This window comes from Vulpes vulpes, chromosome 7 (genome assembly GCF_048418805.1).
Source record: "Vulpes vulpes isolate BD-2025 chromosome 7, VulVul3, whole genome shotgun sequence".
NCBI lineage: Eukaryota > Metazoa > Chordata > Mammalia > Carnivora > Canidae > Vulpes > Vulpes vulpes.
The window spans coordinates 46,334,632-46,406,720 of NC_132786.1; the positions used below are offsets into that span (position 1 = coordinate 46,334,632).

At 35.4% G+C, this 72,089-nt stretch overlaps 2 pseudogenes; one reads left to right on the plus strand and one right to left on the minus strand.

The window, feature by feature from the left end:
• Positions 1-20,212: 20,212 nt before the first annotated feature.
• LOC112911579 (splicing factor 3B subunit 4 pseudogene) lies at positions 20,213-21,486 on the plus strand (annotated as a pseudogene).
• A 12,614-nt stretch (positions 21,487-34,100) lies between these two features.
• On the minus strand, positions 34,101-34,840 carry LOC112911582 (small ribosomal subunit protein eS6-like; annotated as a pseudogene).
• Positions 34,841-72,089: the final 37,249 nt, after the last annotated feature.

Genomic DNA, 72,089 nt, shown 5'->3' on the forward strand with positions numbered 1-72,089 from the left:
ATTAGACCATGCCGTTTCCCTAATTAGTAACACTCAATAACTTCCTTTATGTTTAGAATAAAATGTAAATTCATGGCTCACAAGACTCTGAGTAATCAGGCCACTGCTTCCTCCTCCAGGTGGCCTGGCACACGTTCCTCTTTGATTGTTACCTTCCACCACAGTGTCTACTTCACTTCCTGGACCCTTCCCTCCTCAGACTACAAATTCTCTTCTTTTGCCTGAAGCACTCTCTGGTCACTCTGTGCCTACCTTCTGCTTACACTTCCTTCTGGTCTTACATTAGTTTCCTTAGACAGAGTTTCTCTAAGATGTCACTCTTCTTCCCATTATTCTTTCTCATGCTCTCATGCTCTTCTCAGTAGTAGAATTTAATACAAAATATACTACTTTGTGGGGTACCTGGGGGGCTTAGTCAGTTAAGCATCTGACTTGATCTCAGCTCAGGTCTTGATTTCAGAGTTGTGAGTTCAAGCCCCAAAGATATGTATGTGTGTGCGTGTGCACACACATATATATGTTATACATATATGTATAGAAATATACATATATTTTTTGCATTATACACACACACACACACACACACACACACACATAGATCTCAAGCTCCACCCCACACCCATTAAGACAGATTGTCTGAAGATGTGGCCTGGCCCTTGGTAGTATTAAAGGAGTCTTAGGTGATATTTTTAAAATATTCCTAAATGTATAATCAAGTCCAAGCCCCTGGCTTGATACATAGGCTCTTTACCATGTGTCCTTCAATTACATATGCAGCTTCTCCTCTATTTTATTTTATTATTTTATTTTATTTTATTTTATTTTATTTTATATTTATCTTTTGGCTACACATATATTCTATGCACAGGAACTCACTCCTTGCTACTAAAGTTATCACGTTAATCACTCCAATACTTTCACTATTATTCCAGATAATTTTCTCTCCAAATAAATCCTAGTTTGTTACCAGCTCAACCATTGGTATATTGATTCTTTTCTGATTTCCTAGAAAGGTATCTCTATCACCTCATTACCTTTACATCTATTCAAAAATATCACTCTTCAGGGGTGGATCGAGGTTTCATGAAGTCAGAAGCTTCTAAAATGTTGCAACCTCACTTTAATATAAAGCATACAAATCAGGTGCAGGTCTTCAGGAGGGACCATGAAAATAAGAGGCCTTGATACTTTGGCTTCATGGTAAATCTACACCCATCTCCATTATAGCAGTTCTCATAGATCTTTGATATTTGTTTATTCCCCAACGTTTCTCCCTAGACTGATTCCTTGAGGGCAGGGATGCTGTGTTGTTCTGTAGGTAACAAAAAGCTGGTGTAGAGTAGGTTCTCAAAATAAGTCATTGGATGACTTCCTGAAACTTTTCCAAGTATATTTTCACTGGAGCAAAAGGAAAAAAATTCCAACTGGAGAAAGAAAAATCAGGCTCTTTTCTACCAGCTATACTTCTTTGTGCAGAAATTCCACCTTGTTTGCTCTCCCATCCTTATTCCTGCTGGTCACTTGACATTAGCTTGCTAGTTTTAAGAATTATATACTCCTCTACATCCTTTTATATTGGGGTCACTGATGGGGCAGTGGTGCTAATAGTCTGACACATAAATTTATGCCTCAAAGTCATTTGGGCAGCTGGAAAAAATGGCACATTTATAAGCCTCCTGTCAGATTTTCAAAATCAGAATCCCTGAGGACACAGCCCAGGATTATGTATTTTTGATAAACCCTACCTGGAGCACACTCAAATGTGAAGACTGCTTCTAAAGCCTTTGGGATAAAATAATACTTTTTGTTAGAAACATTACTGAATTTCTCTAGTCCCAGATGGTAACCCCCTTTTGCTAACACCCTTTCCCAGTGGCTGTTTGAAGGGCTAATCTGAAGTATACAACTCAAGAGAAAACTCCATGGGATAGAACTGTGTAAGTCTCCATTATCAATCTGTCCCAGGGACAATTGCACAATTCCTGACTTAGAGCAAGTGCTCATTGTGTTGAGATAAATGCATGAAAAAAAGAGGAGTCACCATTTTCTGGGGGTAGAAGGGTTGAAAGACATGATGGGAAAATGGCAAGAGTCAGTAAGGGCATTGAAGAAATATGAAATAACCAAGATTTGTAGAGTATCATCCCAGGAAGGAAACAAGGAGTCTTTGAAAAGGAAAACATTTTACTTCTGCTAAGAACAGTCATAAGGATGTGGAGAAATGATAAGGATGGAGCAGGAGGTGTCATTTAATGTCCTCTTCAGAGGAGGATTTAAAACCAAAGGATCCATAATGTTAAATTCCCAAGTCAAAAAGTGGTTCAGGTGCGCCAATATGTTTATTCAGATTATGAAGGCAAAAGGCAACGTTAAACTTTTATGCGTCTGCCCTGTTTAAAATGTAGCCCACAGACTGATCATATTAAGCAGGTCAACTTTGCTCATCTAACATATTTGGGCATATCTGATTGAAAACTGATCTGTGATGCCAGGTGGAAGCTATGAGAGCCCACATTGTATTATATGTTTTCAAGCGTTTGGCAGATCACAGAGTGGTTTTGGCTGAATCAGGAGTGCGAGGGGAATCTAAAATACACTGTGTGGCAGCCATAAAGCTATGATAACTATTTTGACAAAGGCCCGAAGATGCCTTTCACCAAGAAGAGAAATTGAGTGTCACATACCTCTCTTAAATTCTGTTCCATGTAAGAGTTTCAGATATTGTCCATTGTTTCTTTTGGTGGGAAAAGTACAAAAAAATGACTGATGGAAGTAATAAGAACATAGAAATATTAGAAGAAATGAACTCACCTATTTATTTATGTTAAATAGCCACAGAAGTCCAGAATAAGAAAATCATGCCTGAATAGTTGGCAGGACTAGATATGAATTACATGAGCATAAGTAAAAATGATAAATCACTTTTCAAATAGCAATCTTCAAATGTCCTCATATAATTTATTTTTGTAAGCTTGCTTAGAGTATTTATCAAATCTTCATGAATCATTTTAGAGAAGTAATTTCAAGGGAAGGGAAGAGATATGTGGTAGTGGAATGGCATAGAAATTCAGACACTAAATTACTCCAAGGCAAAAAATGTTAGTCTGCTTCCATTCTCCAGCTCCAAAGGCCAAATGCTGTTGTGGAAATAACAGCTCACACATGAATACAGTCAAAATATGATCTCCTCACCTATCATGAAGTTGGGTTCAACATACTGCTCACTGATCTGTCCCTGGGGCATGCAACAGTGAAATGCTCAATAAAATGTTCATTAATCTAAAACCAACTTTTATAAAAGAGGTACCAACATTTTGAGTTTGGGGTGTGTTTAGATAATATATTTTTTAAAGATTTTATTTATTTATTTATTATTTATTTATTTATTTATTTATTTATTTATTTATGAGAGACACAGAGAGGGAGAGAGGCAGAGACACAGGCAGAGGGAGAAGCAGGCTCCATGCAGGGAGCCCAACATGGGACTTGATCCCAGGTCTCCAGGATCAGGCCCTGGGCTGAAGGTGGTGCTAAACCACTGAGCCACCTGGGCTGCCCATGAATATTTTTAAAAAGCTTTCATTCTCTCCATGTAAAAATTACTTAAGTGAGTATCAGAAGGAGTCTGTTGTTTTCAGAGTACCTACAGCTTGGACCAACAGCTCTGTTTTGTGCTTCTGGTAATCGAGGAACCTCTAACTTACAAGTGATTTTTTCTACAAAAGTTTGAATGCATCTTTTTCACCTTTGTATTTTCACTAGTGTGTTTTAACAGTGCAATTCATAAATATTTATTATGTGTGTACTATGTACAATCGTTATATAAATTCCAGTTGAAAAATATAGTTTTAGACACCAACAGCCCAGCAACTAGTGGAGGAAACACACGTATACAGAGAGAATTTTAACAAAAGAAAGATAGCCAAATACGCTATCTGGTAAATGTGTAAAACACAAGCAATATGGTATTTGAGTATGAAATAAGATATTCTAATTGGCAAAGATTGTGTTACTAATAAAGTTTTAGGACATAGAAAATAAAATAACTCTAAATTTAAAAATATAATATAATTGTACTTGAAAAATAAGAATAGGTTAATTGTTTAAAGAGAAAAATGAAGAGAGGATCATTTTGTGAGTGTTCTGAAGAGTAATTCTGAGATACTTTTAACTGAACAAGAATTGAACTGAAAAATTTTAAATGTATTTTTACTTTGAAGTTTGGATCTCCATTTTCCCCTCGGACATCTGTGCTATATCCAAATTAGATTTTTCTATACATAATTTAATTTATAACTACTTAAGCTGCATTTAAATAATGTCACTGCTTTATGAAACTTTCTTATCACTACCAATGTCCTACCTTTTATTTTTACCTTTAAATTTTAAAGTGGCAGCCATCACTTTCTATGTGCTTTAATAATTCTTTGAATATGTATCTTGGTTATACCCTAGAGAGAGTACAAGATTAATAATGTCTCATTGATCTTTTAACCTCTTTCACAGTCTCTGGCTTTGGACTTCACAGTTTTGATAAGTATTCAACAAATGATATTCCTTGGGCTTGCTAGTAACATCTTATATTCATAAACTATTTTAAAGGCTAAATGTTTATTTCTAAGCAATATGAAGGTGGGATGGGAGTGGCAGATTTTAGTAGCTAAAAATGTGTGAGAAAAGTTCAAACAAAGGGATAGCAAGGTCTATTACTGGTTTACAGAATTCCATAATTCCACAATACTATATTCTTACATTTCTTAGACCAATAAGCATCAGAACATTTTTGTGGTATACATGCAACGCTTATCTATAAAAATAGCTAATTTTACCCTTGTCTTTTAATTCCTTGAAAACATGAAATGATATTTAGTGTGAATCCACACCTTTTAGAATATTTTCCTGATGAGATTTTCCTTTGTCACCTTTGAATGCATAAACTTCTTCCTAGGGTAGCCATTTGTCACTCATTATGCATTCCTTTATCATCAATTTAATATTCAAAAGGCTCTGAAGAAGACAAAAATTTTACTTTGAAAAGACTAAGTCAACCAGAAAAGAAAGATATATGAAGACCTAATTAGAAAGCAATGTGAATATACCCTAATGAAGCATAGTAAGAGATGCCTTAAGAGCACAAAAGGGAGGAGAGACACTAATTTTCACAGGGCTAAGAAGATGGGATTATGGAAAAGACTTGTAGTAGGAATAAAATTATAATTGAATTTTAAGGGAAAAATCAAATTTATATTCTTACTCTAATTATGTAGATTGATCCAGTGTCCTAGATCTACCATTTCACTGAGCACCCATGAAGTGACAAGCCAGAAGGTATTAATAGTACCTGTCCTACAGAAGCTCTCACTATAGCAGAGTGATCAGAATGTAAAGAAATTATTTACCGATGAGTGACACACCAGACCAAATATTCTGAAAGAGAAGGTATCATTTCCACTTTGTTCACTGCTGTATCCACAAGAATGAGTTCAGTGCCTGGTCGTTAATAAATATATTTTAAAATAAAAAATAAATGAATAAAGGACATAACTAGAGGCATATCCATGGTAGGCATAGGGGTAGAATTGATGGTAGATTGGGAAGCTATATTTCGGCATCAGTTCCAGGAGTGAGATGTGTGGATAGGATCCACTGAGGACCAGTTTCCGGGTTTCTTCCTTGCATGCCCAATTACAATCTATAAATAATCCTCTTCTCAAGATGAGTAAATTGAGGTGGATAGATTTTAAATCATTTATTAAGAGCTATAAAGTTACTAGAAAGTATTTAATCTTCAATATCTCTGACTCACCATAAGAAACAATTCCTCTGTTTATATATACAACTTCTAAAAGTCAAATGTAGTTGCAGATGAATCTATAGTCAGATAGAAGCATTTATTAAAGGCCTGTCCAGTGACCAAATAGTTCAATAAACTAAGAGCATTCTGAAATATGCTTATTATAACTTATTTTGCAAATTGCCCGACCAAAAAGTGACTGTGGCTCTCCACAGGTTTACTTTTTAAGTCATTTTCTACCACTGGGATCCAGGTGACTCATAAAAATGTTAAATCAAATTTGCCTTGCTTCCTGCTTTACTGTTAGTCATTATTTATGTTAGAAGCAGTGAACTATTTCACACAAACAGAACTCTCAAACTGGAATACTTGTATTGACATTAGTAAATGTTTTGTAGGAGGATTTGGCCATTACCTATCCTGTATGTTTAATGACTATATACAAGAAATCTAATAGGCTTCTTAACTTTCACTTTTAGCCATTGAAATCTTCTTTAATAAATTATAATTAATAATTATTTCATTAACTTGCTGGATTTCCAGATATTGATTAAATTCTCCGTGTATGCTGAACATATAAGAACGGCACAGTCCCTACGAGATAAGTAGCATTGGAATTTATAGTACTGCAGGGAAGACCCTCAATCTAACAACCAAATATAATAATATGGGCACTGCAGAAGACACAAAAGGGGAAAAAAATTCAGTAGGCTCAGAGAAGGTCTTCTGAGGAAGTCATACTTAATCTCACCAACATGAGAGTCCCTTCTCTAGTCAGAGAGAGAAGGACTGAATGACAGTATACAGGTACTGGTGAAATGGCCTGGAGGCATGCAGGATTTGAAGGATGTAAAGAAACCTAATATTATTGACGAATATAGCACAAGGAAGACATTAACAAACGATGAGTGAAGAAGAAGGTGAATTTGGGTTGCAGAGGTCTATGTAAACCATTTCAAGGCACTTAGCAATAATTAAGTCAGAAGCCATGAAAGTCATTACATTTCAGGATGCCTGGGTGGCTCAGCAGTTTAGCACTTGTCTTCGGCCCAGGACGTGATCCTGGAGATAAAGTCCCACATCGGGCTACCTGTGTGGAGCCTGCTTCTCCCTCTGCCTATGTCTCTGCCTCTTTCTCTCTCTGTGTCTCTCATGAATAAATAAAAAAATAAAATCTTAAAAAAAAGTCATTAAAGTTTTAGGGTTGTGGTTCAGGAAGGTCACTTTGTATGCATTGTGAGAAATCTATTGCAAGGGTACAGAATATGATGGAGAAAGGAAGTATTTTGTTCATGCTTCAGAAGAAAAACACTGGAGGCCTGGATTAATTTAGCACCAGAAACAGGAAAAAATTGGGATTGAATTGAAACTTTCAAGATTAGATCATTGTTTTGGTGTTAAGAGGTGTTGATGTTTCCCATGATTTGAGTTTAGGTGATAGGGGAGATGGTGATGCCTTTGACTGAGGTAGGGAGCACTCAGGGAAGGAAGATTTGTTGAGGTTCGATCTGATGGGAGAGAATGAGCAGTTCAGTTTGGACTATGCTGAGCTCAAAGTGCTGTGAGACTGCAAGTGAGGATGTCTAGAAAGCTACTGAATATACAGATTCAAACCTTAGGAAATACATATGGTGTGAGAGAGAGACCGAGAGAGAGAGAGAGAGAGAGAGAGAGAGAGAGAAGAGGAGATGGCCTAGGAAAGAAATAATACCTAATGGATTGATGGATAAGAAGTAAACTTCAAAATATAGAAGTATTGGCAGGAAGTAGAGGAGGAAAACCACAGAAGTGGAATCATGAGAAGAGAGCATTCTCAACATGATAAGGTTAGTGAATAGCAAAAATGGCCCTGAAAAATCCAGCACCGTACAGTATCAAATAGGTTAAGAGGCTTTAGCAAAGAAAAGGTCATTTGTCCTTTGCAAAGTCAGCTGAAGAGAACAATTGGGGCAAAAGTTCAATTGCAATGAGGTAAGAACTTCATAATCAAAAGTGAGAACTTGTAGTCAGCCCAAGAAGAGAATTTGGATTAAAAAATCTGTGCTCAAAAGCAAGGGGACAGCCAGAGTAATCATTACAAAGGAAGAGCTAATCAAAGAGATTATTATTATTTTTTTTATTTTTTGTTAAATTGGGGGAGATCTGAAAAAATGTCAGTGATAATGGGAAAGGGTCTTATGGAGAGAGTGTGAAAATGTAGTAGAGGTTATGGAGGCAATATAGGTGATATATCTGAGAAGGCAGAAGGAGGCAGCATCCAGAGCAAAGGAGGAGAAATTATCCTTGCTTAGGAAGAAACACTTCTAACATAAAATGACTGAAGGAGGAAAGGAAGTTGTGTAGTTAAGCAAGACTTGACTACTACCACCACCACCACCAAACAAGACTACTACCAACACCACCAAACAAGTTCTGGCAGTGCTGTGTACCAGCCACTTTCTAGCATTTTACACATACGATATCCCTTAATACTCACTATCTAACCTCCAAAGTGAGTAATATTAATATTCACATTTTAAAATGGAGAAAATAAAAACAAATTTTTAAAAACTTGCTCAAGATCACACAGTAACTAAGAAGCAGAGCCTGGGTTTTCTCCAGACAATGCAACTATGAAGTCCTAATCTTGGCTATTAAGCTGTACTAAAGGTTAGCAACATCAAATTCACTCAGCATTTAAATGGGTTACTTGTAACTCAAAGTTGATAAATGTCTCAGAAAGAAATATCTGGAGAGTGGAAGCCCCACTATGTCCTATACTGATGGATATTCCAGAAAATAAGAGAACCAGAATGAAAATTTTCTTATTCTTGTATATACATGCATATCTAAAAATTCAATACCTAGTGCTTATAGTTAAATGATTATAAATATTTATCCCAAATAGGTTAAGGAAATAAAAATAAACCTCGCCTTTTGCTTTAAAACTATTTTATTCAAGTTTCCAGGAATGCCTTGGAATCGTTTCTATTTTATAAGTTAGTAAATAATATTCCTGTCATTTTATTAACATTTGGGACATAGGTACTTTGACTAGATTCCCTGTTAACCTTCTTCTTTCAAGGTAAATTAATAATTTTGTATACTCCAGTATGGAAAACAACCTCACAATGAATTTTTAATCCATATCCCATTTAAATTTCATACTGTGAATGCAAAAAGCTAGAATTCCTGAGTATCATATAGAACAAGTAATTTCTATACTTTTCCAAAGCTTGATCTGCTCTGGTTTTGAGTGACAACAAAGATATATCCAGCTTTGACAAAACCTGGAAGAATGAAAACTTTTTGATCTGGTGTACCATGAATATTATTAGGCTATAAATTAGAAATTATTAAATACTTGTCATCGTAGAGTCTGACCCTCAGGATGAGAAATAGGGCCTAATCTTGGCTTCATAAAGACATGTTGGCTTTTTGATCTATGTGTTCAGCTAACAAACAAAACCAGAAGCAGTACATTCATCTACCTGAGAGGCCTCCACAGTATCTCTTCAAGACAACAGGATCTGTGTTTCTGCAACACAATGGAGTCAGTATGTCTATGGGTCCCTATGACCTTGAAAAATCATCCATACATTTTTTACATACCAGACTAATCACAGCTGAGGGGGGAAATTGTGTCTCCCCATTGGCATTATCAGTCTGATAAGTTTAAATGGAAAAAATGCTTTTCCACTTTTTCCATAGTCATTGAAACTGATATTTTAATCTTAGGAGTAACCTTAACATCAGCGTGGCATTCCAGAGCTACTCTTTCATGTAGTTTTAATTTTCCCCCTTTGGCGAAATGAGCTTGTACTACTATGCTAAAGAGCAAATGGCCGATTCAGTATCTGCATCAAAGAGTTTGTTCCATAAATATCATTGTGAAGAATATAAACAAGGAGAAAATTCATTTTGTGCGTATTAAGTGTCTTCTGAAAGTCACCAGAAAAGAGTGCATCAAACTCAATATTGATTATGTCCATTGTTCTTTTATAAAATATTTATTCTGCCAGAAATGCCCTAAGTGAGCATGACTCTCTGCGGCTCAAGGTTTTTACTTTGGGAAATAATTCAGAGAGTTCAAAGCCCCTAACTCTGATAGATTTGTTGTCACTGCAGCACCAAATATCTTTTTCTAATACTTGCTTACAAATCGAGACTCAATGGGCCAAGTGATAAGAAGCAGAAGTTTAGTGCAAGTGCTTGTTCTAGTTTAAGCATATTTGGTGTTCAACTTCTGTAATAATGTTTACTCTCATGATGCATTATTGTTTACAGAGGACTGCCATATCCATTCCTCTTCGCTGCAGAAGTGTGGCTGTAATTTCTGAATCATTCCAAAAGGTCCTCTACCTGAGAACATGTGCGCTATTACTCCTGCTAAAATCGCACATCTTTGGACACTGTTATTGCTTCTAGCTAGAATAATAGGGAGAGGAGATGTGTTCTGGTGTAAGAACTGAGAAAATATTTTTCACTTAACAAAGACCTCATCAGGAGTCCACTGGAAATCACAGATTGCTTTTTTAGTGAAAGCTTTTCCCTAGGTGGAGCTACTTGGCCTATCGAATGTGGAGGTATTTGTCACTCTGCTTTTTTTTTTTTTTCATGGAGAGCAGCACCACTATACCTTGCAGTTATGTGGGGAAGGAATGAAGGGGCTCTGTTCTCCAGCAATGAATCCACCACGTAGATACTGGGCAGGCTCAATATGGCAATCAATTTGTGTCCTTTCTTTGTTGAGGATACTTCAAGGATTTTCCTTTGTCTGCAGGGTAAAATCCAAATTTCTTTAAATGGACCATAAGGCTGTAAATAATTCTATCCTTCCCGTCTTCCCTAACATCACCTTTACCATTCCCCTATTGCCTACTTACCTAGACAGACTCTGCTTTTGTTGTTCTATGTCTGTAGTAGGGCTTTTAGTTGCTTTTCTATGATCATAATTGTGCTCCCAGATATTTAGATAGCTCACTTATTTCCATTGTTTAAGTTTCATTTCAAAGCTCATTCTTTAAATAGGTCTTCAGTCATCAAAATAGCCCCCTAAATCACCCCTTTAGTTACTCCATATCTCTTTAGCCTTAGTTTCTTCATAGTATTTAACATTATGCATACTAATCTGTAGGTATGTGTCTAATTTCTATCTTTCTTAAGCACCAGAATGTAAGTTAATTGAGAACAGAGACTACACCTATCATATGCATTGCTGCATCTCCAATGTCAAAAACAAGATCTGTCCCCAGAGTAAGTACCCAGAAATTTTATTACGAAAGTGCAAAACAAAACAAAACACCCCTACCCTACTTCTTGTAAATGTTTTTCTTGAGGAGAAAAAAAAAAAAAAAGGAAATCATTAAAGTGATCCTAGCTAACTTTTGAAAATTAGGACTATGAAGATTTAACCATCATGGGAAACTTTTTAGAGATCCTTTTAGATGTGAGTTTGCTGGCATCCCTGAATCTTTTAAGAAACACTTTATGCATTGCCTTTAATAATGTGATGGATTTCTGTTGGAAAACCGGTTTGGACCATAATTGCAAGTGTTGACTGATAACCACCTGCAGTGAATGGCTAGTTTGGCTTCCATTCAAGGAGCAAACAATAAAAGGAACCAATTTAACTTTCAAGATTCTGGTCATGGAGAAAAAGAGTTAGATGGAAAGCTGTCCTTACAGCTGTCTGTGCCAAGACAGATGGTGGGAAGGAGTAGTAAGTTATAAGGCACTCAGTGAAAAAAAAAAAGCTCTCTTACAGAGGCCCATTCTGCTGGCCAGTTGTATTTTCTCATCTCTGTTTTCAATGCATATTGCTCTATTTTGAGTTTCTAGTCATCAGTTGCTATCCGTTCCTCCTGGAGTTTTGATCTATACCAATATATCAATTTAGATGCAAAATAGAAAACAAGTCATAAACCATTTTAAACTGTGTGGGGCTCCTCTCTCCTCAGAGAAGTCAGAAAGATGACCCCAATACCTGAAACAATTAATGGTTCTCATAAAAAACTGGAGAATAAATCAGTGATAACCCATTTCATTTTGATTATTGTTCTGAATGGCTAAAGAGAATAACTGAAGTTAGTAAAAAGATTGCAAGATGGAACTGAGCTGGCTAGTGCATGTTTTCTACTAGCCAAAGGCAAGTGATTATATTTACAGTATAGTATGGTCTTGGCTTCCGTGAAGTGTTGCTCTATTAATTTTCTTATTTCACCACCCAGTTTTATCTCTTTTTGTGGGCTAAGCATATGCACCCATTGGGATTCCATTGTTGCCCTGAGATGAAGAGTTTTTTTCTGCTCTTCATCTCAGAGCCCTATCAACTTACCTGGTTTCCAGTCACTTCTTTAGGTGTAACTTACCTGTAAATCTTCTTTCCTGATCTCTCTTCTAAATTCCAGTCTTGTCTTATATATATTTTTCCACACTTGGGACTTACCATTTATTCTGAAAATCATCTGTCTGCTCCTACTATTTTATTTTTATAGCCACAGGTACAGCAAACTCACTGTTATGTGATATCAACTCTAAATTTGGGGTCCTACATGCATGGGGAGAATAGTTTGAGCCATCACTTCCTATTCCGAATACCATGGTAGGACTTCTTTGCAAATTCATTATGAACCTACCCATTTACTTGCATCACTACTACTATCATTTACTTACATTACTACTTCGTAGCTCAGGAATTAACAATGGCTCCATAACGGCCGGCACCAAGTAAAAAGACAACATGGTTTCTATTAGTGTGTGAACTATAAATAGTTTTATAATTAAATGCCATTTTTATTTATTTATTTTTTTGCCATTATTTTTAATGAAATTTAAATTCACTAAACAAAAATGATAAATGTTCATTTTTAAGCGTGATGTCAAACATTTTCAAGTTTTATTAAGCATGTATTATTCATGCAAATAGATGCAGACACACACCTATACCCATCTAAGCAAACAATACTTTATTCCCAAAATTCATTTAGTGTTGCCAAATGAGTTTCTGATTGAGTGTTCTGATGGAGTTCCTCCTTTCCTTCCTTTGTCCCTTCCTCCCTTTCTTATTTCTTTCCTTTCTGCCTTTCTGTCCCTTTTTCTTTCTTTGGTTTATATGTCTAAGAAGTTTGCTTAGATCTCTGTATGCTTACCTATCCAGTTTTTAAAATTGACTGTATTTGACACAATGTTCCATTAATTTCAGGTGTATAACACAATGATTTGAGTTGTCTCTATGTTATGCTATACTCACCACAAGTGTAGCTACCACCTGTCACCATATCACACTATTACATTATCATCGACTATATTCCCTATACTCTACCTTTTATCCCTGTTAATTATTCAGTCCACAACAGAAAGCCTGTGTTTCCACTCCCCTTCACCCATTTTACCCATCTTTCCACCCTCCGCCCTTCTGACAACTATGTGTCCTTTAAGAACATGAAACTTTAAGTTTTCAAGACCACATTATATATATATATATATTTTTTAATTTTTATTTATTTATGATAGGCACACAGTGAGAGAGAGAGAGAGAGGCAGAGACACAGGCAGAGGGAGAAGCAGGCTCCATGCACCGGGAGCCCGACGTGGGATTCGATCCCGGGTCTCCAAGATCGCGCCCTGGGCCAAAGGCAGGCGCTAAACCGCTGCGCCACCCAGGGATCCCCCAAGACCACATTATAAATATATTTTTCTACTTTCTCTTTTGGCTGATCTGTGTGTATCAATTAGCAGAATTATAAATAATATTTAATGATTTTTACCATAAAAGTCACAAGCCTACAAATCAACCTCGCGAAAATGTTTGAGTAACTTTGAAACATCACCTTCTAAGCAGTGTTCTGTCCATGTTATTTCAATTTTATCTGAAATCTGTTAGCTATTAGTTTACATAGTATTTCTGGTTTGGCATTTTTCCGTTCCCCAAATTCCTGGAATATATAGAAAACAGAACTTATTCTCTTGCTGGAGAAAATTAATCTGGGTAACTGTAGCCCAACATTAATTAACGGTTGGCAAACAAATTTGGCTACAGTGCCCCTCTCTCTCAAGCAACAAACTCAACCTTCATTGTCTGTCACAGAATAAGTAGGTGAATAAGTAGATGGCCAATCTTCTGATGCTATTTTATCTCATATATTCTCATGATATAAATCCCTGATAGTTCTGCTTCCATTATCATTTTTGTATTAGTTCTATCTATTTTAGCATCAACTAGTTCTTAAACTTTTGGATGTCACAGTTTGGAAAAATTTCAAAGCAAAAGTTGGGATACCAATACAATTAAATGATTTTCAATTTTTACAGTTAGAATATTAAAATTTAAGTAAATCCATTCCTCTCATGTTACAAAGTTGTCTATCTATCTATCATCTATCTATCTATCTAATCTATCATCTATCATCTGTCAGCCTTTTATTTTTTTGAAGACCATTGATCCTTAGAAGAGGATGCCCTATTCACTTTCTTTTACAGTTGTAATTTTTTTCTTTCTTATTAGCTGTCTCCCATTTATTCTTTTTCTAGCAAACAATGTCTCACTTTCATTCTTCCAGGGGAAACTTTTTCTATCCTACTAATTTGCAGACTTCCTCTCCATTATGACTGTCATAGTTACAGTTAAACAGATTTCATAAATAAACAATCTTAATTGGAACTAATTTATCACTAAGTGAGAAAATCTTAGTACTTCTGAAACATACAAAAGCGCTAAAATTGACATAAAATATGTAATAAAGAAGTATGATGGAATGAAATGTTTCAGAAATATAAATTTCTTTGGGTTACATTGTAATTGTCCATATATTCAAAATATATATCCAAAAAATTATAACAAAAGCTTCAATCATCCTAATTTTCTCCAGTTCATCTTTAAAAAGACCAGTGTATCAAGATTCTGTAAATATATATATATATATATATATTTACAGAATCTTGATACACTGGTAAATATATATATATATATATATATATATAGAGAGAGAGAGAGAGAGAGAGAGAAAGAGAGAGAGAGAGAGAGAGAGAGGAGAGAAAGAGAGAGATTACCATATGCAAAAGAAACATTAGTACCTTTTCTTCATTTATCCTTCAATGGTGGAGAAATCCAGAGCAAGTTTTAACATATTTTCATAAATATGCCAAGCACATTTACCAAATAAATACTATAAATTCAATAGTTACCTTTTTTCTGACTTTACAGACCATTAATTGTCTCTTAACAGAATGATACTAGAATGATATAATCAATGTTCAGGCCTATCAGAATATCCTCACTTTGTCTAGTTGGGTTTATATGGGAGCATTCATCCAAAATATTTATTGGGCGCCCTTCTACTCCAAACGTGGTGCTATAGGATGGAAATAAAATGTTAAATGAGATAGCTAATATAACCACAGTGATATTTGTCAAGCGTACATTTTAGATATACAATAAACAAGGAATCAGGGTAAAAGGAAGTAAATAGAATAGTGGCTGCTTGTGATGAGTTATTTGAGGCAAATAAAATAGAGGACTAATTTCTATTGCGTGGTCAATAACGACAGCCTCTTTACTGTGCTGACATGTAGGCTAAGATCCAATGGATGAACAGGAGCTAGGCATGTGGCACCCTTCAAGCAGAGGGAGCAGGAAGCTCAGAGGTTTTGCCAATACAACGGGATGGGAACTGAAGGCAGGTGTGATGTGAGATGCTACATGCAGAGGAAGGTGATCAGAAATGAGGCCAAGGTCAGAATGAGAGGTAGAAGACTTCAATGACCAGGCATTTCAGGCCAAGAGTTTCCATGAACTATTTTCACTCATTTCTCTGGGTTTATGACTGCAGAAGCAGCTCCCAGAGAATTAGACGTATTGAATGCCTTTATGTTCACCATACATGGGATGAATGTATGGCATAGCTGATTGAAGAAGCAAGAAAAGTGTTTTCATGCAGGAGTAAAGCCAATTTAATGCATTCTGTCCCCAAGGATCACAGGTTTTAAACATGGGCTGTTTCCATGAGGTTTGGTTTACAATAGCCCGCAAACCACAGGTGAAACCCTGTTTAATGATCAAGCACAACCTGGATATTTGAATCTCAGCTATAAGACCCTCATGGATTATTTAAAGAATCCACACTGATTTATTTAACCACAAAAATGCAGATTATTCTAAAGTTTTTTAATTGTGATTTTTTTAAGGGTTATACTTAGAGAAAAAAATAATGAACAGTTTGAACACAAATTTTTTTTGTATATTTTTTATTGGAGTTCGATTTGCTAGCAGATAGTATAACACCCAGTGCTCATCTCGTCAAGTGCCCCCCTCAGTGCCTGTCACCCAGTCACCCCATCCCCCCGCTCACCTTCCTTTCCACCACCCCTTGTGCATTTCCAAGAGTTAGGTGTCTCTCGTGTTCTGTCACCCTCACTGGTATTTCCCACTCATTTTCCCTCCTTTCCCCTTTATTCCCTTTCACTATTTCTTATATTCCCCATATGAGTGAAGCCATATGTTTGTCCTTCTCCGATTGACTTACTTCACTCAGCATAATACCCTCCAGTTCCATCCACGTTGAAGCAAATGGTGGGTATTCGTCGTTTCTAATGGCTGAGGAATATTCCATTGTATACGTAAGCCACATCTTCTTTATCCTTTCATCTTTCATTGGACACCGAGGCTCCTTCCACAGTTTGGCTATTGTGGACATTGCTGCTAGAAACATCGGGGTGCAGGTGTCTCGGTCTTTCACTGCATCTGTATCTTTAGGGCAAATCCCCAGCAGTACAATTGCTGGGTCATAGGGCAGGTCTATTTCTAACTCTTTGAGGAACCTCCACACAGTTTTCCAGAGTGGCTGCACCGGTTCACATTCCCACCAACAGTGCAAGAGGGTTCCCCTTTCTCCACATCCTCTCCAACATTTGTGGGTTTCCTGTCTTGTTAATTTTCGCCATTCTCACTGGTGTGAGGTGGTATCTCATCGTGGTTTTGATTTGTATTTCCCTGATGGCAAGTGATGCGGAGCATTTTCTCATGTGCTTGTTGGCCATGTGTATGTCTTCTTTGTTGAAATTTCTGTTCATGTCTTTTGCCCATTTCATGACTGGATTGTTTGTTTCTTGGGTGTTGAGTTTAATAAGTTCTTTATAGGTCTTGGATACTAGCCCTTTATCTGATACGTCATTTGCAAATATCTTCTCCCATTCTGTAGGTTGTCTTTTAGTTTTGTTGACTGTTTCTTTTGCTGTGCAGCAGCTTTTTATCTTGATGAAGTCCCAATAGTTCATTTTTGCTTTTGTTTCTCTTGCCTTCATAGATGTATCTTGCAAGAAGTTGCTGTGACCAAGTTCAAAAAGGGTGTTGCCTGTGTTCACCTCTAGGATTTTGATGGATTCTTGTCTCACATTTAGATCCTTCATCCATTTCGAGTCTATCTTTGTGTATGGAGTAAGAGAATGGTCTAGTTTCATTTTCTGCATGTGGCTGTCCAATTTTCCCAGCACCATTTATTGAAGAGACTGTCCTTTTCCCAGTGGATACTCTTTCCTGCTTTGTTGAATATTAGTTGACCATAGAGTTGAGGGCCGATTTCTGGATTCTCTATTCTGTTCCATTGATCTATGTGTCTGTTTTTGTGCCAGTACCACACTGTCTTGATGATCACAGCTTGCAGTACAACTTGAAATCTGGCATTGTGATGCCCTCGGCTCTGGTTTTCTTTTTCAATATTCTCCTGGCTATTTGGGATCTTTTCTGATTCCGCACAAATCTTAAGATAATTTGTTCCAACTCTCTGAAGAAAGTCCATGGTATTTTGATAGGGATTGCACTGAACGTGTGATTGCATTGAATGTGTAAATTGACTTGGGTAGCATAGATGTTTTCACAATATTAATTCTTCCAATCCATGAGCATGGAATATTTTTCCATTTCTTTGTGTCTTCCTCAATTTCTTTCAGAAGTGTTCAGTAGTTTTTAGGGTATAGATCCTTTACCTCTTTGGTTAGGTTTATTCCTAGGTATCTTATGCTTTTTTGTGCAATTCTAAATGGGATTGACTCCCTAATTTCTCTTCAGTCTCATTGTTAGTGTATAGAAATGCCACTGATTTCTAGGCATTGATTTTATATCCTGCCACACTGCAGAATTGCTGTATGAGTTCTAGCAATCTTGGGGTAGAGTCTTTGGGGTCTTCTTCGTACAGTATTATGTCATCCACAAAGAGAATGCCAATTTGCCAATTTGAATGCCTTTTATTTCTTTTTTGTTGCCTGATTTCTGAGGCTAATACTTCTAGTACTATGTTGAATAGCAGTGGTGAGAGTGGACATCCGTGTCATGTTCCTAATCTTAGGGGAAAGGCTCCCAGTGTTTCCCTATTGAGATTGATATATGCTGTGAGCTTTTCATAGATGGCTCTTAAGATGCTGAGGAATGTTCCCTCCATCCCTACACTCTGAAGAGTTTTGATCTCAGGAATGGATGCTGTATTTTGTCAAGTGCTTTCTCTGCATCTATTGAGAGGATCATATGGTTCTTGTTTTTTCTCTTGTTGATATGATCTATCACATTGATTGCTTTACGAGTGTTGAACCAGCCTTGCATCCGGGGATAAATCCCACTTGGTCAAGGTGAATAATCTTCTGAATGTACTATTGGATCCTATTAGCTAGTATCTTGTTGAGAATTTTTGCATCTGTGTTCATCAGGGATATTGGTCTATAATTCTCCGTTTTGGTGGGGTCTTTGTCTGGTTTTGGAATTAAGGTGATGCTGGCCTCATAGAACGAGTTTGGACACAATGCCACAACTCCACTCCCATGGGATAGTGTTGCAATTGTGCACATAATTGTGGTATAAGTTCGGCATTATCAGAGAATAAAGAGACTGGGTTTAACCAATTTGTGTTTATATCCTACTTTCCAGGGGAGTGAGAAGTGTGTGATTGATAGAAGATGTGTTTATTGAGATTGTCAAGAATCAGGCTAAAAGCCCTATCATCAGGAGTCACCAGACAATGAACACACTCATAGAATTTGGTTCTAAAATAACAATCATAAAGGACAAGAATTCCTTTTGGAGTTTTGAATTTCATGTTTGGGAATTCATTGGAAAATCCTTTCACTTCTCAAACTAATATCCTTGTAAGAGGCTAGGAGTATCTGCAACTAGTTTTCAAATAACATTTTTCCCAACCATATTTGTTTTTTTTTTTTTAAAGATGGAAAATATCCACATGTTAATTTCCTCTCTTTTCTCTGTCTTCTTTTTTATTTTCTGCCATTAGGTAATTTGAGAACATACACCTGATTCAAAATATTTTTTTCCTTTTTTTAAGTACAGTGTCACTAAACAAGAGATTAGCTATTTCATTTAGAACCTAAATAGTTCCCCTGTGTTCATGTGTAATTGCCACAGGTAAAGGTTGTCCCATGATGAGGGGCATTAGCATTTAAATTTAACAATGTAAAGACTGTAGAGACGTTCCATGATCCAAATGACAAATCACTAAGGAGGGCTTGCTGAAGAATTAAAATGACTCTAAAAATTAACCCAAGAAATTGGGACAAGGAACAGTATGTTTCAGTGAGATAGACACCAGAAAGTAAGGAAGCTCAGATGAGTATAGAGAAGTTGGAATGTCTGGGCTCTTAAGCTAGTGGGAATACCTCTATCTTCTTTCCTCTCTCCTTCCTTCCCCCTTCCCCTATCTCTTCTCTCTCTCTCTCTCTCTCTCTCTCTGTCTCTCTCTCTCTCTTTCTCTCTCTCTCTTTCTCTCTCTCTCTTTCTGTTCTGTCCCTCTGTCTCTGTCCCCCTCCCCTATTCTTGTCATCAATACAGCTCTCACACAGTCTATGAGATAGAATATTCTCTTGAAATTCTAGCTTGCCTTTCAGATAATATCCTACTTCCCTATTCCAAAGTCCCACATCTCCTAATACAGCAGACTTAGAAATGTGTGTTTGTTTTCTACATTACTTAAATGCCTACTCACTCTATCATAAACCATTTCTTTATATAAACTATATTTTGCTGAGTTCTTTCCTGCTAGACAACTCAAAGGGCTCAATATATATACTGAGCCCTTTTGAGCCTATGTATATATATATATACACACACATACACACACATATTTAGTTTTACAAATATCTATCAGTCATAGAACTTGTTTACACTGCATTGCTAATTCTCTTTCTATTCAATTAGTGCTTGAAGGGCAGGCACCATATTTAGTGTTTACTATTGTATCTATTGCATCTACCTAGCACAGTGCTCAGACTATGGAAGGTACAAATCAATATTTGTTTAATTAAAATCTTGGTTAATTGAAGAAAATTCAGGAAGTGTTAAATAGTGTAAGAAAATGAAAAAAAAAAAGTAGTATTATCATCCAGAAAACATTAGTTAAGAATCTTATGTACAGGCCTGGAGAGGGCAGGAGCTCTTTCGCCATGGCAGCAGGGTGGATCTCCAAGCAGAACCAGGATGCCACTGTCTACATCGGGGCCTGGATGAGAAGGTTGGCAAACCACTGCTGTGGGAGCTTTTTCTCCAGGCAGGGCCAGTAGTCAGCACCCACATGCCAAAGGATAGAGTCACAGGTCAGCACCAAGGCTATGGCTTTGTGGAATTCCTGAGTGGGGAAGATGCTGACTATGCCATTAAGATCATGAACATGATCAAACTCTATGGGAAGCCAATAAGAGTGAACAAGACATCGGCTCACAACAACAACCTGGACGTGGGGGCCAACATTTTCATTGACAATCTGGACCCATGGATTGATGGGAAGCTGCTTCATGATACTTTCAACGCCTTTGGGTCATCTTACAACCACCCAAGATTATGTGGGACCCTGATACAGGCAACTCCAAAGGTTATGCCCTTATTAATTTTGCTTCATTTGATGCTTTGGATGCAGTTACCGAGGCCATGAACAGGCAGTATCTCGGTAACTGCCCCATCACTGCGTCCTATGCCTTCAAGGACTTCAAGGGGTTGCGCCACGGCTCAGCAGCTGAACGACTTCTGGCAGCCCAGAACCCACTCTCCCAGGTTGACCACCCTCATCAGCTATTTGCAGACGCACCCCCTCTGCCTTCAGCCCCCAATCCTGTCGTATCATCTTTGGGGTCTGGGCTCCCTCCACCAGGCATGCCTCCTCCTGGGTCCTTGGCACCCCCAGTGCTGCCTCCTGGAGCCCTTCCACCTGGGATACCCCCAGCCATGCCCCCCGCCACCTATGCCTCCCGGGGCTAGAGGACACAGTCCACCATCAGCAGGAATCCCAGGGGCTAGACATCCTGGACATGGACACTCGCATCCTCACCCATTCCCACCGAGTGGGATGCCCCATCCAGGGATGTCTCAGATGCAGCTGGCCCACCATGGCCCTCATGGCACAGGACACCCACATGCTGGGCCCCCGGGCTCTGGGGGGGCATCCGCCACCCCAACCACCACCTGGAATGCCTCATCCTGGACCTCCTCCAATGGACATGCCCCCTTGAGGGCCTCCGTTTGGATCTCCCATAGGTCACCCAGGTCCCATGCCTCCACATGGGATGCTTGGACCTCCTCCACTGGTGCCTCCTCGTGGATACACTGGGCCTCCATGACCCCCACCCTCTGGCTACCAGTGGGGACCCCTGCCTCCACCCAGACACCCCCCCCCCCAGGCTCCAGTTCCCCTCATAGCCCACTCCGACGCCTTCTTCCTCAGTAATTTCTAATTCTCTCACCTCCTGTTCTATCTTCCTAATATCTTTTCAATTCCTTGGACTAATCAGATTTGCTATAGCTCCCTAGGGCTAAGGCACTAATCCCTCTCAGGTCTTTTTCTTTTCTTTCTTTTTTTTTTTAAGTGTAATTTTTTTTCACAGGAGCTTTTATTATTGTTTCTGTGTTGGTCCTAAGTATTTTGCAAATACACAGAGAAAATAAAACTAAACTCCTCGTTTTTTTTTTTTTTAAATCTTACATACAACTCCATGTTTTCTGTAAGAGTACAGATTGATGTCGTTCATTGTTTTATCAGTACATTTTTGATTACTTTTTATCTCATAAGAGTTAATGTTCTTTTTGAGATTGCTAAGTTTTTCCCATTAGCATCTTGTGTTTCTTAAACTGTTTTATTTTGCCCCCCAAATGGATTTTTCTTCATATATTTTTTTAACCTTTAGGTATATTTGGGTTTTTTCTTTCTCTTTTATGTATATACAGACATCCAACATAAACAAACTTGGATCCAATTTATTTTAGATATTTTGCCTTGATCATTTTTTCCTTATGTATTTTTTAACCAAATGTTTTCTAAGTTTTCTAATGCCTTCTCAAATCATCAGGGAGTTCTAGTGTCTTCCCTGTATGTCTGTCCATCCTATTTAGCTATATAGTTCTTGACTATTGTAGAGAGTAAGATAGCAGATAGCAGCTTTGGTACTGATGTTTTTTGTTTTGTTCAGCCCTTTGGCTGTCTAGGTTTTGTGAGGAGAGTGTGTTTCTGGATTCTAGCACTGAAATTCTTTTAAGTAATACACAGATTTCAAGATATCATGACTTCTCTGTACATGTGAAAGAATTTCCTTTTGCATCTTTTTATTTTTATTTTTCTCTTCTCAAGATGAGCTACAGTTCCTATGATTTAAACTTATAATGATTTCAGGGTTTTGTTTGATTGTCTGAAAAAAATTACAGTCATGTTCATTTTATGTTTTGTTGATTTTTAAATTTTTTTTCTTCTCTCTTTTTTTTTCCTTCCAAGATTTTAGTTCTTGAACTAGTGATTACATTTCCCACATATTCATTATTTGCTTTAGACAAGAGTGGGGTGTCAAAAAAATTTTTTTGCCCTCTTTCTTCCCTGCTTAGAACTGATATAATATTGTCCTCTGTGAAGAAGACTTCTGAAATCTTCTGAGGTCCCACAACACATTTAGTAATATTCTAACTTACCTAATTTCCTCTTGTGTACAATTCTTCAGAATCTGGTTGCTCTAGAGTTTTCTAATACTAGGGGAAAAAAAATCTTCTATTTGGATGAACTTTGGAATCCTTTAGTTCCTTTTTTTTTTTTAATTTTTTATTTATTTATGATAGTCACACACACACAGAGAGATAGGCAGAGACATAGGCAGAGGGAGAAGCAGGCTCCATGCACCGGGAGCCCGACGTGGGATTCGATCCCAAATCTCCAGGATCGCACCCTGGGCCAAAGGCAGGCGCTAAACCGCTGCACCACCCAGGGATCAGAGGCATTTCTTACTCTTTTACTTTTTTTTGCTTATTATTTTCCTTTTTTAAAAAAGGAAAAAAAATCTTTTTTTAAAAAGTCTTCCAGGTGTGAGCTATTATCAACCTATTTTAAGGAGAATGAGACCCAGAGTATTACCTTCCTTGATTAGGAAGGTGGATGATGGATTATCCGTCTGGATTTGGCTAGATTAAATTAGACAGGGCATTCAGGAGGACCGGAAAGAGTGACCCCTGGTGTTCTAATCCTCCTCCCTCCCAAACCGCCCACAGCAGGAAGAGGACAGTCGGCTTTATCTCTGTGACTCTGGCGTCAGGGAGGGCCTCAAATACTCTTCCTTCTCTCCTTCCAGGCACACTGACAGATTGCATATCCCACCACCCCTCCCCTTTGAAGTTATGCATCATCGAATGACCTACTTGACTCAACAAATGTGAGTGGAAGTGACATGTATCATATCCAGATAGAAGCTGTAATAGTCATTACAGCTTTGCCATTTTCTCTCCTTCCTGTTCACAAAGAATTGACAACACTCTGGAGAGATATTATTTTCCTGATCACTCAAATAGTATTTTCATCTTAAATATTTAGTATATTGACACCTTTTTAAGTAATTCCAAATATTATTTTTAACTATTTATTTTATTTAGGATATTTCTAACATAGAGTTCTTAAAGTTTTATGTTGTCAGAGCTGGTATTTAAATTAAAATATTTGCTTCTATATTTATAAACTAGACTGATTTGCGACATTTTATTTTGTTATATTTCTAAGATGTTAGTATCAGCATTATGCTAGCTTCATAAAGTAAATTTAGGTTAAAATTCCACCTTTTGGTATACCTTAGAATGATTCTGTAGAAGGAAAATTATCTATTTCTTAAATGCTTGAAAGAATGTTAAGTACACTCATGGAATAACCAAATTTTCATCTCAACCCAGATCCCTTAACTAACTATTGATATACCCCTTTGTTTTATTTATTTATTTTTTAAAGCATACCCTACACCCAACACAGGGCTCAAACTCACAGCCCCATGATCAATAGTCAGCTTACTCTACCAACTGAGCCACCCAGGCATTCATGACCCATTCCATTTTGAAGTTCCAAAAACTTCTCAAATCTAATATAATCAGAGCCAGATCCAGCACATCCCTGAACCATGCTGTGTTTTACCCCCAAACACTCACTCTCTGTTTTTCATGCCATTGAATGAATTCATCAGGTTTTCATCAAGCTTTATAGAAACCTGGGTATCATGCTGACTCCTCTTTTTAACTTAGGAAATCATGCCCTGTCTGCTCTTCAGCTATCTTTCAGATCTATCAGTCCTGTATAATCTTTTATCTCTTACTTTTAGGCCATCATCATCTCATTCACCATTTCAACTGGTCTTTTTTCTTCTATTCTTGTTATACCACATTTCCAGAGTGTAGTGTAACTTTTTAAACAAAAGTAGGGTTTCCCCCTAACCTTTGTAAAACTTGTATTTTGTTCCTTATTGCCCTTGGGATGAAGCTCATATGCTTTATATATCTTGTATGGGCTTTCATGATAGTACAACCTCTTACCTTTCCAGCAGGCAATCTCTCACTTCCTACCTCATACTCTCAACTTCAACCACACTCAAATATTCTCAGTTTTAAAATGCCTAACTCTTTTATGGCTATGGATGATGGTCATATCTTTTCTCAGGTAGGAATGCAAAATTCAGTCATCCTCAGACTACCAGCCACCCTCCCCTCCATATTTCATCTTGCAAACATCTCTAATTAAATAATCATGTCTTAGCTCACACCCACACTCTTTCTGAAAAGCTTTTTCTTTACAAGGTAGGATTAGATATCCCCTTACAGTTACAATATGTCGTATGCATTCACTTGCCTTACCATTCATAATACTATACTCTGTTCATTTGCCTATATGTTTCCCATATAGATTGAATATACATAATATCGTCATGTTCTCTTATCAATGGAAATACGTGTGGAGATTTATTATATAGCCAATTTTGTAGCTTGATCCTGTAACTTTACAATGAATATTGTACATATTGCCATAGTAATTTCTCAAAGTGTGTCTGAAAATATCAGTTTCATGTATCAGTTTCATGAAGAAGTCTCAGCAGTTATTCATCAATTAGGGATACACGGTGAATAGCAGCATATTCAAAGTACCACAAGATCCTAAAATACAGAAACCACTTTCACATTTAAGTCAGAATTTGAGAATACATTAAAAATATATTTTATTATAGGATTATGTCTCTTATCTTACCTATAAATTCTGAGGCACAAACTTTGGGAAATGTTATTTAGAAGATGCTTCTTACCCAGTCCTTAGGTTGGTATTTATTTTGTCTGATTATTTTCCCTTGAACAAGGAAAAGTCTGCAGACACCAAATGTTTGCTGACTGAGAGGGTGAATAGATTCTCCTCATTTTCCAATACTCTCCCTGATTAGTCTCAGCATCCTTTTTCTCAGATACTAAGCTGCCAGTCTCAAGATTTGTGTAGTTTCCGTGGTGCATTCTGCTGTCTAACAGCTGTTTTTCTAAAGCAAATCTTCTGAACTGAGGAGGAACTTCCACTTTCTGCTTTCTCTTATACTTGTTATGTATCAATTTGTTTTTACATTGTTTTCAGCAATTTTAAGAGCTTATCTACTATATATCCATCTCCTGTTGGTTCTGTTTCTGTAGAAAACCCAAGCTAATACAGTGATTATTGGAAGGTTTTAGTTTATTTGAACTTTTATTTTTGTGTTACCGAACCCTACTTTTCTTTGCTTCTTCTTTCCGTTTAATTCGTTACATTGCAATCACCTAATGTTCTTTACCTCATTTTGCACCCTACTATCATAAAATGTGTGCATTCTATTTATATTTTTATTATTGCCCTTATATCTTAAAAAATACAAACTTAACATTAAATTTTCTTAATGTGAATATCCACTATCAATTTTCCACACACTTTAGGGGATTCAGAGTATGATAATTCCTTCCCCTTACCTCTGTGTTTTTATAGTCCAATATTTTATTTTGACTTCAATTTTATTTCATCAATTTATTTTTCTAGTTTTTTTCATACTCAGTGCTGATTTAGGTGTATCAGCTTGTTTTTTCCAATTTCTTTTTTTTCTTCATAATTTCTTTTTACATTTATACTCCATCCATTCCAATCAAGAGCTCTTTATTTTATTATTTCTAATAAGGATCTATAGATAATAAAGATTTTGATCTTTGAATGTCTGAAAATGAGTTTTAAATTGGATTCTGGCACTTTTTTTTTTTTTTTGGATTCTGGCACTTTGAAAACAAGTGCGTACCTACTGTTGTTGACAAGAACATTATTTAGAGTCTGCTTTTTGTTACTTTAAGTAATTGCTGAATTACTAAATTACTGTAAATAATTACTAAGCAAGTAATTATTTATTCCTCTCTGGTATTTTTCCAGATTTTTGTCTTTAATGTTCTGATCTTATAACTTCTACACAATGGGCAAATTTAGCACCTATACCTTTGCATGGCACAAGCTTGTACCCTATCTTTCACAGGTGGCTCTTTCTCTTATGATATTATAGTAAAGTAGGGATACGTTAAAATTTCTGAGTATTGTTTTGTTTTAATTAAAATACTTACATTTGGTATGCAAGGAGTAAAATTTATAACTCCAGAAAGCATATGATAATTCATTTTACCAAGATTATACTTTCTACCAATATTGTTAGAATTGTGATTAGAAATCAGGTACTTAGATCAGAGCTCTTTCCGCTCAATAAAAGAACTTTGTTTTTAAAGATTTTATTTATTTATTCATGAGAGACACACAGAGAGAGAGAGAGAGAGAGAGAGAGGCAGAGACATAGGCAGAGAGAGAAGCAGGCTCCATGCAGGGATCCCCATACGGGACTTGATTCTGGAACTCCGGGATCACATCCTGAGCCAAAGGCAGATGCTCAACTGCTGAGCCACCCAGGTGTCCCACTCAATAAAACAACTTAATTGTTAAGTGATTTGCTTGGATGTTTCCAGGGAATAATTCACATGTTAAGTATTGGAAAGATTGAGTAACCATTTCTGAACAGGGCGACTAATCCAAAGCAAGCAGTGAATCAGATAATAAGATTTAATGGAACTCAATACTGTTGACACGTATGATTTGTTCCATTGCAATTCAGTCATTCTATAAACATTTATAGAACATATGCTAAGTACTATGCTAAGTACTCTGCTAGAAATTAGAAATATGACTATGAATAAGATTCAGACTCATAGTTGCTAGTCTAGTTAGAAAAGAATTCAATAAAATAAGTTATGGTAAGTGTTAGACAGGTAATAAATAATATTAAGCGAAAAATCCAGGGTAAAAAAATTATATATTGCAGTAAACTTTCAAATGTTTTCAAAATTTTTCATCTCAGGAATACTTAATGCTCATAAAAAATTATTAAAGATCCCAAGTATCTTTTATGTATATGAATTCTCTTATTTGCTTTCTAATTCAATCTGTCATAATTGTTTTTTGAATTAAAAAATATGAAAAGCTGACCTCACAAAAATATGTATTTAGAAATGAGAGAGTAGCTTTTGAGAATAATTTGCTATTTTTTGTTGATAATGCATTTTAACTGGACAAGTAGCAATTTCATTAAATGTTGTTGCAATATGGAATCTAAAATCACTGATATGAATTTTTTATACTTTTACATTAAAATCTATTGTTCTATTTTGTACTTTGAATGGCTTTTTTACCCATGCATGATCTTGGAAAATATTGGTTTGTTGAGTTACGCACATATTCCAAATAATATAATTATACTATATCAAAAATTGCATTTGTTAATGTCACCACCAATCTTCTCAGGAAAATGTTTAACTACTCAGAGGCTATAAATCCCCAAGTGGTGATTATGTGCTATTCAAACTTTTTTTAGGGATTTTATTTATTTATTTGAGAGAGGGAGAGAGAGAGAGAGAGTATGAGCACACACACAGGGGGAAAAGAAGAAGCAGACTCCCTGCTGAGCAGGGAGCCTGAAGTATGAGGCTCCATCCCAGGACCCAGATCATGACCTGAGGTAAAGGCAGATGCTTAACCAAATGAGCCACCCAGGTAGCTCCGTGCTATCCAAAATTTTAACTTTCAATTAGAGTTTTGAATTTTATCATTGGCAACCAATATGTCTATTGTTTCCCCTGAAGTGTCAGCTTCACAGTGCTCATCTCTGGAAAAAAAAAATCTTTGTTAAATACTCAAGTCTGAATAAATGTAGTTTCCTGTCAGTCACGGTGTTCTGTGATAAGAGTAGTTGGTTCTAAACACATCTCAAACAATGGCACAAATACTTCTCCTTAAGGCAGCTATCTTACTTTGCTGTGCAGCAGAAGAGCTTTCTGCATTTTTCTCATTTCATCATAGAATATTTTTTAAAAAGTACTTAAAGTTTGAGATTTAACAAAATTAATAAAAATGACTGACTCATCAAGGTCATTCTTAATTACAGAAGGCTTCCCCTCTCCCCCCACCGAAGGGTGTGACTATGAAGAATACAAGGGTGTGACTGTGAAGAATATGGTGAATAATAGTATGAATTAGGGCCATTGTCTGCATTCAGGCCAAGGAGATAGCAGTTTTACTTATCCTTACTATTACAGCATATTTGCAAATGTGAACATGCTGAAAAATAAAAATAAAATATTAACATTATTATGGAAATAAGTTTGACTTCATGGATCTCTGAACCTTGAAGACCTTCTTTGGGCCTCTTATGGATCACACTTTGAGAAAAAATGATATGATTTTAAGTATGTTAAGTACTTAGAAAAAGGGAAGAAACAATAATATTTTAAAACATTATTTTCTCTTAGGGGTAAAATTATGGGTGACATTTTGCCTTTAAAGTTTGTTTAATATATTTTTCCAATGCTCTACTATGCGTTCATATTACTTTCAAGAAGAAAACAATATCATGCCTTGAATTCTTAACTGTAAAATGATAGGCTTCTTTATAGAAGACAAACGTTTAGTGAAAGACCCATTTGTTGTTCCTGTTGCTGTTGTGCTAAATATGGAGTCTATCTGAGCATATTTTGGCCAAAAGTAAACTATTTTGGAGGAAGGTGAGTCTAAAGTTATAGAAGAAGAGGGTATCACTGACCAAAAAGAAAGAAAGAAAAAATCCCAGGTGACATCAAGAAAAATGGGGCCAAAGCATGTAGTCCATTAACACAGACATAACATGATTCAAGGATGTGGTAAGACAAGTGTCACTACTTCCATTCTTTTCAGATGGTCTTTGAGGAAATAAATAGGCTGAATGTCCACTGAACATGTCAGATAACTGGGGTATTGAGCAAGTTTCTAGTCAGAACAGTTTATGAAATGTACCCAGTCTAAACAAAAGGGAAATGGGGACTCCTTGTTCAAAAATTAAGAATTCAAGATGGCGTCATCAGATTATAAGGTGAGACCCTTCCAAGGGCAGGACACCAATATGGGTGCAGCAGCTGCATATTCATGAACCTGCATTACCCCTGGTAACTTTAAAGTGTTTTAAATCCTAAATGTTAAGTCACAGGTATTGTATCCTCAGGAAAAATTTGAATATTTTCTGCAGCAACTTAATAAGTCTAAAACAATAGGAGTATCTGTCAAATATGGGTTACTTATATTCTTGCTTTTTTGGGTTTTCAAGATACTAAAAAAATATTGGAACTTCATTTGTAGAAATGAAACTTCAGAGAATACCCTTCTTAATGAGTACTACTAAACTTGACCTGATGTGTTTCTAAGTTTCTTTATTAAATATTTTCTTAAATTCACACTTTTGTAGTTTAGTATTGTCATCATTTTAGCATGTATTTCCAAATGTAACATGATATTGTATCTTCAAATACAATTGTTTGGTTGTGTAATATCACTGAATAACTAGAAACATAATTTGTGAATGAAGTAGTACAAAGATTTTCAGAAAATTAATACAATCACATAAGTGTTATTTAATAAACCAAAAAAGAAGAAAAATATATTAAAATTTATTTGAAATTGTGTTTTAATCTATGCATTTTTCTCAAAATTATTTTCTGCCTTTTTTCTTCTTTTCCTTTAAGAGAAAGGGGTTTAGAGTCAAGTCCTGTTGTTTTCTGATAGCTCAGGTATAAAATTTCCCTATTTCTAAGGACAAAAAAATCGATACCGTGAAATGGTGACAAGTGAAATAGCGTTCTTAATGTTGATCTCATGCCCTTTCAGTGTGTAATGAACCACTTTAATGTGATGGCAAGTGCATCTTTTTTAGATATAATTTCTTTAATAAATGTGTATTTTTAAAATTTGAGAACCACGTATATTCGATTCAAAGATTTATAATCCTATTGTCTACTTTTTCAAGTTAATAATGCTTGTATATATGATCAGCTTGCAAAATTTTCAATACAACAAATAAATTTTAACAATATCTAGAAGTTCTTTGAAATGACACATGATCTCATGTATAACTATTTGACAGTAGGAAAAAGTGTTGGGCTTCAGAAAGAAACCATGTTTAATTACCATTGAGATATAGATCTACAATTAAATTTTATTCCTAAGGAAACTACAATATTTTTCTAAGATTACTTTGTAAAAGTGAAGGATACATTCGTGAAATTGATTTTTAGTTCAACCAGAGTAGATCTTCATTTATTTCCTCATGTGTGAATTCACCTATTTTTAATTAAAATTCATAGGTTAGGTTCATACAACTTATACTAAACAAATAATCAGATATCGATTTAATCTTCTAAGCATTTATTTTATTTTACTATGCTGTAGGTTCTTCTAAGCCTTTCATAAATATTAACTCATTTAATTTTACCCAAGGGTAAAGAAATTATAATCCCTGTTTCACAAATGAAGCAAAAAGAGGCTTATAGGCAGTGTCCCTGGAAGCCAGCAGTAACTACTTGTGCTATTAGAAGTCAGAACAGTGATTACTTTAGCAAGTGAAAGAGTATTAAGAAGAGGGATTTCTGGGGTGCTCATGGCATTCTTTTTTGGATATGGGTGCTGGTTACGTAGGTTTGTTCATGCTGGGAGAATGTGTTGAGCTATACACTTCAGGTCAGTGTACTTTTCTCTGTATATATTTGCATATATATTATTATTATACAATATTCTTCAATGAAATATTAAGGGAAAAAAGAGATCAAATGTGTTGCTCAAGGTCATACAACTTTATAAATGGCAAGGTCAGGATTTGAACCTAGGCTTTTCTAGGCTCTTAACCACCGTGGTGGCAGGATACTTTTTTGAGATATTGATTTTGCTCTTTGGGTTTTTTACCTCTGGCCTTTTCCTGTCCCTCCATCTCCATAGAAAGATCCCTAGTGTTACCTTGTCTCAAGGATCTTTGCATAGCTGAATCAGAATTTCAGGAAGCCAACAGCTCTTTGTGACTTTTTTTCTGTATATAAAAGCTTAAGAAGTAGTAAGAAATAAGTTATACAGAAGGGACATAGAAGAGATTATCATTCAGTATTATGAAAGAGTAGGATAATCCCAAATACTGGTGAGAAATGAAGGGTAATCTCATACTTTTTAAGGTCTACTTCCCCCATCAAAGCAGTGCTCAGAGATAGTAGTAAGACTTCAATGGGGATGAGTATCTGTGAAACTAAGGATGCTGGACCCATGGCCATGATATTCACAGCTTTCTACAGATCTCTATGGTCAAGTGAAGGATAGATAATGGGCTTCAGGGACCAGTACGGCCTTGGTCAATGAGGATATCACCAGTGACATATTAAGTAGATGTTAAATGCATTTGTTTTTCCTCTCTAGACATTATTTGAACCTCTAGATTTATTCTAATCAGTTGTACTGATTTTTTTTTGTGTCTACAGAAAATCATTGCTTTGGAAAAATTAGAGCATAAAAAGAAAGAAAAGAATATATAAGATATAGGAATCTAGTAAGGAGATATAAGTTGATCTAAACCAAGAGGGTTCTTAAAAGTTATTTTTAAATAAATATTCCCATGTTTATCATGAAATAGGGGAAAAAAGTAAATGGATAACCAAGGTACCTGGTTTGAAATTTTTTAAAAGAAATTGCACTTAGAATAGGCCTTTTGCATTGCCTTCCTTGTTTTATCAGTGAATGCAGTAGAATTTCTGTAACTAAGTACAGATATCTGCAATTTAAATTGGTTTTGAAGAAGGCAGTTCTAAATTTCTGCCAATCTTGAACATTTAATGTTTTAAGCAGACTGAATTTAATGGTAAAGAATATAACATCAACAGGCTGAATCATGCTATTGTGTAGTAAGGGAAATAAAAAGAGAGAATTGTAGATTCCCTCAGGCTGCTCCTGGTTACTAGAATATCACTGGGGAAAACAGGAGGTAGGAAACTATTAAAAAGAGATTGTCATTCACACATATTGCAAATATCATGACACTTCGGGGCTTTTTCCAAGTTTATACACTCCGCATTGGAGTCGGGGTTGCTGAAGGCAGCAGTGGTGGCTTCTGGCTGAATTGAGAATTAATTATTTATCTAGTCCAGGCCCAGAGTCACCTCATGTGGTATATTCTCATGGCCCAGATGAATAAAATCACAAAAGCAGCAAGCGCAGTGTAGAAAGTGGTAGAAAGGCTCACAATGGCTCTTGGGAGAATCACTGCAAACCGTACACAATTGATTGTTGCCTGGTCTTAAATTTTAAGCTCTCTGGGTGCCAGAGGATAATTAACACTTTGCAGTTTTGACAATGAGAAGCATTTTGTTTGTTGGTTTTGAAGAGCCAAAGTCCATTGGTAAGCCAAACACAGTTGCTGTCTATAATAGACAACTGTTATTGGATGGACTCCCATGGTACCTTCTCTGTGCCCAAGCTGCTCTCAGAGCCATCCTTCTTTTCTCCCACCTGAGCTTCTCACTCCTTAGACTTCCTGCATATCCCTGAGGTTATGAAACCTGCAACACAAGAGCTTAAAACATTTGATTCACTTCCACAAGAAGCACCTGGGATTCATATTCAGTCACAAAATATCAAGCTTTGATAAGCTCCTCTTCTCCTTATACTTATATTCAAAAATACATGAGCAGCAATAGAATCAGATATGGAACTTTTATTAATTTTTTCCTAGGAAGTAAACTTTATGGGTTTCATATATAGGAAAATACTTTTTAGAGATGAATTTCCTATTACAAGTTTACTATTTTTAATGTCATGTACAGGATGACAGAATTCAGAAGTTTTTAAATGAGATATAGCCCAAGCTTCTAGAATGGAAACCAAGATAAGTCATTATGGCATAATAGTAGGGGGGATTAGAAAAGAACAAAATGACTTCATACTATTATTTAAAGGAAGAATAAGGACAACATTGTATAAGTTATTTTATTTATATTCTGTCCCCATTGCTTTACTGAAACTGTTTTCACTATGTTTACCTCTGAGTTTCTAGGAATCATATCTAATGAATTAGTTTTTTTTCTTCTTTTACTTACTATCTTGGAAAAATTGACAATGTGGACACTTTTGATCTTGAACTTCTTTTCTCTCTTGCTTCTCATTCTCTCAGTTCCTTTGAGTTCCATCCTTAGTCTCTGACCATTCCTTCCTATGTCTACTCAATAAATTTATTTATCTCCACCTACATTTTAAATGATCCTATTTCCAAGGGTTGAAGCCTACACTTTTTTCCCTTCTATTTTATTGCTTTACTTAGGCAGTCTTGTCCATATCCATTTTCTTTGATTTACTAGTTTACAATGATGAGCCCAAATTTATATTTCTATCTAGTATTTTTCCTGTGCCCTAGAATCATATATAAAAAGACCTTTTAGACATCCTATGCATTCCTCAAACTCATCATTTCTAAAACTGAAACTGCTGACTTCCTCTCTCTCCACTGAGTGCTTCTCATTCTGTTTCTTCTCTCAATTTACGGCACACACACTGACACAATGGACCCAACAGGCAGCTGTCAACTCTCTCTTCACTCTCATACTTTATTTTGTGAATAAGCCATAATGTTAATACTATTTATTTATTTATTTAGTAAATAAATCCTATTTATTCGTTACTCTTAGAAAATATTATTTTTGACTGGACTCAGACTTAGAGGTAGAAGCTCTCAGAGAGGACAGCCCCCATCTCTTAGCAGTCTGTCCCTGGAGTTTTTCCTTGGCTTCTTTCATTCTTGGCCCAAAATTTAACATATTCTGCAGCTTCTTCCTTATTTTTCTTAGTACGCTGTTTCTTCAAAGCAACATGCCAACGTTTGTGTTGGAGGACATGTGGAGTAACACTCTGAATCTTGGACACTTTGGTTGTAGGTTTCTTAATTTTTTTGTTTAGGGGCTTTCTCACAACATACTGGTGGACATGATATTCTTCAGAGAGATTAAAAACTTTATGTGTTCTGCTAGCACTTTTGGGCCTCAGGCAAGAGGCACAGAAGTTTCAGTGAGTCCAGAAATGAGTCCTTCTTCCTTTTTGTTTACACTGAGATTAGCATCCACAATGCAACCCTGAACAAATTTGCACTTTCTTTCTCCAATCCTCTTTGGTCTGTAGCAGGAATGCCCCTTACTCAGCAGCAGGCAGACATAGCCATGGGTTAAGACACCCTGTGTCATAGGGAAGCCTTGTGAAGCCTTGTATAATTGCCACTCACTAATTTGGACCATTAAACCCTTTGATTCTTCACCCAGAGCATGAGCAACATCTTCTGTGGCCATAAACTTCTCATAAAAGGTATGAAGTTTATGTTTGCTGCCTACTTCAGTGTCAGTTTCTGGCATCCAGTAGCTGGGAAAGAGATGTTCAGCTTCATTCTGGAGCAGCCTTCTGCCTCTATGGCACCACAAAAAAACAGCAATGTTAATGCTTCTTAATTAAATATTATATTTTAGTCCTATTTTCACCCTCTTGATCCCCATTGTCCCTGGCTTACTTCACACCTTCCTCATTACTTGCATGAACTATTAACAATTCTGATTCCCTCTCTTCATCCTGCCCTCCTCCCCAGTCTGTCTGCCATAAGGCAATCTGATCTTTCTAAAATGGTAATTTGAAATCATTCCCTATGCTTCCTATCTCAATGGCTGCCACAGTCTATATAATGTGATTCAAATTTTTTACCATGGCACACAAACATAGTAACAGTCAGGTACAAAAGTAGTCAATAGGTTCTTGTGAAATCAAATTTTGTTCTCTAGCACTTCTCTGCCTTTGCCTTTTAAAAATAGAACAGTTTTTATTTATCTTTAATCTCACCTCAAACAGTATTTTTTTGAAAAACCTTCAAGATTCTCCCAAGCTGACTTAGAAGGCCCTTCCCTCAGGCTGTCTTAGCAGCAAATTTGTCATAAATGCATCCACTAGAACACACAGCATGCTGTTTTTCTCTGGCTTGCCTGCTGGTAAGCTACCTGAGTTCAGGGACTAAATATATCATTTGGTCCATTTCTTGGAATATAGTCCGTATTCAATAAATGTATAGTAAATAAGGGGATTAATGAAATTTGTTATTAAAAGTATAGTAAGTCATTAACTCCCTAGTTGTATAGAAATATAGATAACATACATAAAACTTATATTTATGGGACGCCTGGGTGGCTCAGTGATTGAGCATCTGCCTTTAGCTTAGGGCATGATCCTGGGGTTCAGGATAGAGTCCTGCATCAGGCTCCTTGCAGGGAGCCTGCTTCTCCCTCTGTCTATGTCTCTGCCTCTCTCTCTCTCTTTGTGTGTGTCTCTCATGAATAAATAAATAAAATCTTTAAGAAAAAAAACTTATATTTACATAAGGAACTATGTAGAAGTGTGTTTATGAGTGCTAATAAAGAATAGTAAATAAAGGCAATAGGAATTTGTTTTAAAAATGAGCTTTTAAAGGTGAATTACATTTTTTGAATAGAAATAGGTAGAGATAAATTTTTCCAGATAGAATAGTACAGCTAGTGGCACTGGATAGGCTCAAGTCTAGTGAGTTATTTGATAGAAACATGTAAGGAAATGTTTAGAAAAGATTGTAAAGAGAACCACATCACAGAGAGCCTTGAATATGTCATATTTTCTGTGATTTGAAAACAAAAAACTTTAGCACAGACAGTATTATAGAAAGTTTATAGAAAAGTGTTAGTTTTAATCTACCCTTAGAGGCATTAGGTAATATTTGAAATATCCGCAGATAAACAGGAATACATAGTCCAGGGGTGGTTATCTGACATTTAAACGACCGTAATGGGTACTTCACCTTCCAAAGAGAACTATTGTAAATAGTTATCTTGATCAGTGCTACTCATTTTTTAAGTAGCCTATAGAATGCCAGAAAATGCCAAAAATATATATATATATATACATATATATATATTCTAAAGATTTATTTATTTATTTATTTTTTATTTATGATAGTCACAGAGAGAGAGAGAGAGAGGCAGAGACATAGGCAGAGGGAGAAGCAGGCTTCATGCACCGGGAGCCTGACGTGGGATTCGATCCCGGGTCTCCAGGATCGTGCCCTGGGCCAAAGGCAGGCGCCAAACCGCTGCGCCACCCAGGGATCCCAAGATTTTATTTATTTACTCATGACACACACACACACACACACACACACACACACACACACACACACACAGAGGCAGAGACACAGGCAAAGGGAGAAGCAGGCTCCACGCAGGGAGCCCGATGTGGGACTCAATCCTGGGTATCCAGGATCATACCTCGGGCTAAAGGCAGGTGCTAAACCGCTGAGCCACCGGGCTGCCCCAGAAATATATTTTCATTGGTAAATGTATCTCATTCGAAATGCACAGATGGGCTTGATAAAATGTGTAGTACCACTACACTTGCACAGACAGGCATGAGAATTTGGAGACCTCAGTAGCCTATCATCCTTTGAGTGACTTCCTGGCTCTTTTGTCATTCCACCCTGCCCATTTTGTCACCTGATTCTGATGACAAAAATGGCCAAATTCTGCCACTGGAATGTTGTTCCATTTGCCACAAGTGAATCTCATATGCAAGGGCCAAAAGGGAAGAAAGACCCGAGATATTGCTGGTCAGATAACAAATGATTACATGATACCGTATTCCTAGGTTGCTGGAAATTGTGTGGGAGTCAGGGGCAGAATTACTCTGCAGACTTGATTTCATTCCATTTGTTTGTAGTGATGGGAGAGGCTAGATGCTCTAGTAAATAGCTAGAGGCTATTTACTAGAGATTGACTATCTACCCCGCCACCCCCCCCCAAAAAAAATAATAAATGTGAAAAGGCAAAGTGGCTTTGGTCAGCCCAAAACATAGGTTACGGACTGTGTATTTAATTTGTTAGGAAAAGGGAAATCACTGAAGATTTTGAGCTATCCAATTACCTTATTGGTTAGTATGTGATGCTTTTGAATCACGAAAAATGATTGATCTCTGATGGAAAATTAGCTTCAACCCTTGCTAAACTTAGTGAACTTTTCAATGTGAAGATATAAATCTAGACTCTATAAATTGCTCTTGATGGATTATTCCAAATCCATAGCTACTTCTAACTGCAATTGGTACTTCTAATCATCATAAAAATAATAAATCTCTGAACAGATATCTTTAATGTTACCACTGGGTCTTTACACCTTTGATGCATTTGTCACTCTATCATGCACATTATGTAACTAATTACTGAATAATAGTTTTTGTTTGTGTTTGGAGCTTTAATATTTAGGTTATTTTAAAGCCTTTTTCTTCAAACTGTTGTGATGACCAAAACATGTGTTTATTTCCACAATATCCCTCATTCACCTCTGTATTTACTATTGCTGTCTTGCTTGCTTTAGAATACTTAATTGTAGGGTGAGGGCATTGGATACATCAAACTTGGTAGTTCTTTTCTCAAGTCTTGGGAGACAATCCCAAGAGCTCTGGTCTAGGAGATGTTTTGCAATCGTTCACATGATCCTTACTTTCTGTTACCTTCTTCTAACAGAGCAGGAGGTTTGGGCAGCAAGTTAATGAAAAATAATGGTGAATGTGATTAACTCTTCCAAGTGTCTTTCTTTCTGTGGTTTGATAAGTTTGATCAATGATAAATTTCTCTATTGTAATGAGCACACAAGCATAGATCTACCTTAAGAAATGATTAAACTTCTTTTTTTTAAAATTTTTTAAGAAATGATTAAACTTCATAAAACTTAAACTTACTTTGTATCAAAGATATAACAAAATTTAACATTTGTTTTACTATTTCCTGTTAAGCTTCAGATGCAGGAGCATGGTTGGTTATACTTTTAATAACACCAGGCTATATATTTGTCTTAAACTTATCAACCTGTTTGGAAGAAAAAGTATCTGAAAAAGATGTTAATTTTCCAGTCTCTGACAAGCTGTCTACCAAATGACTTTCTTATGACAATAAATAGGTTTTGCTTGACATGTTTATTTACATACTATTTAATACACCTTATATTGAAAGGAGACAAATAATAACTTGAATCATTTGCTCTATGCAGGTAAGAATATAAATTCAAGAACTCTAATCCATAAGGCACTTTCACTAGTGAATAAAATCCCCAAATTCTCTATGCCTTCCTTCCTTTCGTTTATCAAGAGGTAGATTGTTTTTGTTTCCTCCTTTTGAAGGGAACAGAATAACTGCTTTTAAATAAATAGAGAACACAAAGTTTGATAATATTCTGAAATTCGTTGCACAGTTGCTTTCTTTTTCACAAATGTGCAAATAATAAATTTATGAGAATGTGATTATGGAAGATATATTTTCTCTTTTTCATATCTCACTATATGTTATTTTGGAAGAGTTATTCTAGGTGTTGGGTCATTTATGTATGTATGTATATATGTATGTATGTATGTATGTATGTATATTGTTTTATTGAAGTTCGATTTGCCAACGTATAGTATAACACCCAGTGCTCATCCCGTCAAGTGCCCCCCTCAATGCCCATCACCCAGTTACCCCATCCCCTGAAAATGAGCAGGTGTTTGATCTTTTAGAATTCATCTCTCTTCTGTGGCTAACGATCAACATCAGTATCTTAAAATGTATGTTTTTAATTATTTTACATTTTTCATAAACATGCCTTCTTAAATGTATGGTTTTCCTTTATATTTCATAGCAAAATAATCTGAGTAGATACTTGAATTTGACATATTTGGGACTTTGTGGAGATGAATTTTAGATTCTTAAAATATTCATTTGACAGCAGTTTCAGGATTGGCTAAAATCTCTCCTAATAGCAAAGAAATAGAACTTCAGTGGCGTGTTTTATAAATGACCAATATTAACTTATATAATAACCCTTACTTTTTTGTTGAATACAATAAAAAAAGGAGGTTCTGGATTATTATTTCTGGAAAAATGTGGAGGGTAGACAGTGTAAACACTCCTCAAAGCAACCCTCATATTTACCACCTTGCTTTCATTCTATTTAGACTTACTTAGTTTTGTTTGTTTGTTTGTTTGTTTGTTTGTTTAGAGATCGAGAGACAGAGACAGTGGAGCAGGGGGAGAGGGAGAAGGAGACTTCACCCTGAGCAGAGAACATGATGTGGGGCTCCATCCCAGGACCCTGAGATCATGACCTGAGCCGAAGGCAGATGCTTAACCAACTCAGCCACCCAGTTGCCCCTATATTTAGACTTTAAATATGAGGTGAAATTTAAACAGATGACCCAAATTGGCTAACTGGAGACCAGTAAGGTCAATATAGATAACAAAACCCCCTACCATCATAGTAATTATATCAATAAAATGTGTTTTTGCGAACAAATTAATTAGTACCTTATGGTACTATTATACTTTTATATTCCTTGAGATATGAATAATTATAGAAAGATCCATTTTAAAGTTAAAGAGAAAAAGTGAAACTAGTTACCTTTGGTTGTAGGACTTTTATTTTTGGGGGTTATCATCATTCTGCTTTGTGTCTGAAAAGTTGGTATGGCTATTTATAAGGCAGCTTATGTTTCTCAGTCCATCTATACCTATGGTTTCCTTCACATCACACCTGAGAAACTTTGCTGATATCTTTTTCAGTTCAAATCACTAGAGTGGAGACCATCTTAACCACTAGGTCTGGTTAATGTAAACAGATCACATCATTACGACTGTTCACATTAGCACACAAATCTTAATTCAGTGACTTATTTTTTTCCCCACCAGAAAATTAGGCCACCTATAAGGAGTTAAAGCACTTAAAGCACCTTTCTTGAAAATAAAATTAACTCAAGAAAGTATATCATTAGGATTCTGAAAAACAATAAGAATTTCTTGGAAAAATTTCAACAATAATTCTATTCTGAATTCGCATTAATGGAAAATAAAATTCATAGACAAACCAGGCCGAATGCAACTGAAATGCATTTTAAGCCAAAAACTGAGGCTCATTTTCAGTTGGCGGCCTCATCTGAACTCTGCAATTTTCTCTTGCCACTTAATGGCTGTCCTGAATCCTGGCAGCTGCCTTGTATCACAATTGTGAGCTGTCAAGGTAAGTAAAAGTAGGTATGAAACTTGATAACTTTGGTCAATTACAGGAACAGTTCTCTAACTGCAATTATGTAGCGAGCAAAAGGTTCACGGTATTAATTCAGAAGGTCCAATCTAGATTATTAGAGGCTCTCAGTCCTGCCGGGGAATTCTTCTGTTCCTGAGTTAGGTTTCCGAGCTCATATTTATCCAATACGACAATGCTTTCATCTTGAATTTTTCATAGTGCGTCTCCATTTAGGCTGACAAACACACACAAAAGATCCATCTTCCCTGTAATCAGAGTAATCATGCCTGGCTTTTTCTGCTTTGCAGTGCCATAGATCATTTTGCTATGTACATTACCAACAAGTGCAGATATTAAACTGTGAAAATTAAAACTGTATGGTAGATCCCGAAGAAAGTCAGAAAAGGCCTCAAATGACATTGTCTGGCATATGCAACACCCTTGCACAATTCCTTGAAAGGAGTATGAACATGGAATGAACATGCGCAATATTGACATTTAGCTGCCTGAGAAAATTTTTTGTTTCTGTTGTAACATAATAGGACAGATTTTTTTAAAAAAATCTCTGTCTATTTAGGTATACATTTAAAACACACCTAGTCTCATAGATCTCTTTAACACATAGTTATATGTACACATTAAACCTTTACTGATACTTTGATCTAATAATCAACAGGGATTTAGCTCATCAGCCTGAAGTTATTTTGAAGCTTTGTAGGGACATTTGAAATCCTTTGGGCTCTCAGCTTTGCTGGCTCTTAGTAACATAGGACAGCTGTTTGCAAATTGTCCCCATTTACCTACATCCCACTCCTGCTATACAACAACGTCAACATCCCACTCAAGTTATTTATTCTTTGTTTTATAATGCTCTTTTTTTTTTTTACTTTTTTCAGACCATTTAAAAGAAAACATTTGTAAAAATAATAGAGCCACATGGGCTTTCTTAATTTTAACACAGATAAAAACAAAACAAAACAAAAAAACCACATAAACGTAGATTGATTTTATTTAGTCATTTTTAGGAAGTATTATTTAGTTTTTTCATTTTTGTGTTTCTATGCAAAGAGTAGTTTTAAATAATGAAAAAAAGATTTTTAATGTTATGTGAAAATTTGTTGCAGGTAATCATTTTAGTTTTGTAGAATATAAAAATTTTAGGGTGTTATATGCCAAATTAAGAGTTATGACATCCCCTGGTAGGGGACTTTTAAATAACAATATATATGGTGAATCCAGTCATCTGTAGAATACATTCAGTATTCAAATATTTTATTTAAAGAATGAAGAACTTTCTATTATTTACATCTAGAAATTAGGTAGGGAAATTGATAAAAAATTTTTTCTTAGATTTTAAAATTATCTGTTTTTCACACCACATATGGTGTAAGCCAGGGAGAAGACATATTAGATTTTGTCTCCATTTCTATTGAAATAATTCTGTCATCTTCCATGCTTCCTCCAACTAATGCCCCCAAGTAGGGGATGTTAAGGACATCTCAAGAACACAGTTCCTCACTTAAGACAGGCTTTTGGACTGTTTGCTCTTCAACTCTTCTGACTCAGACTTTCTACTAGGATGTTTGATGGAAAATCCACTGAGGCCAGTAAGGAATCATAAAGGCATTTTGCTGCCATGCTGTCCCAAATGCCATTCCCATCAGTTCATAGAAGCCAGGAAAGACTGATGAAAACATATCAATGTGAGTGACATGGGAAAATGAGTCTCAAAATTGTGGTTTCCCTGACTTTGAGATTTTTAATGAAAGAACTCTTATTTTACTTACAGCTGCTAGATTTGAAAAAAAAAAAAAAAAGAACTGAATAATTTCATTACAGTGATACATTCAGAAGGTAGATTTCAGAGAGTTAATGCAATGATGAGTAGAAAAGAAATGTGGATGAATAGAACAAACTCTCTTCTGAGTGACTTATAGGGTTAAAAAAAAAGCCAAGATAAGAGAAAAACAGAAATTTACAAAGGAAGGTGTGGTCAAGCAGAGAGGGAAAAAAAAAAAATGAGACTCAGAGAATTTAAGCCATTTTACCAAAACCACCACCCAGCTAGCAATGAAAGAGCAAAACTTTGAACCAGGTATTTTTCATCACAATATGCTGGCTTATGGATTGGCATGAAACTGGATTCTGTAACTTAAAGATTTTTGACACTCATCATAGTCTGTTCAGGCTATTATAACAAAATACCGTAGGCTGTATAGCTTATAAAAGTAGAAATTTCTTGCTTCCAATTCTGGAGATGGGGATATTCAAGATTGAGTTGCCAGCAGGTTTATTATCTGGTGAGGGCTCTCTTCCTGAATCATAGACAACTGTCTTCTTGTGTGTCGTCACATAGTGGAGGAAACAAGAATGTCTCGTGGGGTTCATTTATAAGGACACTAATCCCATTCAGGAGGGCTCCACCCTCATGACCTAAATACCTTCTAAAGGTTCCATTTCTTAATACCGTTGCACTGGGGATTAGGATTTCTACATATAAATTTTGGTGAGACATAAAGAGTCTATAGCAGCATTCTAGTTTTAGAGAGAGATTTTACGTAAAATTAGTTCAATGAGAAAATACATATAATACAGACAAAACAAGCATTGTAAGTAAGAACAGAAAATTACCCAAGTAACTATTGCTGGGAGGGATCTATAAGCCAAATGGTTCATATGAATATTAGACCAGATATTGGCTTGAGGTACAGGATTTTATTGCCAGCATGGAGATAGGAAGTGAGATTCCAAGTCTATTTCAGTAGAAACCAAAACCAAGCCTCCTACATAAAGCTAAAATCCTAAAGTACTGCTTCCTCTGTGAAATGAGGACTAAGAAAAATGCCCATCAGCCCAGAAAGACATTGTCACCAACACAAAACCAGAACAGTAAGCAGGTGCCAAGTAATAATATGGAGTCTAATTTCACACGACATATGTGGGAAATTCCTCATTGAGAAACATAAAATTAGCCCAGACTCTGAAAAGTTTGTAGCCCTAACAAGAACAAATGCTACAAACTGGGAAACTTCTGATTCAAAGGGAGAACCACATGCATCCTAAGATAACAATAAAAAATGGTAACTATTACCAGCAAGCAAGCTGCTGTGGGTGAGACCTAGCTGATACGAAAACAGGAGGTTGGTACTCTAAGAACTCAACTTCTGAGAGATTAAATCAAATGCATTTGAAGTGATCAAAAAGACAGGAAACATATCATTAAATAAAAATGAGACTGTATTAAAAAAGAGATTTTCTTTAAAAATCACCAGATATTTTAAACATTAGATTATATAGAGCTGAAAAAAGCATTAGTGGGCTTAATTAATTGGAATATGTATGTGATGAAATCATTGAATGTAGGTCAGTGAGGAAAAGAAGCAGAAAATATGAAAGAGGATTTGATAACTGGAGGAATTTAAAGGCAAACTCCAGCCTTTGTCTTTTAAAATTTCCTGCAGATGCAGGAAATTGAGAAACTGGTGAGGATGCAGAATTTTATGATAATTTGCTGAAATTTGCAGAACTGAAGAACATGTGTGCTTAGATTGAAGGTTTATATTAAGCTCCAAGTAACACAAATAAAAACATGAAAGACTTAGTTTACTGTTCATAGATACTCACTGAAAATTATCCCAAAATATATACTTCAGCAATTAAAAACCAAAACAAAACAGATGAAGTAGATACAGAGAAATTGTACACAAATAAATTGGTAAAAAGTTGTTACATCCAGCTAGGTATTTATTGGAATGAAAAAGAACCCTAATTGACAATTTTGGTGAAATTAAAAAAAATCATTAAATACTAGATCTCAAAAGTACAGAGGATGAGAAGGGTGGAATTGCATTGTTTGGGAAGTTGAGCAAGATAGTGAATCACTTTTTTTAAGTTTTTATTTTAATTCCAGGATCACTTCTGCCTTTAAGAGATAAGTATGGATGTTAAGTATATAAAGGTAAACCCAAAACTATACTACTTTTAATTGCAAACCATAGGAAGCCAACAAGAAAATGATGAAAATGCAATCCATTCAACAGTGGGCAGAAAAAAAGACATATAAAATCAAAACAGAAATATGGCAACTTAAAATCCACAAAATTGGGATCCCTGGTGGCTCAGGGGTTTAGCACCTGCCTTTGGCTCAGGGCATGATCCTGGAGTCCAGGGATCAAGTCCCACATTGGGCTCCCGCATGGAGCCTGCTTCTCCCTCTGCCTGTGTCTCTTCCTCTCTCTCTCTCTCTCTCTGTTTCTCATGAATAAATAAATAAAATCTTAAAAAAATCCACAAAATTAAATCACAGAAACTTTCACAATATCAATCATAATATATAAACCAATATGTATTCTTAATTTAAGGCAGATAATGAATGACAAGCACCCAACAATGAGGAAAGTAAAAGGAACATAAATGTTCATCAAAAAGAGGCTGGTGTAGAAAATTACAGTGCATTTATTAGATGTGTATCAACATAGATAAACAATGGAAACAATTTAGAAGGAAAGAGGTGAGATAAAATGTTATATAGCTTAATACCACCATGAATAAAACTCCAAGTCCACACAGTGGCCTGCACAGCTCACATTATATGACTCTTGACTATTTCTATCTCTCCAAACTTATCTCCTACCACTCTCCCCTTCAATTATTCTGACCTTTTCACAACTGGCATTTTTTTGCTGTATCTGAACAAGTGTGTCTCCGTGTCAGGGCCTTTCAGTTGGCCTGCGGTGTTCTTCCTTCAAATCTACACACAACTTGCTTCTTAACTTCATTGAGGTCTCTGCTCAAAATCAGCCCTTCAGAGAGGCTTTTCCTCACCACTCTCTCTAAAGTGGCATCCCCCATGGTGCTCTATCTATCCATTTATGCTTCCCATGACATTTAATTAGATACTGTTTTTAATTTATATATTTTAAAATCATTTTATTCAAGTATGATTGACATACAATTGTACAATTGTACAAGCCATCCATTTTTAATGTATACAAGTTGATAAGTTTGGAGGCAAGTATAAGCCATGAAACTGTCCCCATAATCTATGCCATAAACATATTCATTACCTTACCACCAACAGCTTCCTCCGGCTTTATTTATTTATTTGTTTATTTATTTATTTATCTATTTATTTATTATTTATTTATTTATTTATTTATGATGAAGAATACAATCTAATATCTATTATCTTAACACTTTTTTTTTTTATCTTAGCAAAGTTTTAAGTTAACAATACAGTACTGTTAACTAGAGGCACTGCTATGTCTCCAGGTTGTATTCATCTTGCACAGCTGAAATTTTGCATCGTTTGGCTAATGTTTCCAATGTTCCTTTCCCCTTAGGTCATGGCAACTACCCTTCCACTCGCTGCTTCTATGACTTTGAGAATTTTAAATTTCTCATTTAAGTGGTATCATGTGGTATTTATCCTCCTGTGTCTCTGGTTTCTATCCTTTAGTATAATGTCCTCCAAGTTCATTCGTGTTGTTCCAAATGGTAGAATGTCCCCCTCATCTTGTCTTTTTAAGGCTGAATAATATTTCATTTTATATATGTATAATCTCACACTTTATTCCTCCATTGATGGAATTCAAGTTTCTTTTATACCATGGCTATTGGGATTACTGCTGTGGTGAACACGAGAATGTAGATACCTCTTTGAGATGCTGATTTGAATTCCTTTGGATACAGTATATACCCTGAAGTGGCATTGTTGAATTACATAGTAGCTCTATTTTTAAGTTTTTGAGGAATCTCCACACTGTTGTCCCACAGTGGCTGCACCAATTTACAATCTCAGCAGTTACTTACGAGTGTTCCCTTTTCTCCACATCATTGCCAATGCTTGTTATCTTTGCATGTGTGTGTGTATAATATGCATCCTAACTGGTATGAGGTGATATCTCATTGTGACTTTTTAAAATTATAAACCATTGGGTAGCCCGGGTGGCTCAGTGGTTTAGAGCCGCCTTCAGTCTAGGGCCTGATCCTGGAGGCCAGGGATCGAGTCCCACGTCGGGCTCCCTGCATGGAGCCAGCTTTTCCCTCTGCCTGTGTCTCTGCCTCTCTCTCTCTCTCTCTCTCTCTCTCTGGCTATCATGAATAAATAAATAAAATCTTAAGAAAAATGATAAACCATTGCATATTTATTGTAGAGATCATACAATTATACAAAAGGAAAGAACATATCCAAACTCTACAACTCAGAAATAACTATTATTAACATTCTGACCTTTTTTCTTCCAGACTTTTCTTTCCTTGCATCTATAAATATATATACTTTTAGTATTTTGGTATCCTTGTGATTTTGATTTGCGTTCCCCTAGTAATTAGTGATATTGAGTACCTTTTCATACACCTATTGGCCATTTATACGCCTTCCTTGAAGTAATGCCTATTCATTTTCTTTACCCATTTTAAGATAAGGTTATTTATTTATTTATTTATTTATTTATTTATTTATTTATATAAATTTTCTGCATTGTCATAGAAGTTTCTTGTATGTTTTGGAAATCACCCCTTTCTCAGATATATGATTTGCATATATTTTCTCCCATTGCATAGATTACTCTTTTATCTTGTTGAAGTTTAGTTTTGCTCTGCTTTTTAGTTTGAGGTAAGCCTGTCTATTCTTTGCTTTTACTGCCTGTGCTTTCATATTTATGAAATAACACCAAAGCTGATGTCAAAAAGCTTTTTTTCTGTTTTCTTCTTGGAGTTTTATGGTTTCAGGTATAATTTTGAAGTCTTTAATCCATTTTGAATTTATTTTTGTGTGTGGTGTGATATGAGTCTAATTTCATTCTTTTGCTTTGAGATATCCAGCTTCACAACATCATTTATTGAAGACACTGTCATTTTCTCATTGTATAATTTTGCTACTTAGTTATCATATACTGTGGCTCAATTTCTGGGCTCTGGTTCTATTTCATTGGAATATATATATGTTTTATGTCAGTGGCATATATTGATTACTGTACAGTTTTTAGTTTATTACTAGATGTTTCATTCTTTTAACTCTGTTAAGTGGGGTTATTTTCTTAATTTTCTTTTCAGATAGTTTGCTATAAGTGTATACAAATGTAACTTTTTTCTATGTTAATTTGTATCATGCAACTTTGCTGAATTTTATTAAACTTTGCTAAGTGTATTAGTTCTAATAGTTGTGTTTCTGTGTGTGTAGTTTTTAGGGCTTTTATTTTTTACATATAAGATCATGTCACCTGTAAACAGAGCCAATTTCACTTCTTCCTTTTTGATTGGAACACAGTTTATTTCTTATCCTTGACTAATTGCTGTGGCTAGGACTTCCAGGAATATATTGAATAAAAGTGTCCAAAATGGACATCTTTGCCTTGTTCCAGATCTTAGAGTAAAAGCTGTCAGTTTTTTACTATTGAGTATGTTAGCTGTGAGCTTGTCATATATGGTCTTTTTTGTGTTGAGGTACATGCTCTCGTTTTCTTCTTTGTTGAAAATTTTTATCATGACTCAGTCGGTTAGGCATCTGCTCTCAGCTCAGGTCATGATCCCAGGGTCCTGGGATCAAGCCTCACATTGGGCTCCCTGCTCCTCCCGGAACCTTCCTCTCCCTCTTTCTCTGCTTGCCACCGACCTCCCCTACCCCCCGCTGTGTTATCTCTTCTCTCTCTCCCTCTCTCTCTTAAAAAAAAAAAAAAACTTTTATCATGAGTAGATGTATTTGATCAGATGTTTTTCTCCATCTACTGAAATGATTATAAAGTTTATAGTCTTCATTTTGTTGATGTATCACATGGGTTGCTTTGAAGATATTGAATCATTCTTGTATTCCTAGAATACACTTGATCATTGTGTATGATCCCTGTATTGTTGAATTCACTTGACTAACATTTTGTTGAGGATTTTTACATCTGTGTACATCAGTGATATTGTCCTATAATTTTACTTTTTTTGCGGGGTCTTTATCTGGCTTTATTTTTTATTTTTTTTTTAAATTTTTTTTTTTTATGATAGTCAGAGAGAGAGAGAGAGAGAGAGAGGCAGAGACACAGGCAGAGGGAGAAGCAGGCTCCATGCACCGGGAGCCCGATGTGGGATTCGATACCGGGTCTCCAGGATCGCGCCCTGGGCCAAAGGCAGGCGCCAAACCGCTGCGCCACCCAGGGATCCCTATCTGGCTTTAGTATCAAGGTAACAATAGTCTGTGATAATAGAGTCTGACACATAGTAAATATTAAGTTAAAATATAATTAACTACCATCATCACTGTCATTACTATTGTTTTATTTTTTGTCATTAACTTGTTAATAACTGGTTAATCTCTTCCAGTTGCTAGTCAAAAATATATGGACAAGCAAAAATGTTGGTCTATAATTCATATACACCAAAAATAAAAAACTCAATGGAATACTCTCCATTTGGATCCTTAGAAAATTAATGTCTATTTAAAAAGTAAATATTTGGTAAAATCCTCAATTCTTAAATAAGTAAACTTACTAGGTAATTTCTTATTACTGGGAAAGGGCAGTCATGAGAAAGCTTATGCATTTTAATAGCGCAGTTGCATATTGATTGATAAGGTGCACTTAATCTCTTATATTTCAATACCATTTCAGAGCTGTCACTGAACCTTTACTGTGCAGTCACTAGCGCAAAGGGCTTCTTCACCAGAGTCAGGATGATTATGATAATAGCTTCTTTCAAAGTTCAAGCAACACATTTGGGTCCACTGAGTTAAATGGGATACTGCATTATAGGAATTTATTCAAATGTCATCAAAGGTACTTTTCTTAATCTCTCAGAGTACTGATCCCTGTGTTTGGCAATGCATAACAGTGGCTGCGTTAATTATCTGGGAAAAATTCTCACTGTAGTGCTTTGTCATCCAATTTTAACTTTATTAATGGCATGATTTAACACTAAATGTTGTATCAGGGAGGATGCCTTTAAATAGGACAAGTTTTTACACCAAATTTTTTTCACCAAAATAATTAAATTTTCAATTTATTAAGTGAGAGATACTATTGTTATCACAGTGTATATACATTTTCCTTAAACTCTATCTCTACTTTAATCGAGTTTTAAAGTGTCCTATGTGGGGCATTTGGTTGGCTCAGTCTGTTGAGCATTTGCCTTCAGCTCAGTCATGATCCTGGGGTCCTGGGATTGAGCCCCGCATTGGGCTTCCTGCTCAGGAGGGAGTCTGCTTCTGCCTCTTCCTCTGCTGCTCCCTCTGCTTGTGCTCTCTCTCTGTGTCAAATAAATAAGTAAAATATTTTTAAAAATTAAAAAAATAAAGGGTCCAATATGAAGGAAATATAAGGTCAACAAAAAATTTTACATACTTTGAGTCATATGACTTTTGATGATCACCTTTTCTTCCTGTATATACTTTTGAAATGCACACTAAATATTTATTGCATATTTGTCACCATGTGTATAAAAGAAATATAAACATAAATATATAGACATATCTATATGTGCGTGTGTGTATGTATCAGGAATAGGGGTGACAGGAAAACCCAAAAGAGGATGAAAAATAGTAGACATTCATGGAGAAGGGAATGTGAGTGATGACACACCAATCTTTGGCAGAACATAAGACTGACCTGCTCTAAGGACCCAAATTATTCAAATTGTTCTGCCAATTGTTAAACTATGGGATAATATCAGATTGCTGTAGATCTGCCTGTGTCTGGGGACAGGAGAGAGATCTGGGCAAAGAAAATGCTTTAAATTTTGTGCTACTGATTAAAAGTAGATACTCAAGACGACAACAAATACATTTTTGAAAATAAGGAAACATAAATGGACATATTTATGCACAAAAATACCAACAAAGTGTTGTAACCAGTAGCTATACCTTTTTTTCATTGTGAGTCAACTGTAGAGACCAAGAAGCTCATTGTTTGGCGCAGGTGAATAGCTGAGTTTGCACACGGCTGAATGACTCATAGGTGCTGAAAGCCAAGCATTCTGCGGTACTCTTATAAAGAGCTGCCTGAAGGAGGCTGAGGTTTATCACAATACAGTTATTGATCAGTTGAATGTCTTCACTTATTATTTCATTTATCATTTATTTAGCTACAGACTCATTCAGCAAATTAAATGTGGTAGGGCAGTAAGATACAGTGGATTCAGCAAGGATTGATTCAATCATTCATTTTTCATATTTAGAGTGGATATTATATGGCAGGCACTGGCTCTGTGATAAGTTGTGTTCACTTTCCCTTTCCTTCAAGCAGGTCACCATCTAAGAGACAACAGGGAGGTGCCTGAGTGCCTCAGTTGGTTAAGCATCTGCCTTTGGCTCAGGTCATGATCCCAGAGTCCCGGGATCTCTGCTCAATGGGGAGTCTGCTTCTCCCTCTGCTCCTTCCCCAACTCATACCCTCTCTTTTGCTATCACTCTCTCTGTCTCAAAATATAAGTAAAATCTTTAAGAAAAAATAAGAGATGACTGGTACTAAACACATATTTGAAAAACTGGGGTGAGAAAAAAAGAAAAATTGGGGTGAGAGCTAAAGTAGATATGCTTTTGCATAATCAGTGGAGTCTCAGTGGAAGGAGGGACCTACATTGTTGTGGGGCTCAGAAGAGACTTCAGAAAGATGACATAACTGTGGCATGTTTAGGATAAAGAGACAGTCTTGCAAGGGCACTGAGACATAAAAAGACACTGAACAATCCAGTAAAAAGTAAATAAATTTCAGGCAATAGAATATCAAGTTATCACAATGAAAATAGCTGCCTTACACTGTCATTTTTAAATTAAGTTATCTTGGTCATAATCAAAATTTCTAATTTATTTGTCTATCATTTTGCCACTTACAGGAATGCAGAGCCTTTTTTTCTTTTAAAGTCTGACAGAAGACTTAAGAGGTGACTCCATGGATGTTAAAAACAATTTTACTGAGATTATCTTAGTGCTTATCAGTGTTTCTCTCTTCTTCTGAATTCTGATTTTTTCGAAAGTAGAACTTTTGACAAAGTTGACAAAGCAGAATAATGATTCTCTCTTCTTTTATTTTTCACAGCATTTTTTCCTTACGACTCATCTAAGAAATGACAACTATTTTCAAAGTATTTCATTAATGGCTAAGAGCAGAAATAAAGGAAAGTTTACCAATATTATTATTAATGTAGTGTTCAATCTTAGCCCAATTATACTTCACTAGATATATTCTCAGCTGTCTGACAGGAGAACTTAACATCTAAATTAAGGAGACGTTATCACTGACCATAGACCAAAGAGGAGAAAACAAATAAAAGGAAGTCTTGCAATCACCAGTCCAAAGGAATGACCTTGGGTTTATGGTCTCACCATGCCAGACATCACATTAACTGCAGGTAAAGCAAGGAAAAATAGAAGTAACAACTCTCACCCCATATTTCATGGAGATGAAGGTAGAGTTAATGAGAAAATGTTAGTAAAACATTTTAAGCTCCTTTGTAGGAGGACTCTATATAAATATAGAGCAATATTATTAGTCATTTTAATGGGTTGGGAATTTTTACTGCTTGAGAAAGATATCCCGTTTGAATTATGCTGGTCTTGCATTGCTGTATATTCCTTGCTTTATAGCACAGCAAAGGTATTTGAAACTTCTAACTTTCTATTATCTCTGAATATTGGGGATGTGGCATCTCAAGCAGGAGCTCTGCACTTAGAGTTCCAAAGGGAGAATTTGATACTGAATGGCTTTTGAATTCCATGGCTATTGGTGTCTGTGTTGAGAGATGTATTATTTATTATTGCTACATACAAAAGAAAATCAAAATAAAAAAGGCAAATGCTGAATTGGAGAATACAACCTCTTGGTCAGGTCTGTGGCTGTAGCAATCCCAAGGCAAACATTCTTATTCTAATAACTTAGCAGCCCCACTCCCCTTACTCTCTCAAGCAATAAAAGGCCAAACAAATCATTACAGGTTCAACCGGAGAGCAAAGCTTTTGAAGATGACAATCTACCGTTCATTTCACATAACGGCAAAGAGTGATGTTGGAGCCCCGAATAGTAAGGCAGTATTATACATTTCTCAGAGAACCAGTTTTTACCAATCTGTTTCAAAAAGGAAAACTGAAGACCCAAGTTTGTGTGAATAAATCCAGAGGGGCCCACTTCATTTTTTCTCTGGCAAATACATTGATATGGGTAGTGTTACTAGGGATAAAATGCTTTGTAGTAGGAAAATTTCTTATTAAGGACTGGAATGTGCAATACTTACTAATAGGCATTATCCTTTGCAAATATTCTTACTTGAATCACATTGGAAAACTTATAACTGGCATAAGAACTGCCTCCATTACTCCATTACTCCTCTGCCTCCAAATTTCTTAGAGATTTCTCATCCATTCTCTATTAATCACATTTCTATACAACTTGGCTTATGGGTTTTTTTATTCCCCTTTCTATCCGTCTGTCCTCCTTGTTAATTCACAGCATCCACATGGACATCTTCACCTTGGACTCACACAGCCTAGCCCTCCCTGACTCAGGAGAACTTTATTCTGCTTCGCTTAACCTTCTCCCGTGACTGATCCCCAGACCACATCATCTCTCAAACTATTCAGTCTTTGACAAGTCCTGAGATTCCCTTCCTATTCCTTTTCTTTCTTTATGTCAACATCTTATCCCTTTACATTTTTCACAAAGCTGTGGCTTTACTGTGACCTTCATTCACTTGAGTTTTGCCATTTCTCATGCTCCCTCAGTTCCCTCTTGAAGTAAAGCCCTTTCCAAGTAAAGCTCATAGTAAGAGCTCTGTCTCTAGTGCCTTCCATTTTTTTGTTTCCCTGTCCTTCCACTGCAATTACTTGGGCAGTTTTAAAAATAGCATCAACTCTGAGTTTCTATGTTCCTTCCTCCTCTTAAGAAATGTCATGTAACAATGGTGATTACCCTATAACACTTGTATGAGCTTCAACTTCAGCCAGACATGACTTTTTAGGAAATCTCAATTCTATTACTTAGATTCTATTCTTTTTCATGTTCTCCCAATCATCTTTTCTGTATCCCTCCCAGCAGATGATTTGTAACATATAAATCGCTGAAATTTTGAAACATGGACTTCCCCAGCTTCTCTTACTTCAAAATCAAAAGCTATATTCACTATTCTGTAATCCTATAATATTAGTAATCAGGGGTAATACTAAAAATATTTAACAACCAGGGAGGAACTGACACCAGATGATCAGAATTAGAATGTATGTTGCTGAGGCCTTCTGCTGGGGCTTGGTATGGGGAGGGTGGGAAATGGGTAGCAGTCACAGAGAGAGCACGGGGGTAGGTGCAGTCAGAGCAGCAGCCACACAACAACCACTGTAAATGTAGTTTGATATTTTAAAAACAGCTTTATTGAATCTTTCTTCTTGTTATACAGGAAGACTCTCCTCCTCCAAAACACATACATGTTGGCACATGATTCACTTGTGTGGAAGCCTCACATTTTTCTCTGGAATTTTGTTAAGTGTTCTCTTGGGGCCCAAAGTCTAACCATCTTTCTGGAAATCACTCATATTTTAATTATCAAACACTCTTCACCTTAACTACCCTTTCATTTACTATCTTTTACTTTGTAACTTCCTCAGAAGATTTATTCACTTAACTTTGCATTTAATCTCAACCTACTGCAGTTCAGCTCCTGATCTTGCTTCTGTGAAGAAGCACTATTACCTTGGCCTTCAGATGCCCCACACCTAACTTTCAGTCTTCTCTCTTCATCCCATCCTGCCTGACACGTTAGGAGTAATTGGACTTGTTAACATTCATCTTCTCATAGTTTTTTGTTTTTGTTTTTGTTTTCTTTTTTGCTTTTCATGACACGCTTTCTCAGACTTCATTTGCTTTCTGGATATTATCTTCTGGGCTCCATCCATGGCTATTCTCTCTTATTAACATCTACCTTGTGAACGTGGGTGTTCCTTTAGACTTATGTTCTTAGTCCTATTGCTTACATTCTTTAGTCACTTCCCAGCTTATGTTATTCAGGACTGCTGCTGTGGATAGTTGCCGACCCCCTGTTCTTACACACGTAAATACATTCTTGCTACACAAGCATGCACACATCTATACAAGTTGTGCTTCTGTGTCTAGCCATGATCTTTTTTCCTTTTATCTTACTTGGGGTTGATTGAACTTTCGAGTATGCAAGTTTATAATTTTCATAAAATTTGAGAAGTGGTTTGGTCAAAACTTAAGTTTTGTTTTCTGCCCCATGTCTCTATCCTCTTTTTTGGGGATTTCAAATTGTTGCTCTATTGGAATGCTGAAAATGATCTCATAGATTATTGAGGGTCTTATTTTTCTCCATTTCTTAAAATTTGTTTTGCACATTAAATGATTTCTATTCATAACTTTGGGCTTGCTGATTCAAGTGATTTTTTAATTTCAGATATTTTAATATTTAATTTCTAGAACTTCCACTTCCTTTTTCTAGTTTACACTTTCCCAATGATATTCCTTACTTACTCATATTTAACAATTGAATGTATCTTCTTTTAACTAATTGAACCTATTTATAATACACATTTTGAAGTCTTTTTTGCTAAACCCAATATCTGTGCCAATCATAGTTCCTGTTGACATTTATTCCCCTGAATATGTGTGACAGTTTCCTGACCATTTTATATATATTTTTTGTTTGAAAAATTCAACATTGTAGCAACTCTGGATTCTGTTTTGTTCTTCCAAAGGTTCATGGTTTTATTTTGCTTTGCTTTGCTTTAATTCATCAATTAATTTGCTTGGACTCAAACTGCAAAATAGTGTGCAAAAATTAATGTCTTATATAAGGCTGTTTCTTTGTGCTTTTTACTTTAAATTTTTAAATATTATTTATTTATTTATTTATTTATTTATTTATTTATTTGACAGAGAAAGAGAGAGCATGAGTAGGGGGAGGGGAAAAGGGAGAGGGAGAAGCCGACTCCCCGCTGAGCTGGAACCTCGATGTAGGGCTTGATTCCAGAATCCAGAGATCATGATCCAAGCCTAAGGCAGATGCTTAACCTACTGAGCCATCCAGGTGCTGTTCTTTGTGCTTTTGAAAATACTGTCTAGATTCCTGAGGTCTTCCATTTAACTATATTGTTAGTGATTATGCAATTGCTTATGCAGAAGTTATGTTGAAATATACCAAGCCAGAAAAGTTTCCACTTTTTGTCCTGTGAGCATTGTTCAAGCTGAAGAATGCATTGAAAGATACAGGATATTAATAGCTCTTTCCAGGGTTTTGATTTTCTCTGTGCTCTCTAGCATTCCCTGCATGCATGTTTCATTTTAGTTGAGAAGTTGCTCATTGATGTGTTTGCTGTTTCAGCCATTTTATATCTGTTTCTACATGAGTAAGTCTTTTTTACTTCAACTATTTATCCTTAAGTGCTTAGCTGCTTTTTGGTTACCCCAAATCTAGCTTAACACCTCCATTTAGTAAATCTGTGAGTTTACATTGCCTAAATTGTGGGGAAGGGAGGTTCTCTAGGTATGCACCCCCTCCCACAAATAAACAAACAACTCACCAGATTTTCACGTGTAAACAGTTCTCATGTCATTGCTGGCATTTTGTCATTTTCCCAAGGCCTGGAATGATTTTACTATTTTTATCTATATTTATATTTATCTTCTGTAGATTAGAATGGCCTGACTTCTTTATGTTGCCCTTACACAGTGGAATGCGTATAAAGATATCTAATCTTCAATTTAATTGAAAGTTATTTCTATGGTACAAAAATGAATCACCTTACCACCCTAAAATTCTTTAATGGCTAAAGCTAACTCCTTGAATTATTATAACTAATAATTAAATTACAAATATACAAATATACAAACTATAAATGTATTATAAAATAACAATCATATTACAAATACAGAAGTATAAAAAAGATATAATTAATTTTTCTAAATTTTATATTTTACTATTTGTTCATCCATTTGAAGAATACTTTTGCTGTGCTAATTTTTCTCTAAAGAGCTGCTTTTGGATTTCATGGACATGAACTCACTGAGCACCACAAAAATGACAACTTCTAAGGAGGCTTTCCCTTCCTTCCTTTGAACATCTCTGTAATTCATACGTGCTGTGAACATGTTGGCCTGTTTTGTTATAGTGGGTTCTTTTGAACAAAGAGCATGAAATCTTTATATTTCTAAGTCGTAGCATAGTGCCAAGCAACAGAGAAGATGTTAAATGGATGATTACATGGTGTCAGCTTTCACATCATCAATGCAGGACTTTATTTCCAGTCATTTTACTCATGTTTATGGTCACAAAATTCCAAATAGTATGCCCTACATCTGAGACATGGTGTTAAGAGATGTAGGGACGTATGTACCAATTTTTGGTTCAGAAAATGTGATCAGGTACTTATTACTAAGTATTGAAAAGAAATTTTTAAAACTATAATCTACTTACAGTTTTACAAGCCTATAGATTCTGGTAACAAAATAGTAAATATCTGTTTTCTCTCTTTTTTATTTTTGGTCTCACTTTATTTATACCTAAAAGAAGGATTTATTATTTAATTAGATTGAGGCAACATTTTGTGGTATCTGAGTGGAACTCACATAAAAATACTCAGACCTATATTCAAAAGAAGAAATATCATAATGGATATCAGCATGATAAGTAATGTTTTTGACATAAATTCGGTTGTACTTTTTTATCCCCCACCTGGTTACTAACTTGACATTACATATCTCTTTTGCATTATTTTTCTTAATAAAACAGAAAAGGAGATTTTAGCAAGGCAGCAGTAAATTACTTTTTTAAAATTGCCTTTTGGTAATTAACTTTTCCTTGTATTATGAAAGGCAGGTATTAATACACAAGCAAATTCCTGTGTGTTTCCTTTTTCAATATTAAAACAATCTAAGAAGTCTTAGTTGTATTCTTCAGGCTACATTCCCTGTAAACACGTCCCTATTAAGATCAATTGCAGTGCCTTTCTCTTAAAAGGATTCCAAATAAACAACAGTAAATCATCTAGCTAGTTTCCCAGTATTGCAAATCTGCATAGGAATAATAGTAAACAGTATATTGAAAACAATTCTCTGAAACTCTGGAGAATAAAATCAATTCAGAGGACATGCAATAATGAGGTGCATTGCAAAGCTGGGATTAGGAGGGATACTTTTACTTGGAAACAATATTTGACAGTATTTTTTAGATTTATTTTTTATTGCAGCATGGTTAAGAATTTTCTTTCAAAGTCTTAACCAAAATAAAATTGAACATGTTTCACATCAAATGTAGCAGAGATAAATCAATGTAAATATGTATTGTCTTAACCTAGTTCAACAACAAATCTTTCTAGTTCAACAACAAATCTTTCTTTTAGATGTTAAGTAAAATGACAGCATTTACATGTGTGATCCCTGCCTCATGCAAATTCCTTCCAATAGCAATATGATTCCATTTCTGTTGGTTTAAAATTCAACATTAATGAACTACTAGAAATTGTCATGTATGGGACAGGAAATTTTTTGTTGTTGATTCCTGTATGTTAAAGCACATTAAGTAAAGATATCGTATAAGACCAATTGGGCCACCCTTAGCTCCATGTCACTCTCTTAAAATTTTTCTTCGTATTTTATTTGATGAAAAAAAGTCAGAAAATTTAAAAACTGAGGGATAAGACTATTCAAGAAATGTGTACATGTTAACGTCTTTTCCAACAAAAATTCTCTGAGGTGGTGCCAAAGAGCATGCTCCATTTTTTAAGAAAGATGCAAAAATTTACATTTTTTAATGTTAAAACAGATAGGGCAGCCTGGGTGGCTCAGCGGTTTAGCCCAGGCATGATCCTGTAGACTGGGGATGGAGTCCCACCTCAGGCTCTCTACATGGAGCCTGCTTCTCCCTCTGCCAGTGTCTCTGCCTCTCTCTCTCTCTCTCTCTCTCTCTCTCTTTCTCTCTCTCTGTCTCCAATGAATAAATAAATAAAATCTTTTTTAAAAAAAATGTTAAAACATAATATTGCAGGCTGAATGCCAAAGCTTTCTCAATCTAGATCAAACCCAAAACAATTCCAAAAAATAATAAATTGATAAGGAATGCTTTGTAATGCTATTAACATCATTAAGTAAGTTTAAATCAGCTTCCAAAGCATGATTCTGAATTTACCATAGCGTTCTTAATAATGTTAAAACAGTCCTGTTGGTCAAGTATATATATATATAGGCTATCAACAGTTACTAGTGATCTGGCTGGAGATTTTGTTGTATTTTATTTGTTGGTAGCAGCTCCAGTCTTTGGAGGATGAAGTGAGAAGATGCTTATTTATCTTTATCAAATCAAATAATCTCACAGCCTGAACTAGTCTATAATACAGTATAACAGATTATCACATATGCTTAATAAATGAATGAAAATATCTGAGGTTGTAGGATTTCACAGTATCAGCACACTCAGGGTTAAATCTTTGATAGGGAGTCTTTACTATGCAGAACTGCTGTTAGAAAATTTCACTACTTTCAGTAGAGACTGAGGACAAACTCAGACAAGTTGGGAAAAAAATCCCAACTGAGCAAAGAGAGTAAACCCTGAATGTTCAACAGTTGTTTTATTTTGTTTTTCTATCAATATCTTCTCATACATCCTAAAGGAATGGAAAAACGAATTTTACATTAAGCAAACATTCTTCTTTTGCCTTCTATGTATATCTAGTTAGCTAGCTAGATGATAAATAGATGAATACATAGATTCTAAAATAAAATTTAACAAATATACCCAGGGAGTCCGGTTGAAAAACTTTTGCTCTCTTGAAGTTTGTATCATAAACAAAATCACCACCAAGTTTAATCACCATCCCCCTAAACCACAAGAGAATCTTTAGGCATGTGTCAGAGCCCTGCTTTAGTGTGTATCCAGTTTTGTTTTTGTTTTTCTTATGGTCTTACATCTGTGATCACATTGTTCTCTCCAACTAATGTTTTACTTGTTAGAGCATCCTTTCTGGAAATAGTGCAACATGCTTTTTCAGTCCATGAATAAAATGTTTACTGAAAGAGGGTATTTTATGCTATGATAATTTTCCTGGCCAGACAGAGTGTAACAATAAACATTTGTTTTATTCTTGATCCCCACAACAGGAAGATGTCTGCCAAAATTGTGGTTGTGAAAAGCATTTCTCCTCAGAAAGGGATAAGGATATAACCATGGATTTGATTGTATCCTCCACTCTATAAAATGCATCAGAGTCACCAATCATCAGCCAAACTTTTCCTTCCTCTATTTTTGTTTTGTTTTGCTTTCCATCTAATAAAATGCATGAACTTTGGGGGCAGGGGAAAGCAATAGAAGATTTTTTTTTTCTTATGATAGTCACACAGAGAGAGAGAGAGAGGCAGAGACACAGGCAGAGGGAGAAGCAGGCTCCATGCACCAGGAGCCTGATGTGGGATTCGATCCCGGGGCTCCAGGATCACGCCCTGGGCCAAAGGCAGGTACCAAACCGCTGCGCCACCCAGGGATCCCGCAGTAGAAGATTTTATTATACGACTCTTAGTTATAAAATTGTTACCATTAAATGCTTTCAAATCTTAGATCAGTATTAATAAACATTTGGTTATGATGAAAATGAAAAAAAAAGAACTTCTAACTCAAGGGTTGGTAGAAAAGATTTGTATTATTCTCCAGGTTTGTTTCTACTTCAGAAATTGCATGAATGATCTCACCTTTAAAACATGTAGATGCTTTGAGATACATTTAAGGGAATAAAAAGGCTATTTCCCCAATATATAATGGACTCATAATGATTCATAGCATTTGAGGCCCACTATCTCAATTAGTAGCAGTCAGAGAGAAGGGAGCCAGAGTCCCTGGAAGATGTACCTGGAAGATATCAGAGATGATTTTGGAATAAGAGAATCAAAATTTCAAGGTTAAAAAGGACTTCTATATTAAAATCCCATCTTTTTCCTCAATCTCTGTTTGGATGTTTCTGCCGTGTCCTTGCTGCAAATACTGGGTGGAATATTTGCTATCACCTGTAGCACCCTATTCTATCTTTGAATATCTCATTTTTAAGTATCATTCTAGAAATTGAGTTTATAACTGTTAATGATGAAACATCTTGTTGTTGGTGCCAATTCTACTTTATGTGAAAGCATAGTATAAATATAATTACTTTTCCATACAATAAGCTTTCAAATGCTTAAAGAAAACTACCAGATTCCTGGCTAAGTCTTCTCATCTATGCATAAAGTTAGTCATCTTCTCAACTTTGTCTCACTTCATACATTATCCCTGTTCTCTTCTCTTTGGCCTTTGTTCAGTACAACACTTCAAATGTGGGGCCCAGAATTGAGCAGTTCTCCAGATTTAGCAAGGAATAAAAATAAGGGATTCAGATACTCTACCTTTTGATTTATAATCTTATTCAACATTTTATTTCCTCTCTAGTTGTTCCATTTGTTATTGAAAATGGAGTCGGAAAGCATATATGAAACTTGACCTACACATTTCTTCAAGTCTGATATCATTTAATATCATCACAATGGAGGTTAGGGTTTCAATTTATGAATTTTTGGGGAGGCACATTTAGTCCATAACAAACCTGTGAAAAACCCCACCTAATATCATACTTCATGATTCAACTATACATGCTTTCCCCTAAGATTAGAGAAAAAGAAAAGTAAACGCTGCTAACTATTTCTAGTCAACACTTTAGTATACATTTTATGCAGGAAAATTCAATAACAGTAACAACAACAACAACAACAACAACAAAAATACCCACATTATAGTGGAAAATGTAAATCTACATCTATTTTAAAATGACATGATATTGTGTATAGAAAATTACAAGGACAGCCCAAAATACTGTTGGAGATGATAAACAGATTCAAGATTATAGGATAGAAATTGAAATACAAAGATCAATTGTATTTCTGTACATTATCAATGAACAACCCAAAAATAAAATTAGGAAAACATTCCAGGGGCGCGGGATGGCTCAGTCAGTTAAGCATCTACCTTCGGCTCAGGTTATGATCCCAGGATGTTGGGATCAAGCCCCACATGGGGCCTGCTTCTCTCTTTTCCTCCACCACTCCTCCTGCTTGTGCTTGCTTTCTCTCTCTCTGTCAAATAAATATATAAAATCTTTTTTTTTAAAGGAAAATATTCCCATTATAACAATATTAAAAAATAAAATATATAAGAATAAACTTAATAAAAGAAGTCTAAGATTTATACATTGAGCATACAAGGTGATCCTAAAATTTATATGGAAATATAAGGAACCCAAGATAGAAGATACAATCTTGACAAAAATTAAATTTGGAGGATTCATACTTTCTAATTCAAAATTTAAGACAAAACTGTCAAGATTTTATAAGTGATCAAGACTGTGTGGTGCTACCCTACAGATAGATGTATAGATCAATGGAATAAAATTATGAGTCCAGAGATAAACCCATGTATTAATGATTAATTGATTTTTGGCAGATGCCAGAATATTTCAGTGGGGAAAAATAGTTTTTCTACAGAAGTTGCTGGGAAAACTGGATTTTCAAATGCAAAAAAATGCATTTGAACTCTTACCTCACAGCATGTAAAAAATTAACTTAGAATAGATCAAAGACTTAAATGTAAGTGCCAAAGCCATAACATTCTTAGAAGAAAACATGAGTGTACATCTTCATTATCTTTGGTTCATCATTGATATCTTGGATAATAATAAAGTACAAGCAGCTGAAAAAAATAGATAAATTGGACTTTATAAAAATTTGAGACTTTTGTATTTTAATGGATACTATCAAGGAGGTGAAAAGATAACTGATATAATGCGAGAAGATAATTGCAAATCATTTATCTGATAAGGAGTAGTGTCCAGAATATGCAAAGAGCTGTTATAAATCAAAAACTAAAAAACAAATAACTCAATCTAAAAATGGGTAAAGGATTTAAATAGATATTTCTCTAAAGAAGATATACAAATGGCCAACAAGTCCATGAAAAGATGTTCAGCATTCTGTTCATTGGGAAAAAACAAATCAAAACCATATTGAGGTGCTACTTCCACTACAGTGACTATAATTAAAAAGATAGTATCACATGTTGGAGAAGATGCAGAAATTGGAATCCTCTTACAGTGCTAGTGGGAATGTAAAATCTATACAGAAACACAATTGATTTTTGTATATCAATTTCTATCCTATAATTTGGAATATGTTTATCATCTCTAACAGTGTTTTGGGTGTCCTTAGAATTTTATATACACAAATATCTTGCTTGGAAAATAATCTGGCAGTTTCTTATATGATGCAATATAGTTATTATATGATCCACAAATTCTACACATAGGTATCTATCCATGAGAATTGAAAACATATGTTTACACAAAAATATATGCATACAAGTTAATACAGCATCCTTATTCATAGTAGCCAAAAAATGTAAACTCAAATGTTTATCAACAGATGAATGAGTAAACAAAATATAGTATATCCATACTATAAAATATTATTCAGTCATGAAAAGGAACGAGATATGGATTCATACTACAACATGAATGAACCTTGAAAACAGTATATTAAATGAATGAAACCCAAAGCAAAAGGCCACACATATGATCCTACTTATGTGAAATATTGGGAAGAGGCAAATCCAGAGATAGAAACAAGATTAGATTTTCCAGGGCTAGAGGAGTGACTGCTAATAGGTAGGGGTTTTCTTTTGGGGGAGCTTAAATGTTCTGGAAGCAGATAATTGTGATTGTTGTATGAATGAATATATGAAAAAGCACTGAATGATACAGGTTAAAATATTTAATTTTGTCGGATATGAATCATACCTCCAAGTTGTCCTTGTCTAGCTAGACTATTTTTGTGGGCATTTAAGTATTCCTCTATGCCTTGAGTAACATAAAACTATCAACATTTTGGGGGGTTTTGTTTCAGGTAGATAAACTTGTGTTACAAATAGATGCCATGAGATATGCTCTATATAAATAGTCTTTTTCTTCTTCCTTTTCTAAACCCCTTGGCATTTCTTCAAAGTAGTTCCATTTAAGTACTACATTGCTAGTCTCTATATTACCTTAAAATGTTATATATAAAATGCCAAAAATTACACAACTTTCTTATGGAGTGTTTTATCCTTCTTAGGAATTTCTGAAGTACACAGATAAAGAGAAAGCTTGTATTATGGCCCTTGGAAAGAAAGATTTAGTTAGTTCCCGAAAAGGACCCAAACTGGACAAATAATCCTAAATGAAGAGTACAGTTTCATCTTCAGTGATGCTATTTAAGTACAGTATAAATTTTACTATTTTATATGCAAAATCAGGGAACATTTTCCCCTCACATCTTCTCCCCATAACTAATAGTCTTAGTATAATGAGAAGGAAAATGTAAACCATTTTTACTTATCTAATATTTATAAAGTAAGAAACATTGCAACTGGTAGATGGAAACAAGATTGATCAGTCTAATGCATTGCTGTGAATTTTAGTGATGAAATATATAATGTAAGGAACAGTAAATAGGGAAGAAAGAGTTGGAGATGTTATGATCATTTTGATGATTATTTTTCTCTACCTCTGTTATTATTATGCTTAATTTTGATGATACATCTCAAAATGTTTGCATCTGAATATTCCCCCAGGCACTTTGCTAGCATAAAATTGTCTGATGTTTGACGACTGCTTTTTAAAATATCCATACACTTTATATAGGTACTTGGCTTTATTTTCTAATTAAATAATAATATACTTGACATGAAACTAGAGTATACAAACAAAATGTATCAGGAAGTTTGATTAATCATATATTCCTATTGAATGAAATTTTTCCGGAAGCATAAAAGATCAGCTCCTACTCCTTGAGATATTCTACACATACACATAAAATATATTTATTAATGTGTATTAATATATGAAAGATCCTAAATGTTTTCAGTTAAGAAGCTTTTTTGATTTCTAGAAATTTATGTAATATGGAATTAATTCTTGATTATGGTGGAATAGCCCCTATGGAATCAATCTTTGAAAGTAAGAGTATATAGCATTTTCAATATATCTGTTTTCACAAAACCTAAAGTGTGATATGCAACCAAATTATATCATCAAATAAAGTTATGTTGAAAATAGTATGAGGAAGTACATTAAAGGACATGAGTCAAATAGGGGTGGAGTTCTGTTGAAGACCCTTGGTATCTAAGGACTAGATCACTGAAACTGCCTTCAGATACGATTCTCATCCTCTAGCCTCATTCATCTTTTTCAGTCTGTATACCTCTGATAAATCAGACTTCCTGAAGTACTTATTCCTACAAGATCTGTATAATCCTAAGATAGTGATCACACTTAACACTTCTAGAACATTTTAATATACATTATTACCTTTCTAATACTTCTAGAACACTTCTAGAACATATTAATATACATTATTACCATTACCTAATCTTTACAAAAGCCCTATAAGCCACGCAGGATGGGTATTATTATAACAAAGAGGAAAACCAAGTTACAGAGATATAAGATTACTTATCAGAAATAATTCAGATATAAATAGATCAAAAATAAAAATGTGGAAAAATACATATCAGATAGACAGTAATCAAAAGAAATGTGGATCAGCTATATTAGCACTGAGCACAGTAGACTTCAGGCAGTAAATATCAAAAGTTATATTTCATAATATATAAAATGTAATAAAAGGGTCAAATCATGAAGAAGTCATAACAATCCTAAAAGTGTATGCATCTAGTAACATTGCTTCAAAAATGTATAAAACAAAGCTTGTTAGAAATTAGAGGAAAAAAAAGTCAAATTCACAATTTATAGTAAGGGACTTTAAAAGTTCTTTTTCGGTAATTGATAGAAAAAATAGACAATTAGCAGGAATATAGAAGGCAGAAAAATACTACAAAATACATGTAAGCTAATTGTATGTATAGAACACAGTACAATCACAAAATAATATACATTCTTTTCAAGTGCATAGAGATCATTCACCATAGACCTTATTCTGGACCATAAAAGAAGCCATATTAAATTTTTAAAAAATAAAATCAGATTATGCTTCTTGGACTTCGTAGAATTCATGTGTATTAAAGAATTCAATCTATAGTTTAAGACCCTCAAAACAAAAATTGCATGCATAGACAAATTCACTGGTGAATTTGGAAAAAAAACTCCATACTTATATTAGACTATATATTTTATCAAACTTTACCTGAAAATAGAAGTAGGGATACTTTCCAATTCATCTTATGAGGATACAATTATTTTACTAGCAAAGCCAGAGAAAGACATTTCAAGATAAGCCAACTACAGACCTCTTATGTCATCCTTCTTGAATATGAACACAAAATTTCTCAAAAACAGTTTTATTAAATAAAATCCAGTGACACATAATATAGAGAGCACATCACAAATGGGTAAAGAAGATGTGGTATATATATACAATGGAATATTACACAGCCATTAGAAAGGAGAAATATCCACCATTTGCTTCAACATGGATAGAACTGGAGGGTATTATGCTGAGTGAAGCAAGTCAATTGGAATAGGACAAACATTATACGGTCTCAGTCATTTAGGGATTATAAAAACATAGTGAAAGGGAATAAAAGGGAAAGGAGTGAAAATGAATGAAAATATCAGTGGGATGTCAGAACATGAGAGACTCCTAACTCTGGGAAACGAACAAGGGGTAGTGGAAAGGGAGGTGGGTGGGGGCTTGGGGTGACTGGGTGATGGGCACTGTGGGGGACACTTGACAGGATGGCAAACTGAACTCCAAAAAAAAAAAAAAAAATCACAGCAAAACACATTTTTTCCTGTGCATGGGAGTTTCATTTAACAGTTGAAAATCAAACAATGTGATTTGCTGTATCAGTGTACTAAAGATGTACATATGATGATTTCAATGCATGCAGAAAAAAAAATTGAGCACCCCTTTCATTAAAAAAAATAAAACAAAACAAAAAAACAAAAAAACTCTCTCAACTAGCTAGGAATATAGAGGAACATTTTCAATCTTAGAAAGGGCATCTATAAAAAAATAAATAATACAATAAATAATACAAAAGGGCATCTATAAACAACTTACAGTTAACAATAGCAATAAAGTACATTTATTCACCAGTTAGAAGACATTTAGTTGGTTTTCAGTTTGGGGCAATCATGAATAAAGTTCCTATAAACATCCACACCACATTTATGTGTACATGTATTTACTTCTCATGGGTAAACATCTAGAACTGACTTTTCTGGTGCATATGATAAATATATGTTTAACTTGTTAGAAAATTCCAAACTATTTTCCAGTTTTCATTCCCACCAGCAATTTCTGAGCATCTCTGTCCCCCTGCCCCCACCCCCCGGCAGTATGTAGTGGTTTACAGAGAACAATCCTACCATATCCCCTTGTTTTTCAGTGTCTTATAGAGATCTTTGCTTCAAGGATTTTCAATCCCTCCAGGAGGAATCTTTATATATTGTGGATAAAGGATTTCCTGTTAGGTCTGAACTTCCTATGACATCTGTGTCAGTCTTCTTGCTGGGCTCTTAACCTGATTGCTAGCGGATGTGATCTCTCCATTTCAAGAGATGTTGTGTTCCCTTTCCTTTAGGTAACTCCTTCCTGTTTTCTGCCCTTTAGTCATCTGATATCTTTTCCCATATTCTGATCTTCAATGACACTAACTGGGTGTTTTCACCATAATGAGATTTGGAAACAACTGATAACTGGCCATTGATGATAGTTCCAACAGCCTCTCCTGTTCTACATGATTTGAAATGGTGGATTTAAACTTTGACCATGGATCACCTGTGAAGACAGGTGGTCATTTTAACAGTAACCAACCTTTTCCTCTATATTTGTTTGATGCTTTCCCAGAGGGTACTAGGTGGTTATTGAATAAAAACAAAAAATAATTTATGACATCTTTTTAACTCTCTTTAGCAGATGAAGTATCCTCCCTCAAAGGATATTCCAGACTCCAAGCAGGTGGAATATTCATATCTCTGTAAGATGCTGTAGCTTATTATATATATTCAGAACACTTACAGATAAATGATGGCATAGAGCACAATTATTTTCCCTTGTAGAGAAATGTTCACTGTCCCATATGTTAGCAAAAAAAAAAAAATTGATTTGATTTATCTTTTAGGGAAAAACTATATAGTAGTTATAAGTTCTATTATATCTCCTTATGAAGATTAAAGTATTCTCATTATATTGAATTGTTAATCATTAGGGTTATGATGCTGCTACTAAAATTTGTATAACAGATGTTTTGTAATATTCCTTGAGACTGTTGAATATAAACCTTCTAATCACATAGATGTTTACAAAAGTACACTCGGTAGCAAAAAATATATCTTTTCAGAATTATCCAATACTATCTGGAACTTTCAAATTAAAAACTCCCGCTCATTCATATATAAAATAGATATATTCAGTAGAAAAATCTTGATACACTTTTCTGGATCAAATTATGTTATTATCTAAAAAATGGCTATTATTTTTTTTTATTTTATAGAGTAATAGAGACTTATGAAATGCATGGAGGAGATGAAGGAATATCAACAGTAGTCATTCTTTCTTTTCAAGTTCTCAGAGGAATCGATGATAATCCTAATATTTCAGGAACTGTGGCAGCTGAATGCTTTTTTGGCCAGGGGCACCTAAACCTGAGGTTGATCCAGCAGAAGAATTGTGTTCGTGCTCTCCTGGCCAGCCGCTGAAGAAAAGCAGCAGAACAAAGGCAGAAGTGGGTTAGGAAGAGGCCAGTGCCTTAGGTTCCCTTCAGTCTGTGTTCTCTGGTTGTCTTCATATCTGAAAACTAGTGTCCCCAATTAATTAAGTTATGAGTTGTTTGAGAAGAGGGGCTTTGGCTTCCCTGATAAAACACATGGAATGTCCATCAGATATTGACCACAGAGAGTGGTCCACTCCACGAGGACCATTGCAGAGGCATGAGAGCTAAGGTCTTGCTGCTATACAGGCACTCTTACTTGTTTTTATCAACACAACCTCCTGCAACTGTCCATAGTTACTAGTAACCGTTTGCTCACCCAGTGCAGCGTCTAACACTATTTTCCAATTCTACCATCTTGAAACTCTATCTTCTCTTGGCCTCCGTAACATAATACCCACTAAACATTCTTCTATCCAATGAGCTGTCCCCTTTTGTCCTGTGCACATAACTCTTCCCTAAGACTCCATCTTTTGGAGCATTATGATGGCGGAAATAATAAAGTTTTTGGAGCCAGAGCAGCTGTGTTAATTCTAGGATGCATCATTTTTAACTGAGTGACATCTCAGAGGCTTAGTTTTCTCAACTTCACTTATTTTTTTCTCCTGTACTCTTCCTTGCTTTATGTAGATCCAAGCTTCTGCCATTTTCCTTCACTCTAAATAACTTACTTTAACATTTCTTATAAGGCAGATATACTGGTAATAAATTCTCTCAATATTTGTTCATCAGAGGTCTTAATTTCCCCTTCACTTTTGGAGGATAGTTTCCCAGGAAACAGAATTCTAGTTTTTTTGTGAGCTTTTTCCCCTCTTGACACTTTAAATATTTCACTCACCTCTCTTCTTGTTTGCATGGTTTCTGAGTAGATGTCAAATGTAATTCTTATCTTTGCTTTCTCCAGGCAAGTTGTTCCCCACACCCCACTCCCTTGGCTTCTTGCAGGATGTTTTTCTTATCTTTGATTTTCTGTAATTTGAAAATGATATGCTTACGTATAGTTTTCCTGTTAGTTATCCTGCTAAGTCGTTTCTGAGATTCCTGGATCTGTGGTTTGGTGTCCAAGGTTAATTCAGAGAAATTCTTAGTTGTTATTGCTACAAATATTTTTTTTTATGTTCTTTTCCCTTTCTTCTGAAATTCCCAGCATGAGGATTGTTATACCTCGTGTAGTTGGCCCCTAGTTCTTGAATATTTTGTTCTGGTTTTTTTATTTTTTATTTTTTGGCTTTTATTTCAGTCATTTTTTTTTTCTCTTTGCTTTTCAGTTCTGGCAGTCTCTATTGATTTGGCTTCAAGCTCAACGATTCATTCTTCAGCCATAGTCAGTCTACTAGTAAGCCCATCAGAGGCATTCTTAATTTCTGCTAGAATTTTTTTATCTCTAGCATTCCTTTTTGGTTCTTAATAATTCTATCTCTCTGCTTACACTGCACATATGTTCTTTCATGCTGTTAACTATGACCCAAGGAACCACTAACATAGAAACAGTTGGTTTTGAATTCCTGGTCTGGTAATTCCAACATTCCTGAGATGTTTTTTTCCTATTGCATATTCTAGGCATCCTTACTGAGATCAATTTGCTGTAAACATAGATTTATTTCTGGGTTCTATTCTTCTGTTCCACTGTGTCTGTACCTACATCAGTAACATACTGAATTATTAGTTCTTAACAGGGTTTTTGTTGTTGTTGTTGTTATTTTTTGTTTTTGTTTTTTCATTTTGACAGAGAATCATTTTCTCTATGTAATCTTATGTCATTGGCAAATAGTGACAATTTTAGTTCTTCCTTTTCAATTTGGATATCTTTTATTTATTTTTCTTTCCTGATTGCTGTGGTGAAGACTTCAAATACTGTGTTGAATAGAAATGGTGAAAGTGGGCACCCTTGTCTTATTCCTGATTCTAAAGGAAAAGCTTTTAGATTTTACCTATGGTGTTAGCTGTGGTCTCATTATATATTATTGACCTAATATATTATATGTTATATGACCTTAATTACGTTAAGGTATATTCTCTCTGTACTCTGCTAACAGCTTGTATCACAAGTGGATATTGTATTATGTCAAATGCATTTTGTGCATCTATTGAGAGCATCCTAAGATTTTTATCTTTCATTTTGTTAATGTGGTGTATCACACTGATTGATTTGCAGTTGTCCCATCCCTGCATCCCTGGAATAAATCCCACTTGGTTATGGTGTATATAATCCTTTTAATGTATTATTGAATTTTGTTTGCTTATATTTTCTTGATGATTTTTCTAACTATATTCATCAGGGATATTGACTTGTAATTTTTTTCTTGTGCCATCTTTAGAAGCTATCTTTTGAATACTGTCTGAGAAATTGTAATTAATGTAGGACAATAGTGAATCCAAGAGATACAAGCGATTGTCTTTGATGCCTTCTGTGCCCTATCTCACATACACTTGATCTAAATCTTGCTCTAGCTTTGCTGAAGCAGCTATACATGCATATTTACCCTGATGGCACTTTATCTCAACTGTACTAGATATCTTTTTCTACCTAATGCCACTGTGTGAGACCACTGTAGAGTATTCCACTCAGACATTTTGAGGTATGCACTAACCTTGGGGGAGATGTAATAAAAACCCCTGGGGAAATTCTCATCTGATGGAAAACAAAATTAGTTATGGAACCTGGAGGCTCAGTCAATTAAGCATCTGACTAGATCTCAGCTCAGGTCCTGATCTCAGGGTCATGAGTTTAATCCCTGCATGCCCAGAACAGAGCCTACTTTAAAAAATAAAAATAAATAAAACATTAGTGGATAGAAGTTTTCATTATTCCATGTCTCAGGCAGAAAAAACTGAAATTATGAAGCATATCTTCCATGTTTTTTTTTCCAGAGTTCCCCAAAGGAAATATATCTAGCTGCCCAGGTGACTAGGACTACTTTTGCATTGCCTTTCCTTCTTCATTTTACTCTTCCTACTCCAATCATACCTGTCCCCACAGTAAACTATAGGTGTGACTGCAGTGACTGTAAACTACTCTGTGACTCACATTTTGCTTTGAGGTAGGGTAGGATGAATCCAACCTAATACATCTATAAATAGGATGGCCGTGTAACTTATTTTTCAAATCTTTAAGAGTGAAAAGAAGCATCCAATTAATAATTAGATCAGAAAAAACAGTATAAGCAAGAGCTGTCCTAGGAATACATGTTCATCATTGTCTAGGAAATACAAATATCAGGTAGAAAAAAAATACAAATTCATCAACATAAATGATGAAAATAATAGTAAATAAATGAAATACTAAGGTAATATAACATTAACAAAATTAATTTTTAAAATGACTGAACTATAATGTTTTATTTCTTCACTGACATACCGATATCCACTTAAATAAATTTCCATGTTATCAAAAAAAGACACATGATTTGAAGCTCTTATACTCTGAAAGCTTTCTGAATACTGGTACATTTCCTTCTGTAATGATAGCATATACATAATAACAAATATTTACACTGACCACTGAGTCAGTCTTTCCTGAAATACGATACGCCCATTACTGAATTAGAGGACTTACTTATTAAAAACAATAACAAACAACAATAACATAAAAAGACAGCCCTTGGATAAAATTACCCATATTATCCCTTTCTCTTAACCTATAAACTCTTTGTAGGAAGGGACTATATATTTAATTATTTGTATGTAGTGAGAATTTCCGAATGTGCAGAAGTTATTTTTTATTAAGATAGGTTATTAGAAATTCCATATTCATAAGATCCCGATAAATCTCATGTAGTACTCAAAGATGAGATATATTGGAGATTGTAGCCATTATTTAGAATTAAACTCTTTATCAAGTCTGAGAAAAAGTGGGTAAATGCTGACCCTTAATATCCATAGAATAT